Source organism: Lactuca saligna, chromosome 8, assembly GCF_052625555.1.
Source record: "Lactuca saligna cultivar CGN05327 chromosome 8, ASM5262555v1, whole genome shotgun sequence".
Lineage (NCBI taxonomy): Eukaryota > Viridiplantae > Streptophyta > Magnoliopsida > Asterales > Asteraceae > Lactuca > Lactuca saligna.
Window position 1 is genome coordinate 246,267,955 of NC_136424.1, and position 72,089 is coordinate 246,340,043.

The window sequence follows — 72,089 nt, forward strand, 5'->3', positions numbered from 1 at the left end:
CTTGGTGACTAAGCTGTCCATTAGGGTTTAGACTGAAACCCTAGCAACCTATAGTATAAATAGAGAGCCCCACTTGCAATTTTCGGTTACCTGATTCCCAAGAGAAACCCTAGGGCCGAAATTAGCTTCCTTCCCTCTCTCCAATATTGTCTTCTTTCTTGTGGGGTTTGTGAGCCTTTAGAGGAGTTGCACTTGTGACTCTAAGCTCAAGAAGACAAAGATTCAAGAGGTTTTCCAAGAGGTAAACTTTCAGATCTAGTAGTATTCATTATTTGTAAAATATGTATGCTAGATTAGGGTTTGTAAGTCTTGGATTCAATTACATGTACAATAGAGAAACCTAGATCCAAGCATTAGGGTTTGCATGAGCACATAGGAAAAATCTTATGCATGAATCCCATCAGTGGTATCAGAGCCTTGATTGGTTTCTGTTGTATGGATGCTTTGTATGTTTAATATGATAAAAATCATTTTCTGGCCTTCTGTTCGACATGACTCGGCGAGTCACTTCATGAACTCGGCGGGTCAGCCTAACTCGGTGAGTCCATGAGAGACTCGGCGAGTTGGATCGTCAAATAGAGGGTTTCTCGGGATTTCTTGCTGTTTTTGCTGAAGGATAGTTGTCTAATCTGTTTTTAGTGATAAAATTCGAATTTTATTGTTATTGTGATACTATCCTTGCCAAAAACAAAAGATAATTCCCAATTGATTAAATAATAAATTCCTTATATGAATAAATTTGATTATTTGAATTAATTGGGTAACTTGTCTTGCAAGAAAATGGATCAGGTCAAATATAGATAATCACTAAATTAATTGTTTGATTTATATTATTTGTTATTTGATCCTTTTTGTTTTGAAAAGTTCAAAACTTTCCCTCAAGTTTTGAAATTTAATTTTTGATTAAAAGTTTAATTTTGAAAATTTTAAATTTCAACCCTTAGAATTTTACAAGTTTAAAATTCAACCTTATACTTTATTATTACAAGATTAATATATATATATATATATATATATATATATATATATATATATATATATATATATATATATATATATATATATATATAAGAATAAGCTAGTCTTATCAGTAGTAGGCCTCATTCATGAAGTCGGTCTATAAGGGGGGTATAAAGTTGATGCGTATAAAATGGCGCTTAATGGGTGTACACTCACACCCACCGCTTCCTTGATTGGTGGAGGGTCGTTAGCCGAACGGATAAGGTATCGCATTTAATTCCTCATTATAAGTATAATGAGTATTGCAAAGTAACGACAATGTTTTTACAAATTCCCAATCTTAGTTACTTTAGGGTAAAATGTGAAAATGATGTTATTCCATGGAATTACACTTTGCACCTTTGTCAAACGTTAATGGAGCGTGCGTGGCTAACCGGCACACTAATTTGGGATTGACATTGGTGGCGAAGGGTGGCTCGATGTTTATCATAGATCAATTGAGCGCGCGTGGCTAACCGACACATTGATTAGGTGATAGAGACATTGAGTGCACCACATTGATTCGCATGGTTATTCACAACTTGTTTGTGATTCTCGGCATCCCAGTCGCAAACTTGAAGTGCATATCGATAATTAAACATGCCATTGAAAAGTTCAATGAATCTCAAAAGGATCTAGGAGTTTTCAAATACATTTAAAACTTAAACTCTTTTTCATTTTTCATGGTGAAAATTAGTGAATTGTCATTCACTTACCTTCAAATTATTTACTTTTAGATTACGGCATCCCTTTTCTAAGTTGTAAATAATGTTGTTGGATCCTAACCCTAATTTCTCATTTGGGTGTTTAATTGGGGATTCATTTATAATCAAACTTTGTTCCTTTCTTTTTCAGATGTCTAACGCATACGCAAACAACAACGCTTCTAGGTCATTCTCGCTAATGAACCTATGTCAAAAGGTGACATTTGATGGGCCGAATTTCAAAGAGTGGATGAGATACATTTGTATGATCACTCACTACAAGGACAAATAATATGTCCTTGATGAGAAACTTGAAAAGATCAACCCAAATGTTGCTACTCCTGAAGAGTTGGCTGCCTTTGAGGCCCACGAGCGTGATGCTATGAAATTTCATTGCATCATGCTAAGCCGCCATGAACCTCGAACTCCAAAAGTCCTATGAGGACATGTATCCATATGAGATGCATCAAGATTTGTTGGACAGGTACCACCAAAGCGTGAGGCAAGAGCGCTATGAGATCATTACTAACATGATCACCGCTAAGATGGGGAGTGGAAAATCCCTAACCTCTCATTTGCAGAAAATGCAGAGGTATGTTGATCGTCTTCTCAAACTTAATGTTAAGTTTGATGAGGATTTGGCTATCGAAATCATCCTCCACTCATTTCCTTCCTGCTACAACTAGTTCAGAATGACCTACCACATGAATAAGGAAGAGGTCTCCTTGAGTAAACTTCAAGGACTGCTGAGGACTGCTGAGAGAAACCTCAAGGACAAATTTGTTGCATCAGCCCCTACTATGGTTGCTTCTGTGTTGGCAATTGGTCAAGGGAAGGGTAAGAAGAGGAAGGCTCCTTTCAAGAGCCACCAAAAGGGAAAGCCTCTGATGCTTCATCCTCTAGTGGAACCAAAGCAGGTTCTGCAAAACCCTCCTTTGACCCTAAGGAAGCAGAGTGTTTTTATTGTCACGAGAAGGGCCACTAGAAACAAAGTTGTCCTAAATATCTGCAGGATATTAAGGATGGGAAAATAAAGCCCACCTTTGCAGGTATGTATTATATTAAATCTAACAACTCATCACTTGCTACTTCATTGGTTCTTGATATAGGATGTGGTTTCCACATTTGTTTTGATTTCCAGGGCCTAAGAAAAGGTAGGGAGGTGGAGCACGGGAAGATAAACTTGATTATGGGAAACAGAAGATCGTCGCCTGTGACCAAAGTCAGAGTTTATTCTTTAGTGTTGAGTAATGGGTTAGGGTTGGATTTAAATAATTATTGCTACTCGCCAGATATGGAAAAGAACATCATTTCTTTTCATGGATTATATAATCAGGGTTTCAGATATTCATTTGATAATAGTAATGGTTCTATTAATGTTTATTTGAATGGTGTTTTCTATTTCAATGCATTACCTTGTAATGAAATATACGAATCTATGTTGGTTGTAGACAACTTAGGGAATGATGTGTTGAGTATCGATTTGTCTGATAGTTTAGATAAAGCATGCTTGTGGCATTGTCGCCTTGGCCATGTCAACAAGAAACGCATAGCCCAATTCCAAAAGGATGGAGTGTTGGAGTCATTCAACCTTAGGGACAATGACGTGTGTGAGTCTTGTTTGCTTGGGAAGATGACCAAGTCTCCCTTTACTGGCACGTGTGAAAGGGGTGAGGACTTATCGGATCTCATACACACCAATGTGTGTGGGCCCTTTAGATCCACCATAAGGGATGCTTTTCGCTTCTACGTGACTTTTACAGTTGATTATAGCAGATATGGATATATCTACCTGATCAAGCATAAGTCAGAAACCTTTGAAAAATTCAAAGAGTTTAAGAATGAAGTGTAGAATCAGCTGGGTAGGAAAATCAAGATGCTTCGATCTGATCGAGGAGGAGAGTGCCTAAGTCTTGAGTTTCACGAATATCTATAGGAATGCATAATTTTTTCGCTATTGATGCCTCCTATACCACCAAAATTAAATGGTGTGGCAGAGAGACGTAATCAGACCTTGTTGGACATGGTTCGTTCTATGATGAGTCGGGCTTCGTTACCAATAGCCTTCTGGGGGTTTGCCTTAGAGACTGCCACCTATATCCTTAACCTAGTTCCCACCAAGAAGGTTACCAAAACACCTCACAGGATGTGGACAAGGAAAGCTTGCTCGTTGGCACATATTAAGGTTTGGGGTTGCGAGGCTTTCGTAAGACGAGAGACTCACGATAAGCTCAAACCTCATAGTGAGAAGTGTTATTTCTTCGGGTATCCACAAAATTCCTTTGGCTATCTCTTCTATAGACTGAGTGACAATGTTGTCTTCGCTGCAAGGAGAGGGGTTTTCCGAGAGAGAGAACTCATAAGCAAAAGGGACAGTGGGAGGCAAATCGATCTTGAAGATCTTCAAGAGTCGAGCGATGAAGGAACCTCTAACATTGGAAATCAACCTAAGGAGGAAACTCCTGTTGAACCTGTCGACGAGTCCTTACCTCTAAGACGTTCTAGTAAGGTTAGTGTTCCACCCCAGTTGTATGGATTCCATATTATTACTGAAGGAGATACGTTTATTAGTGATAGTACACTAGTAAATCTGGACGAACCTAATAGCTACAAGGAAGCCATGGTAGGCCCAGAGTCTACTAAATGGAAAGAGGCAATGGACAACAAGATTCACTACATGTATGACAACCAAGTTTGGAATTTGGTTGATAATGTATCGGGTCATAAGACAGTCGAGCGCAAGTGGATCTTCAAGAACAATACAGACATGGATGGGAAAGTGCACACTTATAAATCGCGATTGGTCGCGAAGGGCTTTACTCAAACTCCTGGAGTTAACTATGATGAGACCTTCTCGCCAGTTGCCAAGATAAAGTCTATTAGGGTGATGCTCGCAATAGTTGCGTTTCATGACTATGAAATATGACAGATGGACGTCAAAACCGCTTTCCTTAATGGGAAGTTGGCTGAGGATGTTTACGTGAATCGGCCAGAGGGTTTTGTTGATGCGAGGCATCCCAATAGAGTGTGCAAACTTGAGAAATCCATTTATGGATTAAAGGAAGCGTCTCACAGATGGAATCTTTGTTTTGACGAGAAGGTCAAAGTGTTTGGATTCTGCGAAGCGAAGATGAGTCATGTGTGTATGTCAAGGCCAGTGGGAGTATAGTGAGCTTCCTCATATTGTATGTCGATGACATACTACTCATAGGAAATGATGTCCCAACCTTGCAGGAGGTCAAGTCCTGGCTTGGGAAGTGTTTTGCTATAAAGGACCTCAGAGAGGCTGGATATATTCTGGGAATAAGGATAGTGAGAAACAGAAGTAAGAGACTGATAGGACTCAGTCAGAATACATACTTGGAAAAGGTACTAAAGCGTTTTAATATGGAGAATTCCAAGAAAGGGAGTTATCAATTGAATGCAATACCAAAATGAGTAAGACTCAGAGCCCGAGTACAGAGGTAGAGATAGCTGATATGAGTCAAGTACCTTACGCTTCCATAGTTGGCTCGCTTTTGTACGCTATGACCTATACTCGCCCTGATGTATCCTTCACTTTGAGCATGGTCAACAGATATCAAGGGATGGTTTATAGTCCTCGATGGGGGTGATGACTTAAGGGTACGAGGGTACAGTGATGCTAGTTTTTAGATGGATCGGGATAATTACCGATCGCAATCGGGTTGGGTCTTTACCCTGAACAGAGGAGCAGTGACTTGGAAAAGTTCCAAGCTAGAGACCGTTGCTAATTCAACGTGCGAATCAGAGTACATTGCGGCAAGCGAAGCGTCAAAGGAGGCTATGTGGTTGAAGAAATTCATAGGAGAACTTAGAGTTGTGCCAACCATAAAGGATCCCATGGAAATTTTCTGTGATAATGAAGGAGCGATTTCCTTAACCATAGAACCAAGGGATCATGGCAGATCTCAACATATCGACAGAAATATCATTTTATTATGCACCGGGTAGAAGAGGGACTCCTTGTTGTGAAGAGGGTATCGTCAGAAGATAACCCAACAGATCCCTTTACGAAGGGACTGAGTAGGGTCAAGCATTTGCAGCACGCTAGGAGCGTTGGGCTAAAGGACGATATTAGTTTAGATTAGATAGGTAGGAAACTTGTAATAGATAATTTTGTATTCAACATTTAATGATTAAATAAAGGTGTGTTATTTATAAGAAAGGTTACTATCTTGTGTTGATTATTTATCTGTTGTTTCTATTTTGCATATTTTGACTTCCTGAATAATAAGATTATTCGAACGGTCCACAATCGCTCATATGTTGGAAGTAGATATGAAGGAATATTGCCATGAATTTGTTTGTAGATTGTCTAAAAGGTTTTAGACATAACAAAGGTTTGCTGCAAAGTTCATGAGTGCTTATGAAATATGATTTGAGCATTGGAATAAACCCGCGCTTACATGTATCACTTCATGAAAGTTATCACGAGTGATCGAAAGACGATAATATCATATATTCTTTAAACCTAGAGATATGGTTATTGTTTGCTAGTTGATTATGCATTGATAATGTGAAGACGCATCAGTAACTTGATGTTATAAAACGCATTATTGTGTGTGACTTAGCTAGTGGATAATAAAAGCATATAAGTCGAAGTTTATATGCTCCTTTTATTCTAAGAGGATAAAAGCGATATCTTGGCCACTCGATGATTTGGTTTGACTTATGTGTCGGGCCCGGTCAGGATGAAGTTGATGTGTTCAACTAAATTCTATGTCGAACAAATCAGAGATCGAGGAACAAAATGTTGGACAATAAGTATTGTCGGCATGATATCTAGAACATAGGATTATACGATCCTTTATCTGAAGGACATGATTTTGATTAGAGTTGACAGAAGCGTATAAGAGCTACGATTGGTAACCGGATCTTGAAGTTGTATGTGAGATATAGTTACTAGAATTATCCAAGTGGGAGACTGTTGGATTAGTGTCTAAGCGCGTAACTATATTTGGTATGTACTTGACCGGTTGTGCATATTTCTTTTGGGTTGCCTTCACCAAAGCAACTAGACAAGGTAATTTAAGGAGAGAGAGAGAGAGAGAGAGAGGATATTATGGTTTATTAATATATTATAAGAATAATATATTAAAAGAGAAATCATATTTATTTAATTAGTATTAGTCATAAATTAATCAGGAATTAATTTGGTGACTAAAAGAGATTAATTAAATTAAGAGGCTTAAACTGTCAAATGTGTGATAGTTGAGTTTTGGGATGGGAAACCTAATGAACTAAGGGGGAACAAAATTATGATGAAGGATCATCATATTTTCGTCCAAGGCCTTATACCAGAAGGTTCCTTGGGCTGCTTGGTGACTAAGCTGTCCATTAGGGTTTAGATTGAAACCTTAGCAGCCTATAGTATAAATAGAGAGCCCCCACTTGCAATTTTTAGTTACCTGATTCCCAAGAGAAACCCTAGGGCCGAAATTAGCTTCCTTCCTTCTCTCCAATATTGCTTTCTTGTTTATGGTGTTTGTAAGCCATTAGAGGAGTTGCACTTGTGACTCTAAGCTCAAGAAGAAGAAGATTCAAGAGGTTTTCCAAGAGGTAAACTTTCAGATCTAGTAGTATTCATTATTTATAAAATATGTATGCTAGATTAGGGTTTTTAAGTCTTGGATTCAATTTCATGTACAATAGGGAAACCTAGATCCAAGCATTAGGGTTTGCATGAGCACATAGGAAAATTCTTATGCATGAATCCCATCAGGTGACACGATTTGGAGCATGGGGATCGGGATCGGGATCTGGATCTGGGGTAGGATCAGGCGACACTACTGAGAACGAGATTGTCACAATTAGCATTTTTACTATGAAATTCTACTCTCATGTAATCATTCACCTAGTGTAATAACTTGTACTCTAAGCGAATATCATACTTTATGCTCATTCAAATACATCTCATATGTTCAACTAAGGGCTGAAATCCTTAGAAATCCTGGTTTAAGTTCATTATGGACTAGGACTCTCATATCGAACCTAATGGAAAATAAACTTTCAACTTGAGTATTTTGGGCTTAGAAACCCTATTTGGATTGTAAATGGACCCAATTCATAAAATTTAACATTTTAGGCCATATGGGCCTAAAATAGATTAGTTTATCTCTAATGGGCGTTGTTGGGCCATAAATGATTTCAATTTCCCTAATGGGCCTTAAACCACCTAATGGACTTTTATTGGGCCATGAGCCGTCCTAAGGGCTTAATGGACTAAAAATTTATATAGTAGGCCTCATAATATAGCAATCAAGCACTTAAGGCCCAAAACATTCCTCTTTCCTTCTCTTCTTTCTCCCTCTCGGCCCAACAAAAACAAAAAAAAGAGAGAAAAAGCCCACGAATATAACAAGTGACACCTTAATGTTATTTTATGGGTAACCAAGTTAATTACACAACATATATCTAAGCACAAACACCCTTAACCATTATGTATTAACCTTTTATCCTTCCCCATCCATCTTTTTAATTATGGCAGAGAACCACCACTCATCCCACCATCCTCATTTTCTTTCAAACACTCTCAATAACTCACTCATAAACTCTCCATTCCACCCTAAATTTTCGTGAGTTGGAGCAAGATTTCAAGAATCTTCAACAAGTTTTTCAACCTTTGGTAAGTTGTTATCAAACATAAACATCTACTTTCCATCTTAATGATAAGAACTCCTTCTTACATAGCTTTATTTCATGATCTAACTCCCGAGAACGATCTAAGCTCGAAAATCATCTCAAAGAACTTGCTAGGGCCGATATCTCTTCACTTGCTCATCAAAAACCGAATCATCAAAGCAAAGGTGAGTTCATACCCCCTTATTTTCGGTTTTTATATGTTTTTGGGGGAGGATACAAGTATTTATGTGTAGATTTATGTATTATGCATGTTATGTGTGATTTTCTTGGTTTATGTTGTGATCATGTGGTAAAATTTGATAAATCTCGAAAAATTTAACAAAAATGGGTGAGATCCATAAACTAAATACTTTAGTCATCATACTACAAAGGATAAAAGTGATATACATGCTTAAGATATGAAAAACAAAACAAAAATATTGTATAAGGATTATTGTTGTCAAACAAACAAAAGTTTGAGACAATAGTGACACTTTCGGTTGTATAAGGATCAAAAAGGTCACATTTGTATAAAAATGAGTTTTTATAATAATCATACTTTTCAAATGGCCAAAAGTGTAAAATTTAGCATTATGGGCCTTACGGCTTCTGGGCCTAAAGTTTGCAAAAATATCAATTTTTAGGGATTAAAATGTTATTTAATCAAAACTTGAGCCAAAAATGAAAATAAACTAAAATAAGGGCTGAAAATGACTCTTCTTCCAAAATTGGGCCGAAAAATGTTAATTTTATAACAATTGGGCAAAAAATGTCATTTTATTCAACTAAGGGCCGAAAATGTCAATATATGTATTTTTGGGCCAAATCAGTCAACTGCCAAACATTTGGGTTGAATTTATAAATTTTTATAAATTAATGGGATAAATGTTATTTTTAATTAAAATAGACCAAAATGATATTTTATGTAAAAACAAGCCTTTAAATGTTCAAATTTGTTATTAAGGGACCTAAAGTGAAATTTTTATTAAAAATGAGTTCAAATTATAGAAATTTGAAGTAAAAATATCATTATAACAAAACACTAGACTTTTTATAACATTATGGATAAATGATTTCGTCTAAAAGAACTATACTATTAACAAACAAACGAAATACAACAGTACGACTATTGGGCCTAGTACTCACTACACATGCTTATTGGGCCTCTGTGATCCATTTGCATGTTTATTGGGCCCAATTTAATCATTTACATGTTAATTTGGGCCCGAACCATGGATCACATGTTCATTGGGCCTTAGTGGCCCATTTACATGCCTATTGGGCCTAAATTACCCTTTTACATGTCTATTGGACCTTAGTGGCCCATCTACATGCTAATTGGGCTTGGACTATACAACACTTACTCTTGGAATTTGGAAAACTTGAAAACATACACGTAAACATTATACATGGTGAAAGACATAACAATCGTGAAAAGTTGAGGATCTAGTGAGACTTGTCGGTTGGTACATTTGAGTGTACGATCGTAGCCTATAGTTATAACCAGAGTTTCGTGGAGGGATAGTGGGAGTTAGTGTATATATCTATATGGGGTGACCCCCCATGCCTTAGCTGTTCGCTATAGCTAGACTAGGTCAGTCTAGGGCGACAAACCTTACCTAAATAAAAATCGGTGTCTGAAAACGCCAAGACAAGCGAATTAGTCATTATCAAGCATGGTTGTAACGACTCACTTAGAGACTAACTTCAACAAAGATTTTAGTATATTTATATAAATCTAGATGATAGTAAAAACATACATACATCCATACTCGGTCTTGGAAATTTTATGATTACGATACTTTTATAAGCAGAAAATATCGGATTTTCTGGGATAAATACATTTATACATTACCTCCTACTTACAACAGAAAATACATGGTTTTTATCTGGATTACATTTTTGTTTATTTATACATTTCAAAAGCAGCAAACACACGTGCATTAATACTTGATTTTGACAATTGACTTTCAAACTACTTTACAAAAAATATCGGATTTTCTGGTGTTTTACGAACCATACAAAACTTTTCAATCAAACATGCTTATGAACTCACCAACATTATATATGTTGACGTTTTCAAAGTAACTTGTATTCTCAGGAACTCATTAAGCGGAAGAATCAACAAGAATATGGAGTTTTGTTTTGTGTACTACTAAACATCATACATGGAATGTTTTGGTCATGTAATTTAAAAAATTGTACTTGATGTAAACAGTGGCAGTTGTATTATATTATGCATGGTGATGATGATGTTATGTTTCATTTATATTCATTGTGATGATATTTCAATTTATAGTCACACGAGCCTTCGGACATTTCCGCCGTCTGGTTTGGGGGTGTGACAGAGATGGTTGAGAAGGCCCGTGAATGGGAGATGGAGTTAGACTTCCGCACCAAGCGGAAGCTGGAGCAGACAGACGGAAGTGGTTCAGGCTACGAAGTCGAAGACTTTAGACACTTCCTAGCAGGGGCCAGTAGGCCGGGGCCGATGTGCCATGATGTGCACAAAAGTACCCACTAATTTTAATATTTATAACCTAACAAACTTAGACTAACTATGCACTTATAGGCAGTGTACCCAGTCAGATTACAGTATAGCTTAGGTAAGTCGGGTGTTGATCACAGGGAACAGTGTTCTAATTTGATATATTTACTATTAAATTAACCTAATTTATTAATATGTTTAAAAGGGGTTTTGTCTGGTTTTACAAGATCAGATGAACTTAAATCAAATTCAATAAATAAAAACACACTCTTGTTTAGTTTGAATCCACTTCTCCCTTATGGCTAGCTAATGACTATGGATTATTAATAAGTTGGTTTTTAGTTGTATTAGTAATTTAGTTCTAATTTTACCAATAATTAACTAATTCATGTGAAACCATGTATGTTCACACATAATTAAACATAGAACTAATTATGAATGTAAATATGCTATGTAAGATTTGTAATATAAACGCAATTATAGTCACAATACACGCCCTCTAACACAACTAAGCTCTATTTATTCTAATGACTAACTAAGATTGGTTAATCCTAGCTCTAACAATTCAATGTTCACTAAATCATTAGGTAAACAAGTTCATGCATTTTAATGGTCACTAAGCTACACAGAACATGCAATCAAGCAATTAGAGAAACAAGCAATAGCATGCTAGGTTATACAAATCAAACACAAACAATTTTTACCAACTAAAATTAATCCATAAACATTGAATTATTCATAAGTTTAAAGCTTCATCTAGCTAAACAAGAGTAGCTAGATTCAGCTGCTCATCATAGCAACTAAACCAATACAGCTAAAAGTAATGAAAAACATGTTCTTAATTAACTAAAATATTAACCTCTATTCTTTTTGGTGTTGAAAGCCTCTTCCAGAACCTTTCTTTCGCTCTGAATCGTCTCCTAGAACTCCTTTCTTCTTGCCCAAAAAGTTCCCTTTCGTAATAATTAGGAGCATTTAAATAATCTCCAAAAACCTGCGCCACGTCGTGGCCAGCTGTGCCACGTCGTGGGCTTCAAGCTATCCGTATCCTCCAAGAAAATCCTCCGTATCGCGATTTCTATCTTCTGGAATTAAAACCCATGGCACATCGTGGGCTTCATCTCTACGTCTGGAATTCAGTATCTATCGTGATTTTATTATTTTCTTGTCTTTCAAGCCTCCTATGTTACACATATTGTCACCTTTGGTCCCTTTCTTCGAAACTCCTTTATATTGACTAAAAATAACAAGTTAAAGTCATAAGTATCATTATTCTAAACATATTATCAATTTATTAATAAAAATGTACTCAAATATTGCCTAAAAATAGGTATAAATATGGCAATATCATGCCAAGTGCGGGAGATTTCACAGTGGGGCTTGTCGAACAGCCAGGATACCATGATGTTACTCTTGTGGTCAGCATGGCCACTTGAGCAGGGATTGCCCCAAGAAGGGCTTGATATGTTTCCACTGCAACCAAACTGGCCATAAAAAGGCCATATGTCTAAGGTTGCATGGAGGGGAGGAGCAGTGGTTGTGCCTGCATCCGCTACTCTGAGGATCACCGATGGTCGCTCTGCTAAGGTGGATGCCCCGGCTGTGAAGAGTCGTGCATTTCATCTGACTACCGAGGAGGCTCGAGCAGCGCCAGATGTTGTGGCTGGTACGTGTCTATTATTCTATGTTCTTATTAATTTTATGACTTGTGTGTACTATATGCTTGTATAGGGACCTTTTTGGTCAATGGTATGTTTGCTCATGTCTTGTTTGATTCGGATGCTACCCGATCGTTCGTGTCGCTTGCGCTTAGCAAGAAGTTCTGGGACACACCAAGAACTTTGGATTCCCCGATCGAGGTTGAGATTATAGACGATCGCACTGTGAGTACTGCGAGGGTGTATCAGGATTGCGTCCTGAATGTGTTGGGCGAGAGGTTTTGCGTGGATCTGGTTCCGATACCCTTGCGAGGGCTGAAGGTGATTGTGGGGATGGATATGTTGGGGGCCAATGGGGCCATGATTGATTGCAAGCGCCAGTTGATTAGGGTTCGAACCCCAAGTGGGGGAGAACTGGTTATCCATGGTGAGAGGGCCTAGCAGGGGCCAACTCTCTATTCGGCAGCGAGGGCTAGGAGGTTGTATAAGATTTATAGCTTATATCTCGGATACGAGGGTAATGACCACGACAGATGTGGGCAACGTGCTTGTTGTGCGGGACTTTCGGGATGTGTTCCCCAAAGAGTTACCAGGAGTGCCTCCGGAGAGGAAGGTGGAGTTTCGTATCGATTTGGTGTTGGGTGCTGCCCCGATAGCTGTTGGGTTTTGGTATAATACAACATCCTATGGTGCACATACAACCCTAAATACCTTGGATCTATGTTTTCACTAATTATACATGCAAATGGTTACAAGGTATTAATCTTACAATTAGCATGCATTTAACATAAACAATATAAGATACTAGTTAGCATAACATACCTTTTGATGGAGCTTGAAGTATTGGTGTATTTTGCCTTAAAGAGCTTAGCCCCAATAGTGTGGAAGCCTCAAGTGGAATCACAACACATCATGGACGAAGGATGAACTTGAGAGAGAATTCCATGCACACAAAAGACACCATGAACTCCAAGAAGATACAAGTGGAAATTTTGGGCAATGAAGTATCTATTTATATGTAGGATTTCTAGGGTCATGGATATAACCCAAATCCATACCTGTGACATCCCCATTTTCACGGTCAGAAAAGACCGATTTTGTTTATGCTTTATAAAAATCAGAGTTCTTCTTTTAATAAAAATGTTGTGGAATCGTTCCCAGAAAAACATGATAAATACGTTATTAAAACATTTTCGAAGAAACGTATTTTATTCATTTTAAAACGTTTGGGATGTCATCGTCAATACAGGAACATAAGCATAAACAGAACTTACATTTATTTACACTAGTGATCTACATCTCTTTAATCTCTCAGTGTGATGTGACTTCATATCAACACCTGTGATATAAATAAACTGAGTAGGTCAGGTTGGGAAACCTGGTGAGCACATAGGGTTTTCAACCCACAATAATATAATTATTATGTTTAAACAATCAAACAATCATCCCAATTACCCATCCCCATTATCTTCTTTACTCTTAAGGATTTATCCTAAGAGTCATCTATTCTGCATTCGTTTATTCCGAAGTCCCTTACTTCTAGGGTTATAGGACTGGCACTAAATCCATAGTTGCCAATGTTCGTTCATAAAGAACTAATTCCATAGCTGCTATAGTCGATTCATCGGGTACTAAATCCATAGCTACCAGTGTTTATCTAATAGGTACTAAGTCCATAGCTACGAATTCCGTAACAGGTACTAAATCCATAGCTACCGGTGTTTGTCCAATAGGCACTATGTCCATAGTTGCCGATGTTTATTAGTTAGGCACTAAGTCTATAGCTGCCAATGTTTACTCACATCATCTTTTATCTCTCATCATTCATCTACCCGTATCATACCTAACATATTCGTGTATATAAAATACTTATACAGTTTAAATCATCTAAAACATGTATAAAAACGTTCATCCAACATAGACAACAAGTATACAAATAATATGCACACATAGCACGTAGTTTATATAAAATACTTCATATCTATGTGTAAGATGAAAGTAACTATGCACTCACTTGATAAGGTGGTGATTCCGAACTCAGACAGCGCTTCACTTCTTGAAAAAAAAAATCCTTCGACGAAACCTAGTATTATTACCATTAGAGTTTAGTCTATTATTCACCGAGACTAATTAATAGTCTAGCTATTATTACTATTATATAACCGTTAAATAATACTTATATAACCCATAATAATAGCCCAATTACTTATTATATGTTCTTAATAACGTTAATATAATTAAATAAAAACTATATTAAAAATAGCATAGACGTAGCTCACTTACAACGGGTTTATAGAAACCAGGCTTTGCTTGGAGCAGCACTGCCGTGCGGAAAATCCCTTCTTCTCGGAGCCGTCGAGCACTAAGGGGCTTCCGCGTTGTGCTAGGGAGGTTCCTTAGGCTTTTCGGGGCTAGAGAGAGGTTCTAGAGAGAGAGAGTAAAGAGAATAAAGACTGAGAAAGGTGTGAAGAAAATGAGGGTAGGAGAGGTTCTATTTATAGGGTGAAAATGGCTGAACTTGGTGCCACATGTCACCATCTAGTGGCAAGACTTGGGGAGAAAGCAATAACCAAGATTGTGCCACATCACCCATTTTCGCACAACACACTTCCGACTTCTAAAATCTGTAACTTTCACATACGACCTCTGTTTTTGACGTTCTTTATATCCACGCGTAGGTAAAAATAATATCTACAACTTTCATTTTGACTCCGTCGGCTAATTCTCGACCGATCTTAAATTTAACAGTACGAGGCATATAGACTGTTAAATGACCGCGAAGAATTCATAACTCCTTCATACGGACTCTGTTTTCATTTTTCTTTTTACTGTTAAGTTCCTATTAATGAGATCTTCAACTCTCATTTAAGTCACGTAAGCCAAAAACCGCTCGAACTAAAATTCGAGTTTCAGGTCGTGCACTGCTAAGCCGAATCTTAGAAAAATCATAACTTCTTCATACGAAGTCAGATTTGGGCGTTCTTTTTATGGATTTTCTCGGGTTAACATATTATACAACTTTCATTTAGATCACTAAGGCTAAAAAGTCCTCCATCATAAAATTACTATTTACGCTTCCCGGTGTCGTGCCGGTTCCGTCGTGAAACTTCGACGGGTCATAACTTCTTCGTTATAACTCCGATTTCGACGATCTTTATATGTACGGAAACCTTGTGACATATTCTAAAACTTGGTTAAGATTATTTATTCTAAATAATATTTTGTCGAAAAGTCATTTTCGACCCCTATTACGTCTAAATTGACTAGCCCGGATCTACGGGCGTTACAATACCCACGGGTTTTATGATCCATGGTTCATGTGGCCCAACTCTTTATGTATCCATACATAAACTTGGTCCAACATGGATCATAAGCTCAACACATATAAATATAACTAATTATCATAATTACTCCTCATAGATTTAATTAGTCTATTTTGACTACTAAATTAATTCCAAATTAATTCTTGATCAATACTAATTAAAACATATGATTTTATATTAATATATTATAACTCATAATATATTAATAAACCATAAATAGCCTTCTCTCAAAAGTCCATCCTAACAAATTGTCCCGATGATATGCAACCCAAATGGACCATGCTACTCTCGGGTCGAATACATACTAATAATAGTTATGGGCTTAGACACCTAATCCAACAGTCTCCCACTTGGATAATTCGAAAACTATTATTCAAGTATGACTCCAAGATCCCGAATAGCAATTGTAGCTCTTAAAATCCGTTGTCGAACTCTGAACAAATCAATGACATATCCATTAGATAAAGGATCATATATTCCTCCATTCTAGATATCATATTGTCACACCCCAAAACCAAGAACGGCGGAAACGTTCTGGGGCGGAGGACGTCATGTAAAGTATCCCAACACAGTAAATGTAAATAAGTAAACAACATCATCCATTGCATTAAATATATAATTTTAATACAAGCGTGTTCTGTACAGTTTAGACACCAAAAATAATTTATATCAAAATAATAAGATGAGTCTTGAATGCGCTCCATCTTCTCAAAAGCTGGCCTCGGTACCTGTCTACTGATGATCTGAGAATACAAGTTATTTTGAAAGAGTTTATCAGCATTAAGCTGGTGAGTTCATAAGTATTTTAGTGTCGGTATTTGTCATCCAAAAATGTTTGAACATGTATCAAGTATAAGTTTGTAAAATGTATGTAAAGGTTTGCAATTGTTTGTAAAAGTTTGAATCTCTCAGAAAAACCTATATTTTCTATTAAAGTAGCCATCTACCAAGGCTTAACTGTTTTGTATGCTCGTTTGATGTAAAATCGTGTAATTTCCCAAGTGTAACTATCATTTAACAAAATATAGTTTGTACATTAACGTTTAAGTGAGGTTATCACTAAAATATGTAATGGGTAAATCATTGTAGTACTGTAGTCTTGTATTATAAGAACTACTGTTGTACTAACTACCTTAAACCGGATTTATATTAAGGCATTATGTGATAAATTGCACCATACTATCGACTAGTAACAACGACATAATGAATGGTCGTAATAACGGAATGACGTTTGGCACCCGCAGACCTGCAGGTCCGGCTATAGCTAGCAGCAAGGTGTAGGATTGTCAATCCAATATAGATCTATACGCAAACTCACGCTCTCCCTCCAAGAGAATTCTGGCTACAACTCGAGCCATGACATTTAAGTCATGCTCCGATTTAAATCACAATAATTAACGTGTTCATGTATATGTAATGTTTCTCATTCTAGTATAGTTGTATATGTATTGTTTCTAGCATAGTTGTATATGTATTGTTTCTAGTATAGTTGTATATGTATTGTTTCTAGTATAGTTGTATATGTATCGTTTCTAGTATAGTTGTATACGTATTGTTTCTAGTATAGTTGTATATGTATTGTATTACCCCGATGGTAACTAGCTATTGATGTACTGATAAATATGAATATGGAAGTACTTTTATGTCTGTACGTGTATATAAGATATATAACTAATATTGAAACGACCTTCGGATGGTCACCCGAAATCCCACCAGACCACATCTCAGTGCGCGAAAAGGAAATAGGGCGGGTGGCCTTCCTAAGCCCTTTAAACATTTCTTATATATCTATACATATATGGGCATGCAATTTATAAGAAGTAAAACAAAGTTTAATAAAAGCATTTGATAAGTAAAAGAGTATGTAAAACATTTTGAAGTAAAGCAGTTTGATAAACAGTTTGAACAGTGATAAAATCATTGGTTTTCTAGTTATTAATCACATGTGATTAATGCAATCACATGTGATTGATGCAATAACTTATAGTATTTAACTTGTATCCCCCCATAAAGTATTTAAAATATTTAAAAGGTTGATTAAAGGGGTATGAACTCACTTGTGGTGAGTAGATTGGATTGATGTATCGGGTACCATGCTAGGTGGCAAACGGAGACTTGTTCACACGTTCGAGCCTAGTTATCATATAATGAGCATATATATATATATATATATATATATATATATATATATATATATATATATATATATATATATAACTAATTAGCCAAATAATAACTTAACAAAGTAAGTTAAGACACTTAGGAACATGTATACACTTTATATAAGTGTTATAGGTCCTAATGGTTGCATCTAAGTTGATACGGGACAAGGCAAAAAAGGTTTAATGCACCAATGACCTTGTATATGAGTTCACCACCCAACAAACCCCACCTTTGGAGTTTACGGCCGTGAACCCATGATTTTACGGCCGTGAACTCCTCACATGGTGGTTTTGGGTGTTTTGAAGTGTTATCTTGATCCTAGAATAATCCTAGCCTTGTTGGAATAATCCTTGAAGTAGTTTAAGGCCTTGGAATGCTCCTTTGGGGAGTTTACGGCCAAAGGACCATATCCCCTAGAGTTTACGGCCGTAAACTCCTATGGGGTGTTGGTTTTAATTCATTTGAGGCCCTTGCACATGTAGGATAGCTTCTATGTTTTTATCTAAGGCTAAAGGGGACATTAGGCACACTTTTGTGTCATTACTTGGAGTTTACGGCCCAAGATATGTTCCTTGGCCGTAAACTCCCTTTAAGGAGTGAGTTTTATGTCATTTGTTCCCTATTCAGTCCCATGTAGTCAAGGTAAATTGTCTTAAGGTTTTAAGGGTGTTTAGGGCATCTTTAACACTTGAAAAAGGGGTTTACGGCCCAAGATCTTTCCTTGGCCGTAAACTCCTAAAACCCTAGGATTTTTAAGTGTTTTGGTGTCCAAATTAAGCACAAGCATTAGAGGGTAAAGTCCTTAAGCTTTAGGGGGTGATTTAGGGCATTTATAACCCTTAAAAAGGGGTTTACGGCCCAAGAGAGTTCCTTGGCCGTAAACTCCTATAACTAGGGTTTCTTTGTTGATTTCTAGTCTCAAATGTTTATACATTAACCCCTAAACAAGTTGTCTAACAAGGAATCGGGACTAGGAAGCCTTTAGGCTCCGTTTTGGAGTTTACACCCCAAGAACGATCTTGGGCCGTAAGCTCCCGGATCTTGTATTTTGGACATATAAACAATGTTATAAAGCATATAACAAGTATTGAAAGACATTTAGGAAAGTAGACTCACAATCCGGGATGAAAACCCGAAGATCCGTCAGAGAGAAATGGCTTTTCTCTAGTTGGAATTGTGAATAATGAATTAATTAATTCAGAAATCTATTTATAGTCCATAAATATTTTGACAGAAAATATTTTTATTCCGGAAGTCGGACTATAACATTATGAAACTTACAATGTTCAAGTTTCACAAATACAGGAGCATCCACTCTCCTGATATATCCCGAAACGTAAACCCTAATGTACATAAACTTGTTCGGACAAGTCTGAAAATCACTGAAACTGGACTAGCTTCTATTGAATAGATAATGTTCGTACAAATGGAAATTTTGGGTTGTCACATCATTCCCCCGTTAGAAGGAATTTTGTCCCGAAATTAGAATTTAAGCAAATAAGAAGTTAGAAATAACTAAGCGAAAAGATGCGGATATTTCAGTTTCATCTAATCCTCACGTTCCCAAGTGAATTCCGGTCCTCGCTTGGCGTTCCAGCGAACCTTCACGATAGGGATACAGCTTTGTTTCGTCTGCTTGACCTCACGGTCCATGATCTCTACAGGTTCTTCCACAAAGTTGAGGCTCTCGTTGATCTCGATCTCGTCGAGTGGGATTACGAGAGTCTCGTCGGACAGATACTTTTTCAAGTTAGATACGTGGAATGTAGAATGTACGTTACGAAGTGTGTCGGGTAGATCAAGTTTGTAAGCTACGGGGCCGACTCTTGTGAGAATCTCGAAAGGCCCTATGTACCTAGGATTAAGCTTCCCACGCTTATCGAAGCGTATCAAGCCTTTCCAGGGTGAGACTTTGAGAAGGACTCGGTCTCCCACCTGAAATTCCAAAGGTTTTCTGCGTTTGTCAGTGTAGCTCTTTTGTCGGTCTCTAGAGGCCTTCAATCGTTCACGGATTTGAACGATCTTCTCTGTCGTTTCCCGAATGATTTCCGGACCAGTGAGAGTACTGTCGGAAACTTGCCCCCTAGCTAATTGGGTATCACCCACCTCAGCCCAGCACAGAGGGGATCTGCACTTTCGGCCGTAGAGAGCTTCAAATGGTGCTGTCTTTATGCTCGTGTGATAACTGTTGTTGTAGAAAAATTCGACGAGGGGTAAATGAGTATCCCACGCTTTTCCAAAGTCAATTACACAAGCACGCAGCATATCTTCTAAAGTCTGGATTGTCCTCTCACTCTGTCCGTCAGTCTGTGGATGGTAGGATGTGCTCATGTCCAGCCTTGTTCCTAGGGAATGTTGCAGTGATTGCTAGAATCTTGAGGTGAACCTACTATCTCGATCGGAGATAATGGATATAGGCACACCATGTAGTCGTACGATTTCCCTAATGTATGTTCTCGTCAGTTTCTCCATCTTGTCGGTTTCTTTGATAGGCAGGAAGTGTGCAGACTTGGTCAATCTATCAACGATGACCCATATGTTATCAAGTCCACCCATTGTCTTGGGCAACTTGGTTATGAAATCCATAGTGATCCGCTCCCACTTCCATTCTGGAATCTCTGGTTGTTGCAGTAAACCGGAGGGCTTCTGGTACTCGACCTTTACCTTTGCGCAAGTAAGGCATTTACTTACGAAGGTAGCAATCTCTGCTTTCATATTAGGCCACCAATATAGCTTTTTAAGATCCAGATACATCTTATCTGAACCTGGGTGGACGGAATACCGAGTGTTGTGCGCCTCGGTCATGACTAAGTCTCGGAAGCCACCGTGTTTCGGTGTCCAGATCCGGTCCATGAAGTATAAGGCTCTGTCACCCTTGGCTTCTAAATTCTTGTCCATTCCTCTTAGAGATTCACTCGTCACATTTTCAGGTTTCATGGCTTCATGTTGGGCCGCCTGAATTTGATTAGACAAGTGTGACTGGATGGTTATTGACAATGATTTGACTTTGCGACCAGAATATTCTTTCCGACTCAGGGCGTCTGCTACTACGTTGGCTTTACCTGGATGATAACGAATATCGCATTCGTAATCACTGAGTAGCTGGACCCACCGTCGTTGTCTCATGTTGAGCTCCTTCTGATCGAATATGTGTTGTAAACTCTTGTGGTCGGTAAAGATAGTGCTCTTCGTTCCATACAAGTAATGTCTCCAGATCTTCAGAGCAAACACCACTGCTCCCAGTTCAAGATCGTGGGTCGTGTAATTAACTTCGTGTGTCTTCAACTATCTGGAGGCGTAGGCGATGACCTTACCTCGCTGCATCAGAACACACCCGAGCCCTTGGTTCGATGCATCGCAATAGACTACGAAGTATTCTATCCCTTCGGGGAGAGATAGTATTGGCGCGATGCACAAGGCTCGCTTGAGCATTTGGAACGCTCTCTCTTGCTTCTCTTCCCAGTCAAAGGCCACGCCTTTCTGGGTCAGGGTTGTAAGAGGTTTTGCTATTCGGGAGAAGTTCTGAATGAATCTGCGGTAGTAGCCAGCAAGACCTAGAAATTGACGAATTTTAGTCGGCGTCTTAGGTGCTGACCAGTTCTCAATGGCTTTAATTTTCGATGGGTCCACGTGGATTCCCTCTTCGCTTACCACGTGTCCTAAGAATTCGACTCTTCGGATCCAAAATTCACATTTCGAGAACTTCGCATAGAGTTTCTCCATTCGTAAAGTTCCTAAAACTTGTCGCAGGTGATCGCCATGCTCTTCCTTACTTCGGGAGTATATCAGGATGTCGTCAATGAAAACGATGACGAACTGATCCAAGTAAGGTCGGCATACTCTGTTCATCAGGTCCATGAAAACTGCTGGCGCATTGGTCAATCCGAATGGCATGACCACGAACTCGTAATGTCCATAACGAGTTTGGAAGGCTGTCTTCGGCACATCCTCCTCGAGCACTCGTAACTGGTGATATCCGGATCTTAGATCAATTTTGGAAAAATAGTTCGCCCCTTGCAGTTGGTCAAATAGATCGTCTATGCGAGGCAGAGGGTAACGATTTTTGACCGTCAGTTTGTTGAGTTCTCTGTAGTCAATACACATACGGAATGATCCGTCTTTCTTCTTAACGAACAAGATCGGTGCTCCCCAAGGTGAGAAGCTTGGTATTATGAAGCCCTTACTGAGTAGTTCGTTAAGTTGACCAGATAATTCCTGCATCTCTGCTGGTGCTAAGCGGTAGGGCGACTTGGCTACTGGGGTAGCTCCTGGAACTAAGTCGATTCTGAACTCGACCTATCGTTGCGGAGGTAATCCAGGTAGTTCTTCTGGGAAGATGTCGGGAAAGTCGCTCACTACTGGAATGTTCTTTAGTTCTTTCGATTCGAGGTTCGTGTCGACGACGTGAGCAAGGAATGCGTGGTATTCTTTGCGCAGATATTTCTGTGCTTGAATACTTGATATAATGCGAAGACTCGCACCAGGTTTGTCTCCGTAGACTATAAGAGTTTCGTTAGACGAGAGGTTTTGTCGGACTGCTTTCTCGAAGCACATGATGTCGGCGCGATGAAGACTCAACCAATCCATGCCGATGATGACGTCGAAACTTTTTATTGAGACCGGCATGAGGTCGATTGGGAATGAATGGTTATCTAGGGTTAGGATACATCCTAAGTATATGCTACTGGTGTTTTCTGTTTTTCCATTAGCCATTTCTACTATGAATTGTTATTTAAGTGCGTGTGGTTGTTGTTTAAGCATGCGAGCAAATTTGTGGTTCACGAAGCATCGCTCCGCTCCACTATCGAACAGAATGCATGCATATGAGTTATCGAGGAGGAATGTACCAGTCACCACTGTCGGGTCAGCAACTGCTTCCCCGTGGCCTATAGCCAGTACCCTCCCTGCTCCTCCAGCATTTCTCGCTTTGGGGCAGTCCCTCTTATAGTGGCCTGTTTCGCCACATCCATAGCAAGTTGGGCTCGCGCCAGAGCCAGGGACTTGTGTGATCGGTTGTGCTGGGAATTTATAGAAACGGACGGTGTGTCCTTTCCTGTTGCAGTTAGAGCACTACATTTCACGGCAGGGGCTGTTGTGGTGGAAGTTGCATTTGTTGCACTTCAGCAAACTTCCAGCATACTGCTTCATCGGAGCAGTAGCAGCAGCAGGGGTTACTGCGGCATGTACTGCCACAATTTGCTGCTTCTTGGCAGCTCGCTGCCTCTTCTTGTCATCCCAGAACTTCCGCTTTGTGTCAGCGAGTTTGGAGGGTTCTGAGATGGCTAAGGTTGTTGTGGTTGCAGGGGTTTTGACACCATGGTCAATGAGTCGCTGTGCCAGTCGCTTGGCACTGTCGAAGGTAGCGGGGTTTGATGATAGGACATTCCCCTGATACGGAGGCACTAGCCCCCATATGTACCTTTCAATCTTCTTCCCTTCAGTGGGAACCATATTAGGGTAGAGGGCCACCAGTTCGCTAAATCTGGCGGTGTAAGCAACAATGTTGGTGCCCTTCATGGTCAGGCTCGAAAGCTCCTGCTCTAGTTTCTGGATCTCACCCCTCGGGTAATATCCCTCAATCATGAGGTCTTTCATCGTATCCCAACCTATGTCGTTGGCCACGACGAGAGTTAGAGATTTAACGTGGCCCTTCCACCACGTCAGTGCCTTCCCTTCGAAGGTGCATGCGGCATATTTGACTTTGCTCGCAGCAGGGCAAGAACAAATTTCGAAGACTGATTCAGTCTTCTCGAACCATTGCGAGAGGGCAATGACTCCGCTGGTCCCATGACAGGACTTCGGCTTGCAGTTGGTGAAATCCTTGTAAGAGCACTCTCTCGAGCGCACAGGAGTTTCAACCGGAATGGAGTTCACAGGGGTTCCACCTCTGCAGTAGAGTGATACTGTGCCATGGCAGTTGCCACTGCTGCAGCTACAGAAACATTTAGGGCTGCTGTATCGATGACCGGAGGTGGTGGAGGTGGTGTAGGTGTAGGGTTATTCCGGGGAGATTTGTGAGGAGGCATCTTTCAACTATAAGTTTATAAAGGTGAGAAAAGTGGTAAGAATCAATTTGTAAGTAATGTGCGAATGACACATGGACTAACTAACCATAGCCCAACAATTGAATGAGTGTTTGAGATCATAACCAGAAAGATGTGTAGGAAAACCCAAATGTAAAGATTCTTCCCACAGAGTAGGTAGTTGTCAATAATACTGGTATTACTAATGTAATGAGTTCAATGAAAATTGACCTAACAGTAGGTCTTACATAATACCATACGGAAAGTTTGATAGTTCTTAGATTCCTAATTAGAGTACTGAAAGTTAGGAATATTTTATAGATAAGTGCTACTTAGAGCACGGATGTGAAAGGCTAATCCTTAACCCAAAAGATAACGATGTACTATTCATCATCTAACGGCAATGAGTATTCCTCGGGAGAACCCAGAGGTCTCTCATTTGTCGGACCACCTCTTGAAGGTGTCGTTCATGAGCCCTTTGACGAGATCGAAGTTCCATGACTTCTGCTTGAGAGGCAACCAGATGTTGCTGTAGGGTTTCATTGATTCTCCGGGTCCGTTCCATGTCTTCTTCGAGACGGCGAATGCGGACTGTGTTGACACCAGAGTTGGCATCAATCTCCACGACCCGGTCGATGGCTGCTCGACCTTGTTCGACATTACGAGCTATTCTACGGATAATGACAGGTAGAGCTCGGTCAGCAGAGCCACCATTGCTGACGTTGTAAAAGGTTCGGTCCCCAAAGTATGGTAAGGGTTGACCCTGTTCGTCACTCCAGCGATTCAAGTTATCTACCCACAAGGGAGTGGGACCTTGAAAAGTTGGTCGAGGGTTGTTGTTCGGGGCTTGACCTAATGGAGGTAGGTTGTTGACTTCGGGCTCAGAGTCTGATCCATCTCAGAAGCCCTCAGCTTGATGATCATCCAACGGGATTTGGTGTTCATCGTCAGACTCTGCTTCGAGCCATCCTGCATTGCTTTCATTTGGAAAGTACGGGTCGCCGTGATGGAACCAGCCATTTAAATCTATGCAAGAAGAGAGGTATAAAGATATAGTATACATGTAGTTGGTAGTACAAAATACACCTATAGTATTTTAAGTTTAGGTTCTATTGATATTCTTGTGGAATTGTTGGTAAGTTTTTAGACTTGTTAACACATCACAACCATTCTAGGGCAGATGCTAATCACTCCTCAGACCAGCATAGTTGATCAGGCTATGCCATTCCCAGGACTGACCATATATCCCCGAGCTTACCTGTGATATTTAACAATCGTAATACTTTTGTTCTTGTCGTTGTGACACTGGTTTTGGTATGAATGTAGACTAGTATACTTAATTAAATATTTTAGTATTTTAAGTATAGACTCTTGGTCAGAGTGTTTTAATCCCAATTGGGTTTATAGTTTAGTATATCTTTTATGGGTTGATATACTTGATTCACTATAAACAATGCTCTGATACCAATCTGTCACACCCCAAAACCAAGAACGGCAGAAACGTTCTGGGGCGGAGGACGTCATGTAAAGTATCACAACACAGTAAATGTAAATAAGTAAACAAAATCATCCATTGCATTAAATATATAATTTTAATACAAGCGTGTTCTGTACAGTATAGACACCAAAAATAATGTATATCAAAATAATAAGATGAGTCTTGAATGCGCTCCATCTTCTCAAAAGCTGGCCTCGGTACCTATCTACTGATGATCTGAGAATACAAGTTATTTTGAAAGAGTTTATCAGCATTAAGCTGGTGAGTTCATAAGTATTTTAGTTTCGGTATTTGTCATCCAAAAATGTTTGAACATGTATCAAGTATAAGTTTGTAAAATGTATGTAAAGGTTTGCAATTGTTTGTAAAAGTTTGAATCTCTTAGAAAAACCTATATTTTCTATTAAAGTAGCCTTCTACCAAGGCTTAACTGTTTGGTATGCTCGTTTGATGTAAAAGCGTGTAATTTCCCAAGTGTAACTATCATTTAACAAAATATAGTTTGTACATTATCGTTTAAGTGAGGTTATCACTAAAATATGTAATGGGTAAATCATTGTAGTACTGTAGTCTTGTATTATAAGAACTACTGTTGTACTAACTACCTTAAACCGGATTTATATTAAGGCATTATGTGATAAATTGCACCATACTATCGACTAGTAACAACGACATAATGAATGGTCGTAATGACGGAATGACGTTTGGCACCCGCAGACCTGCAGGTCCGGCTGTAGCTAGAAGCAAGGTGTAGGATTGTCAATCTAGTATAGATCTATACACAAACTCACGCTCTCCCTTCAAGAGAATTTTGGCTACAACTCGAGCCGTGACACTTAAGTCATGCTCCGATTTAAATCACAATAATTAACGTGTTCATGTATATGTAATGTTTCTCGTTCTAGTATAGTTGTATATGTATCGTTTCTAGTATAGTTGTATATGTATTGTTTCTAGTATAGTTGTATATGTATCGTTTCTAGTATAGTTGTATATGCATTGTTTATAGTATAGTTGTATATGTATTGTATTACCCCGATGGTAACTAGCTATTGATGTACTGATAAATATGAATATGGAAGTACTTTTATGTCTATACATGTATATAAGATATATAACTAATATTGAAACAACCTTCGGATGGTCACCCGAAATTCCACCAGACCACATCTCAGTGCACGAAAAGGAAATAGGGCGGGTGGCCTTCCTAAGCCCTTTAAACATTTCTTATATATCTATACATATATGGGCATGCAATTTATAAGAAGTAAAACAAAGTTTAATAAAAGCATTTGATAAGTAAAAGAATTTGTAAAACATTTTGAAGTAAAGTAGTTTGATAAACAGTTTGAACAGTGATAAAATCATTGGTTTTCTAGTTATTAATCACATGTGATTAATGCAATCACATGTGATTGATGCAATAACTTATAGTATTTAACTTGTATCCCCCCCATAAAGTATTTAAAATATTTAAAAGGTTGATTAAAGGGGTATGAACGCACTTGTGGTGAGTAGATTGGATTGATGTATCGGGTACCATGCTAGGTGGCAAACGGAGACTTGTTCACACGTTCGAGCCTAGTTATCATATAATGAGCATATATATATATATATATATATATATATATATATATATATATATATATATAACTAATTAGCCAAATAATAACTTAACAAAGTAAGTTAAGACACTTAGGAACATGTATACACTTTATATAAGTGTTATAGGTCCTAATGGTTGCATCTAAGTTGATACGGGACAAGGCAAAAGGGGTTTAATGCACCAATGACCTTGTATATGAGTTCACCACCCAACAAAAACCACCCTTTGGAGTTTACGGCCGTGAACACATGATTTTACGACCGTGAACTCCTCACATGGTGGTTTTGGGTGTTTTGAAGTGTTATCTTGATCCTAGAATAAGCCTAGCCTTGTTGGAATAATCCTTGAAGTAGTTTAAGGCCTTGGAATGCTCCTTTGGGGAGTTTACGGCTAAAGGACTATATCCCCTAGAGTTTACGGCCGTAAACTCCTATGGGGTGTTGGTTTTAATTCATTTGAGGCCCTTGCACATGTAGGATATCTTCTATGTTTTTATCTAAGGCTAAAGGGGACATTAGGCACACTTTTGTGTCATTACTTGGAGTTTACGGCCCAAGATATGTTCCTTGGCCGTAAACTCCCTTTAAGGAGTGAGTTTTATGTCATTTGTTCCCTATTCAGTCCCATGTAGTCAAGGTAAATTGTCTTAAGGTTTTAAGGGTGTTTAGGGCATCTTTAAGACTTGAAAAAGGGGTTTACGACCCAAGATCTTTCCTTGGCCGTAAAATCCTAAAACCCTAAGATTTTTAAGTGTTTTGGTGTCCAAATTAAGCACAAGCATTAGAGGGTAAAGTCCTTAAGCTTTAGGGGGTGATTTAGGGCATTTATAACCCTTAAAAAGGGGTTTACGGCCCAAGAGAGTTCCTTGGCCGTAAACTCCTATAACTAGGGTTTCTTTGTTGATTTCTAGTCTCAAATGTTTATACATTAACCCCTAAACAAGTTGTCTAACAAGGAATCGGGACTAGGAAGCCTTTAGGCTCCGTTTTGGAGTTTACACCCCAAGAACGTTCTTGGGCCGTAAGCTCCCGGATCTTGTATTTTGGACATATAAACAATGTTATAAAGCATATAACAAGTATTGAAAGACATTTAGGATAGTAGACTCACAATCCGGGATGAAAACCCGAAGATCCGTCAGAGAGAAATGGCTTTTCTCTAGTTGGAATTGTGAATAATGAATTAATTAAATTCAGAAATCTATTTATAGTCCAGAAATATTTTGACAAAAAATATTTTTATTCCGGAAGTCGGAATATAACATTATGAAACTTACAGTGTTCAAGTTTCACAAATACAGGAGCATCCACTCTCCTGATATATCTCGAAACGTAAACCCTAATGTACATAAACTTGTTCGGACAAGTTTGAAAATCACTGAAACTGGACTAGCTTCTATTGAATAGATAATGTTCGTACAAATGGAAATTTCGGGTAGTCACACATATGGACTAAGAAATGGATTATAATCATTCTCTCTGTCCATTTGTTGTTTCCCGATTTCCGATTTATGACGACTGACTAATTGAACAAATCAAATCAGTCCAGGTCCGGCCGAGCACTTATGTTTGTCATCACCAAATCATCGAGGGGCCCACAGATATCACTTTTATCCCTCCAAGGGTAAAAGGAATGGATAAACTTCAACTCATATGCTTGTTCTACTACTTGTTGAATCATACACAAAGGCACGTTTTATAACATCGAGTTACCAAATGCGTTTACATGCAATCAATGTATAATCAACTCATAAGCAATAAGTCATATCTCTAGGTTTGAATAATATAAGATATTATCGTCTCATGATCACTCATGATAAAATCCATGAAGTGATTCAAATGAGCGTGGGTTGAATCCAATACTCGAATCCCTATTTCAGGAGTACTCATGAATGTTGTAGTAACTCTTACTATGTCCACTACCTTAGACATCTACAAACCCGATTCATGACAATCTTGCCTTAATACCTACTTCCAATGTATTATCGACTGTGGATGGTTTGAATAACTTAGTCATTCGGAAAGAATAACCCAGTTATTCTGGAAGTCAAAACATGTAAAGTGAAACACAAGAATAATACTAATCCTCTATGGTCCCAAGCACCTTTGAGAGTAAATAGAACACCTTTTATTTAAACACGATATTGGTAACTCATTATTCATTGTATAATGTTTCAAATAATCAACTTTATACTTGAATTAAAATAATAGTCGTCCCATGCTCCAAGCATGTAAACTATGTTTTCTAAACACTAGTCATGCCATACACCAAGTATGAACACTATGTTTATCTATGATCTTTACTTTGTGAAATAGATCAATTGAACATGATTCCAATGATGCTCATTTCACAATCCCAAATTTTTATCATAAATGTAAGAATTCCAAATTCCTACCATTTAATGAAATCTGTTAGATTCTAAACTTATATGCATTGATCCTCTCATGATGACTATGCACAAAGTCACAAAGACTTGTCAACAGACATTACAGAGTATTCCAGTGGAGATCAATTCCATGGAAACGAAGTCTCAAATTCAAAGTACATCACTTTGAACATCCTTCTTGCATTAAGCTTTCTAATTTTACACAGATTTGAAAGAACAACTTCCACCTATGGAAATCTTCCCAGATTCCCATTTTGACTATCACTTCTAAACAAGAGTTACCTTTTTTCAGAATATGTCAATATGGTCCTTCCAAAATTAACACTTATACTTCTAATTGTCTATGAGCAACCAATCTTTAGTAAATCTTAGATTGTCCTCGACAATTGATTAATCATTTTGGTCATATCCAATTCTAGACTTTTCCCCTCTTAATGCACTGAGCATTTGGAAAATTTAGAAAAGATGAATATTACAGCACATGCAATCGATCCTATATTTGAAGAATATGGGACACGATTCATGATGTCTCACATAAAGACATGATACTAGACCAATCTTTTGCTACAATATTTTTTATTTGCCATGTTTTCAAAATTTAACTATGAAGAGGGATGCTGTAATCGAATTTTGAAAACACAATATATATAGAATTTCTTTAAGTCGAACCATTCCAACATAAAATTCATATATATACTTGACTATACATGATTAAAATCTCACTATCTATGATGATTTGAAATGGAGTATAATTTCCTCTCCCTTAATTATAGCAAAACAACTTTTCCCAATTGAGACCCTGTTGTTTTCTATAATTAACATAATAACTTGCAATCCTAAACATAATAATCATGCTCCCACTAACATTATAATTATCAACATAACACTTATGCTCCAACTAGCTTTGACATATATCCATAAATTAGCTGGACTACTAGAAATCAATACTTTATTGACTCTCTTACCAAAGTTCAGATTTCTGATACAAGACGCTTTGATAAGACTTTATCAAAATCATACACGTTTCTTTTGATAGCTCACATGTGAGTCTAAGCAATTTTAGAACTATGAAAATGGATTTCATAATCATAGTCTCAATTGTTTAGACCTTTTCCATTTCTCACAAGTCTATGTTAGTGTGCCGGTTACCCACACACGCTCCACTAACGACTTTGAAAATGCAAATGTCACAATTGCTATCTACTAAAAAACTACTTAGTGAAAGTGTTTCCTCACCATCATTTTCATGAATCGGAGAGAAACCTTATGACACTTAGATTTTATGGTGTATGAGTTCCTATCCATATGAATTTTGTCAAAACCATAATCACAAGACAAGGTTAGTGACAAATCCAAACTCATATGGACTAAACTTGTGCAACCTTAATTTCTTGCCACTTGGAAGCACAAAGCCCTACCACTGCTTCCAGGTTGTTATCCAATTAATTGAGAACTCTCAGAACTCATATGAAAAGCCAACTTTAACTGGATCGAGCACAAAAATGTCAACGCGATAGATTATAAACCTCAAGTCGTGTGCTAGTGAAGAACTATAGGTTTTATCCTTGATTAATTCTTGAAACTTTCAAGACCTTTAAGACTCCCACTGTCCTCTTGACATATAAGACTCTATTGTCAAGAACCATTGCTTGAAAAAACAAATATTGAAGGGATAGTGTGGATTCTTATCAAGACTAACACTTCACGCAATTGGCCTAAGTTGATCTCTGTTTTATCCGAAACATCACAACTTACCAATTTCAAATGTACAAGAGTAGAAAACATTTTACTCTTACATTTGACTAGTGTTAATAAACCTTCTTTAGGATGTGTCACTCAAGTTACAATCTTGGAGTATGACTCTAAGACTTTTTTTTGGAACGAAGTATGACTCATCTTCTTGATTTAACCATTCCAACAATTCATGACTCGTCTTCTTAGCCGTAAGAATGCACTAAGATGTCCTTAGAGGATCAATTATGATATGGTATCTTAATCATTAAGATGGTCATAAAACATGATACTAAAGTACTCTCTCATCCTTTCAGATTTGAGAAACTTTTATCTTTCTGCCTAATTTGATTCTTCTCATTCATTCTGCCATACATCGAATATTTTTCCAATGTTTCAAAATTATACTTAAAGTTGTAAGTATAACCATATTTACAAAACTTTAGTAAATCATGACAAATAGTCTTATCGATCTTTGTGGTGGACTTAACTAGTGCACACGAATGTGTACTCGGTCCCTTAGTCCTTTCACTTGACTTAATTTTCTAAAGATGAAAATTCTCATTCATCATACAACTTGTATGATTCCAAGTTTCGGTCCAATTGAAACTTGGGTGATGAGAATATTTCCTTATTTGGTAAATTATGACACTACCACAACCGAAAGAATCAAATCCATTTTCCAATATTGCTATCAATGGAATCATATAAACAACCACTTTTCACAAATGCCACTGTAAGGATATTTAAAATAAATATAATAAAACCTTATCTTTTATTTAAAACATGCGGAAAAACTTATCCTTACAATGCAAAAGCATATGAAAAAATTGTTGTTATCTATGCCTAAGAAATATATCATAACTCTTATGCAACAACTCACAATTCTAATCACCGAACCATGCGATCGAAATCCATCTTCGTGATCAGAATCAACATTTACTTCCTTTAAGCTTCCTCTCTTCGATTCTACAAAACATCAAAATATGATCTGGTCACATCATGTATAAGAATATCAAATAGGAACTTAATAGAGTTAGATAGTGCACTTTACCCAAAGTAGAGTCAAACTCTTTGACTTTACTAACCTTATGATTGTTCAGGTAAATCAGGCAGCTTCGTAACCAATGCCCCTTCCTTTGGCAATAAAAGGTTTGGGAAGTTGATATTCTAATCAAATTTTCTTTACTAGTCCTCAAATCATTTCTGATTTAGCAGCACAAAGCAAATAGATAAAATCATAAAGGGTCATGTCATAGTCTGTTTCATAGTAGTCTCAAAAGAACTCACTATGTGACTTAGAAAGTGATTAAACATCCAACTTTCTCAAGACATTGACACCCAACTCTCACGGCTTGTCAATATGTGACTTTATCTCCAAGATGTGATCACACATAGATCTTGCTTGCCAATAGGGCTTGAGTGACCTTTAAACTTGTGGGTTAGGGAGAATAATTGGAGGGGGGTGGAGGAAGTGAAATTTCAAGAGATTTGGGAAGATCATAGATGTCTAAACTAGACATATACAATGGGAGATATTCAAGTTAGTTGATTTTTAAGTCCTTAATATAACACCCAATATGAAATATTAAGGCTAGGACCCAACACAATATTTTATAACTTGGAAGAGGGATGCCGTAATCTAAGCTGTAAGATATTTAAAGGTAGGCGAATGACGATTCACCAATTTCCACCATGAAAAACAAAATAATTTATTAGGTTTTAATTGGATTTGAAACTCCTAGATCTTTTGAGATTTATTGAACTTTTCAATGGCATGTTTCAATCTCGATTGTGCCCTCTCAAATTTTGTGACTGGGATGCCGAGGATCACAAAACAAGGTGTGAATAACCATGCAAATTGACTTGGTAGCCTTAATATTTATCACCTAATCGATGTGTCGGTTACCCACACGCGCTCCACCGATCTATGATAAACATTAAGTCACCCTTTGCTACTCTTACTAGTCCATGTTAGTGTGCCGGTTACCCACACACGCTCCACCAACTACTTGGTAAGGTACAAAGTGTAATTTCATGGGTTAGCACCAAATTCACATTTTCCTAAGTAAATAAGATTGGGAATTTAATAAGTGTATAGTTACTTAGTATTTATCATTATACTTTTAATGAAGGGAGAATTATAGTCCTTTCCTACCCGTTCGGCTAACAACCCTCCACCAGTCAAGGAAGCGGTGAGTGAGAGTGGACACCCATTAAACTGCCATTCTATAGGCAGTAACCTTATACCCCCTTATAGATCGGCTTTGTGAATGAAGCCTACTAGAGATAAGACTGACTTTTAATCTTATACACACACACACACACACATATATATATATATATATATATATATATATATTAACTTTTAATATTATAATAATATAAGGGTGTATTTTACACATTTAAAATACTTGGTGGTTTAATCTAATAATTAAACTATACTCTTAATTTAATTAAACTTAAACCATGCCAGTATGGAACTATTAACTCTTTTAATTAAACACTTTAATTAATTTAATGAAGTCCATAAAGTTTGAATTTTAACTTTTAAAATTCTAGAGTTTGGAATTAAAGTGTACATGGGGTGACTTTACAAATTCCAAAACTTGAGGGCAAGTTTTGAAACTTTTCTAAACCCTTGGATTTTCATAACTTATGAGTTTAATTAAGATCTTAAAAAAACTTTAATGAGGAGACTCTTGAATATCCATAACTTGAGGACAAGTTATGGAGTTCATAAAACTATTTATGACAAAAAGACTTCATTTTGTAACCTATGACAATTTTATGAGTTTTTAAAATTCATAAATGTGACTTTTCAAGTAACTTGAGGACAAGTTACAAAAAACACATATTATTACCAACTTCTAGATAAATTTGGATTGAAAACAACTATCACATATTTTTTTTCTATTAATCTAAACAAACTCATAAACATGAACATTCATAATCAACAATTTTTCAAGCATCATATAAACATGTATAAAACTTGAAACTTTGATTATAACTTTACTTGTATGAGAATAAACATTGCCATAGTACTAAAAACAAATTTTATGAACAAAAACACTTTGTGGTAATGATTTTAATCCAAAACAGGCCAAAAAAACACGAATATATGCTGTCAGGGGGCCCAACTTGTCAAGTGCATGAACAAACTTGACGAGTTGGATGCATTTGTTCATGGACTCGTCGACTCCATCACTGGACTCGTCGAGTCTGCTGTCCAGACAACAAAAAAAATTCGATTTTTTTTTAGGTTTTTCCAGCAACTTGCATCAAGTATAATTGAAAACAACCCATGGCTTTGATACCACTATTGGATTTTGGTGTAATACAACATCCTATGGTGCACTTACAACCCTAAATACCTTGGATCTATGTTTTCACTAATTATACATGCAAATGGTTACCAAGGTATTAATCTTACAACTAGCATGCATTTAACATAAACAATATAAGATACTAGTTAGCATAACATACCTTTTGATGGAGCTTGAAGTCTTGGTGTATTTGGCTTTAAAGAGCTTAGCCCCAATAGTGTGGAAGACTCAAGTGGAATCACAACACATCATGGATAAAGGATGAACTTGAGAGAGAATTCCATGCACACAAAAGACACCATGAACTCCAAGAAGATACAAGTGGCGATTTTGGGCAATAAAGTATCTATTTATATGTGGGATTTCTAGGATCATGGATATAACCCAAATCCATACCCATGGGTTTTATGATCCATGGTTCATGTGGCCCAACTCTTTATGTATCCATACATAAACTTGGTCCAACATGGATCATAAGCCCAACACATATAAATATAACTAATTATCATAATTAGTCCCTATAGATTTAATTAGTCACTTTTGACTACTAAATTAATTTCAAATTAATTCTTGATCAATACTAATTGAAACATATGATTTCATATTAATATATTATAACTTATATTAAATTAATAAACCATAAATAGCCTTCTCTCAAAAGTCCATCCTAACAAATTGTCCTGATGATATGCAACCCAAATGGACCATGCTACTCTCGGTTCGAATACATACCAATAATAGTTATGGGCTTAGACACCTAATCCAACAATAGCAAAGACCCCATATCGGTTGGCACTGCCTCAGATGCAGGAGTTATTTGCGCAACATCTGGAGCTGCTAAACTGAGGTTTCATACGTCCGAGTAGTTCCCCGTGGGGAGCACCGATCCTTTTCCTGAAAAAGAAGGATGGATCACACCGAATGTGCATCGATTATAGGGAGATGAACAAACTAATGGTGAAGAACTGTTATCCATTGCCAAGGATCGATGATTTGTTTGATCAACTGTAGGGTGCGTCTTGGTTTTCTAAGATTGATCTTCGATCAGGATACCATCAGATGAGGATTTGGGATGAGTATATACCGAGGATGACTTTGAAGACTCGGTATGGGCATTATGAGTTTGTGGTGATGCCGTTTGGGCTCACCAATGCCCCAACAATGTTCATGGATCTCATGAACAGGGTGTGTAGATCGATGCTGTATCGGTCGGTGATCGTTTTTATTGATGATATCATGGTATATTCTAAGACCAGGGAGCAACATGAGCAGTATTTGGGGTAGGTACTGGAGACCCTGGGGGCGGAGAAGCTTTATGCAAAGTTCTCCATGTGCGATTTATGGATGCGGGAGGTACAATTTTTGGGGCATATCATCAATCAGGAGGGTATTTCGATTGATCCAACCAAGGTTGAGGTTGTGATGCGATGGGAAGTACCGAAGAATGCATGGGAGATTCGTAGCTTCTTGGGTTTAGCGGGCTATTATCGGAGGTTTATCCAGGATTTCTTCAAGATTGTTGTGCCATTGACCCATTTGACCAAGAAGAATGTGACCTTTCAGTGGGGCACAGATCAATAAACAACTTTTGAGACCCTGAGATGGAGTTTATGCGAGGATCCAATCCTAGTACTACCCGAGGGTTGGAAGATTTGGTGGTGTACTGTGATGCATCGATTTTAGTGTTGGGTGCGGTTTTATGCAGAGGGGGAACGTGATAGCTTACTCCTCGAGATAGTTGAAGCCTCATGAGGCGAATTACCCCACTCACGACCTGGAGTCAGGGGTAGCGGTGTTCGCCCTCAAGATTTGGAGGCATTACTTGTATGGAGTGAGGTGCACCATCTATACTGATCACAAGAGTTTAAAGTATTTGATGGATCAGTAGAACCTCAACATGCGGCAGAGGAGGTGGTTACATGTACTGAAGGACTATGATTGTGAGATTATATACCATCCCGGGAAGGCCAACATGGTGGCCGATGCCTTGAGCCGCAAGGCGGCAGGTTCCCCGATTGTGAATGTTTGTTTGAGGATGACATTGATCTCTCCATTGTTGGATATGATCAAGGAGGCCCAGATCGAGGGGGTGAAGAAGGAGAACTGGAAGATAGAGCGGATTCGGGGACATTATCCTTTGTTCGTTAAGCATAGTCGTGGCCTTTTGACGCAATGTGTCCTAGTGTGGGTACCGATGATTGGAGGAGTGAGACAGAGGATATTAGAGTAGGCACACAAGTCCAAGTTCTCTATTCATCCAGGGCTACAAAAATGTATAGAAACTTGAGACTGAGTTATTGGTGGCCTTGTATGAAGCGGGAGATCGCCTGGTTTTGGAGCGATTCTTGACCTAAAGGAAAGTCAAGGTCGAGCATCAGCGACCTCATGGAAAGGTTAGCCGCTACCCATTCCCATATGGAAATGGGAAGAGATCACTATAGATTTCATCACGAAGTTTCCGAGGACGACGAGGGCTGTGGATGCCATATAGGTAATTATGGACAGACTGCAGAAGAGTGCCCACTTCATTCTGATTTCCGAAAGTATATCCACAAAGAAGTTTGTGAATATTTATGTACGAGAGGTGGTGGCCGGGCACGGGGTGCCAGTCTCGGTAGTCTCCGATAGGGATGTCCGGTTTACATCCAAGTTCTGGAAGAAGTTCCATGAGGAACTGGGTACTCAACTACATTTTAGTACGACATATCACCCCCAGCCTGATGGTCAGAGCAATAGGACGATCCAGACACCAGAGGACATGCTTCGAGCATGCGTGTTGGATTTTGGAGGTAGTTGGGACACGTATCTCCCACTGGCAAAGTTTTCATACAATAACAGTTATCATGCCAGTATCGACCGAGCTCTATTCAAGATGTTGTATGGTCGGAGGTGTAGAACACCGGTTTGTTGGGACGAGGTTGGATACAGGGTCATGGGGAGCACTGAAGTGGTGCTCAAGACTACCGGGATGATTCAGCAGGTGTGTGACCGGTTGCGGGTCGCGCAGAGTCGTTAGAAAAGTTATGCTAACCAACGACATTCAGATCTCGAGTTTCAGGTGGGGGATTTTGTGTTGCTGTGTCTCCCTGGAAGGGGATTATCAGGTTTCGGAAGAGGGGCAAGATGGGGCCTCGGTTCATAGGCCCGTTCAAGATCACGACCCGGGTGGGCAAGGTGGCATATCGCTTGGATCCTACAGAGGAGCTTAGCTAGATTCACAACACCTTCCATGTGTCTCAGCTTCGGAAGTGTATAACTGACGAGTCCGCAGCCGTCTCGTTGGACGATATTTAGGTGGATGGGAGCCTGAATTACATCGAGAGGCCGATTGTCATCTTAGATAGGAAGACGAAGGGTATTCGAAATAAGGAGGTGAAGCTGCTGAAGGTGCAATGGCAACACCGGAGAGGCTCCGAACACGACAAATAAAATTACATTTAGTGATACATTTTTTGGCATATATTCAATGTGCCACTATATTATAGTTTTTAGTGGCACAAATGTTTTTGTGCCATTGTATCTCATGTTTTCGTGATACCGCGTTTGATTCCTAAAAGTTCAAAAACTTTCCGCCTCATTTAATTTTCAACTTTCATTTTCCCTCTAAATTTAGATCTAATTTCCCCCCATGCTGACATTGTCACAATCGTTTCCCCCGAATCTGAAATAAACCAAATTTGGAGCTCCCTTTTTTTTTTCTGGTGCTCCTTTAATGTGCATACACCCTTTGTATACTCATCTCGTATAAACGATCATAGAAATTCACGCACAGAATGTAAAGAGTTTTCTCTAAATTCCATCATATGGTTTTGGGGGGATTCTCTTGCCAAGTTTTGTTATCAAAACTTCACCATCGTATTCTTATAAATGTGACAATGGCGACACTCGCAAGTGAAGCTCAAAAAGTTTTTTCTTTCTTTTAGTTGGAGGTGCCGACAATGTCTTTGTGAATCAATGTTGAAATTTCTTTCAAGAAACCCAAATACACACACTTTGACTTTGGGCTCTAACCCTAGGACTTAATATCGCTTACATTCTCAACTTCTCAATTTAAAGTCTAATTCCAAGTTACAATTGCAATTCTTATAACAAAGGCAGCAACCTAAGTTTAAAGGCGGCAAACAAGGAAGTCAAATGGCGAAAAAGGGATGCATCGTACAATCCTTCGTCCCCGACAATTTCCCCATGAGTCACCAACAGTTAATCAAAATCGCCCTCTATATCTCTTAGATTCTCACACACGAATTTGTAGGTTCTCGTTAAAAGGCCTTTGAGTTTTTGCACCCATCAAAATCTTTCTTTTGCATTGTTTATTAGATGATATGTGAAGTAAAGCCATTGATAATTGATGAAGGAGACTGTTTTTTCTATTATTTTGAAATTGGTATTATGATTAACCAAGGATATAATTAACAAATACCGAATATGCAACCCACTATTAAATTATTCAGAAAAATTAAACCCAAAATGGTTTATGACAAGCCCATCTACTGGAGTACTCAACTATGGCTTTGATAATGCAAATTTGGACCTTATTCTTATTGTGAACTTTTGCTTGGTTAATATAGACACCAACAAAAGGTTAATACTTCTACCTGTTTATTAATTGTATGGAAAAAAGGGTCATCTTGTATTTCGAGTCATTTTTTTCTTACGCAAAGGCTTACTTTCCAATTGAAATGTTGGTTTCATTTAGTTATGAATTTTTGTAGAGCACTACAAAGTGTTGTTTCTTGGATGAGTGACCGTGAGCTTCCAATGCGTATTGAGTATGTTGTTTCATTGTGTTCATTTGTTAAAGAATGTGGAGGACTAAAGGTAAACCACCCATTAAATATATCCACTTCTTTTTGCAGTTTCTCCCCTTTGAACCATATGTACTCATATTTTGCATATCTTAGTGAAATGAAGCCAATACTTCCATAGATACTTGTTGGTATTATGTCAACTCAAACTCCAAATACCATTTGTATTCTCTTAGACATGCATGGTTTATTTTTAGAGCTTTCGTAGGTTATCGTGATATGATCGGCAATTGTTCGTAAGTTGGATATACAAGAGGAGGAATTATAGAAAGTTCAAGATCAATCAAGTTTCAGGTTTCTTCCCCAACAAGTATTTAGGTTGATAGCATTATGTTTTGAATACTTACACAACATTTAGATTTATTAAACTTGTTTAAAGATGTTTGAGTTGTAAATATATTGAGAATATTGTTTCTAGACAAGCTTGAATTATGTAATGATGTTGTGATTCCATTTATAATCATAATTGTCTTATTATTATTTTATATCAGGGATGTTTGTGTGTTTGTTAATACGATCAACAACCTTGATTTTTTTTTCTTATTTTCACTAATATTTCGTAGGTGAAACCACTAATTGATGGGTTTTGGTCATAAGACATCATATGTGCTCATACAAACCCTAATGCTTGGATCTAGGTTTCTCTATTGTACATGCTTTGAATCCAAGACTATAAACCCTAATTCTAGCATATGGAAATCGATATTAACATATAATTAGGTTTAAGATATTACCTTGATTGTTATGTAGCAATAACAATCCTAATTCCTCCTTGAATTGACTTTGGAAGACTTAGAGTCACAAGTGTCACTCCTCTAATGGCTTACAAACACCAAGAGCAAATGGAGAAGGTATAAAGAGAGAGGAGAGAGGTAGGAATTCGTCCTTAGGACTTCTTGGGAAGGCTTAGGCGAATTCATGATCCTTAGGGGGTTTATATAGGTGTAAAGATTAGGGTTTTAGTCCTTATCCTTATCTAGTTGCTTATCCACCAAGTAACCATAAGATAAGTCTTAGAAACCCTTATGCTAGTCGAATTCTAAGGAATTATCTCCTTAAATTCATTCACTCTATATTTAAGATAATCCTTACCTTATTTTGTAACTATCACATAGTTACAATTCAACCCCTCTAGTTTAATTAATTACACTTGATCACAAAATTAATTCCTAATTAATTATTGACCAATATTAATTAAACAAATATGATTTCTCCTTTAATATATTATTCTTATAACATATTAATAAATCATAATAACCTCTCTCTCTATTTATTTCTCCAATCAAGTTGCTTTGGTGAAGGCAACCCAAAAGGACCATGCACCATCGGGTCAAGTACATACCAAAATAGTTATGGACTTAGACACTAATCCAATAGTCTCCCACTTGGATAAGTCTAATAACTATTATGTGTATGACTTCAGATCCTGATCTGCAATCGTAGCTTTCCAAAGCCGCTGTCAACTCTGATCCTATCAGATACACGTGTCCTTAGATAAGGGATCATATATTCCTCCATTCTAGATATCGTATGAGACATGATTTCAAATCATTCTCTTTGTACTATATCTCGATTCCCGATTTATGACGACTGACTAATTGAACAAATCAAATTAGCCCTAGCCCGGCCGAGCATTTACGTTTGTCATCACTAAATCATCGAGGGGCCCAAAGATATCGCTTTTATCCTTCTTTGGATAAAAGGAACGGATAAACTTTGATACAATGTTCGCTTGCACTTACTCACCGAATCACACACAATAATATGTTTTATAACACCAAGTTACTAGTGCATTTTCATATTATCAATATGCAACCGATTAGCAAGATACAACTCACACATCTCGGTTTCAAGAATATAAGATGTTATCGTCTCACCAATCACTCGTGATACAATTCATGGAGTGATCCAAGTGAGCGTGGGTTTAATCCAATGCTCAAATTCATATTCATAAGCATTCATGAACGTTGCAGCAAACATTTTCTTATATCTAATACTCTTTTAGACAATCCACACACCAATTCACGACAGTCTTCATTCATATCTACTTCCAACATATGAACGACTGTGACCCGTTTGAATAATTCGATTATTCTTAATAAACTCAATTATTCTGGAAGTCAAAACATGCAAAGTGAAACACAAGAATAATACTAATCCCATATGGCCTCAAACCTTTGAGTATAAATAAAACTCCTTTTATTTACCACCATATTGATTACTTATTATTTGTCCTTTCGGATAATCAACTTCTTACTTGAATTTCTACACTTATCCCATGCTCATAGCATGCACACAATGTTTACCTATGGTTCTTACTTTGTGAAATAGATCAAATTGAACACATTTCCAATCATTCTCATTTCACAACTCCAAATCCTTTTTCATAAGTGAAAGAATATCAAATTCTTGCTACTTATAGAATATGCTAGATTCTAACATTCTATGCAATGATTCTTTCGTAATGTCACTACACCAAAGTCGCAGAGACTATTGCCAATGATATTACAAAATCTTCTATCAGATATTGTTACAAGACAATTCCTTAGATATGATGTCTCTCACTCAAAGTACATTCTTTGAACATCCTTTTGCATAAAAGTTTCTAATCTAGACATAGATTTTCAATATTCAATTCCTAATATGGATACGCTTCCATATTTTCCATATGACAACTCATTCTTAATAGAATCTTATCTATTTATAATAATGTCAATATGGTCCATCCAATACCATGCTTCCAACTACTCACAAGCAACCAATCCTCGTTGAACTTTGGATTTTCCTTTGATGGTTGTTTAATTATTTTAGTCAAAACCGATCATAGTCCCTTTTCCCTCTAAATGCGCTAGACATTTGGAAAATTTTAGAATGGTCAAATATTAAAGCATTTGCAATCGATCCCATACCCGAAGCGTATGGGACACGATGCATAATGTTTTATTTGCTATGTTCTCAAAATTCGAATTGTGAAGAGGAATGTCGTAATCATAATCAAAATTTTAAGAACACACTATGTACCTTTGACTAAATTTATTAACATTTCTCAACCTAAGCCTTTAGATTTGAAATGAAGCATAATATTCTCTCCCTTAATTATAGCAAAACAACTATACAACCCTTACGACTTTGCAAGGTATAACTCTTGTTTTCTATAATTAATATTGCCAACTTGCAAAACTTTCCATAATAATCATACAATCATAACATTTATGCTCCCACTATCATGATGATTATTATAAAACATACCACTTATGCTCCCACTAGCTTCGACATGTATTCATAAACATCTTATCTTTCAGAAAAACAATACCTATTGAATTTCTTAAGTCCATGTTTCTAATACTTAATGCTTTGATAATCTTTTATCAAGGCTTCTTGAACTTATACACCTTTGCCTTAGATAGTTCATATGTGTGTCTAAACAATTAAGACTAATTGCCAAACCTCACAATTCAAATTATGGAAAGGGATACCGTAACCATAATCAAATTCGAGAATGCAATTTTACAATCACTATCTTCTTAAAATCTTTCTTAGTGAAAGCATTTCCTCACAATCATTTTCATGAAGAAGGAAATCTTATGACACTTAGATTTAAACGGTGCATGTGTTTCTATCCATGTGAATTTGTTAAAACCAAAGTTTACGACAAATTCAAACTCATATGGACTGAGCTTTCTTAATCTTGATTTCTTGCCTTATGGTAGCACAGCTGCCCACCATGTCTTCCAAGTAGTTAAGCCTCTCACCTTTTTCTTATCAATGTACCTTTCATTGATCAAGGTGCCTTGCCTTTTATGTGTTCAAAATGAGAACTCATAGAACTCACATGCATAATTAACTCAATTGGAAACAGCACAGAAACAAAATAATGTCAACACGATAGGTTGTAAACCTCAACTTGTGTGCTAATGATGATCAATAAGGTTTATTTGACTTGTTCTTGAAACCTTTCAAGACCATTAACGCTCCCACTGACTCCTTGACATATAAGATTCTTTTGTCAATAACCATTTCTTGACAAACAAATATTCAAGAGTTAGTGTAGTTTTTATCAAAACACTTCATAAATTGGTCCTAGTCGGTCTTTGTCTTATTCAAGACATCACAACTTTCCACATTTGATGAATGTTATAAACCTTTAATACTTTTCACTCATTGTCACAATCTTAACTTTAAGACTTGTTATTGGAACGAAGTATGATAGACTTCTTGATTTAACCATTTCTTCAATCCTTGATTCCTCTTCTTAAACACACAATTATACTAAGACTCACTTAGAGGATCAATTGAGATATGGTTCTTAATCATTAAGATCTATCATAAAGCATAAAAGCTACTCTCCCTTCTTCTTAGAATGGAGAAACTTTTATTTTTCTGCCTACTTGATTCTTCTTATTCGTTCTACTATTGATCTAAACCCTTTAATCAATTCAGAATTACACTTAATCGAATATCTTTGTTACTCTTATGGTGAACTTGATCAACACACACCTTTGTGTACTCGATCTCCTTGTCCTTCACTTGACACTTTTTCAACGAATTTGTCTAATTTCCAAATATGAAATTTCTCATTCATCATGCAACCAAGTTGCGTGATTCCAAATTTTAGTCCAATTGAAATTTGGGAGATGAGAAACTCTCCCTATTTGGTAAATTCTCGACATTTCCATAAATAACATAACTAAGAATCATATCCATTCGTTGTAGAAATATGCAAACATCAATTTTCATAACGATTTCATTGCAAGGAAGTAAACAAATAAATAAATAAGTCAAACAAAATTTATTTTATTTATAAAAGCAGCGGAAAAACATTTGTCCTTACAATGCAAAATCTATTGAAAACTATGTAAAAGGAAAATTTCTAACAACTCTATCATAACTATCTAAGCTCAAAATCCAATCTTCAAGTCCATGCGATCGAGATCCATATCTTGTGATTAGATTCATCTTGCTCTCTTATCAAGCTTCCTTTCTTTTCACTAATCCTGCAAAACATTCAAATGCAATCTTATCACATCATGTATTAAGAATCAATGAATAGGAACTTAGCGGAGTTAGATAGTGGATTTTACCTGAAGCGTAGTCATACTTTCGACTCTCCCATATCTTAGATCTCTTAGGTAAATAGGGCAACTTCGTCTCCAATGCCCCTTCTCTTGGCAACAAAAGCAAATTGAATCTTTTGGAACAACACATGGAACTACTTCAGACATCGCCTTTCTCTTATGATCAAACTTTTCGATCATTGCATGTCTTTTATTGCCATTGTCTATATCCATAGAGGTCTTGAAGGCAGATTCTCCAATCAACTTTGCTTTTCTATTGCGTCAAACCATTGCTGATTCAACAACAATAAGCATATAGGTGAGATCAATAAGGGTCACGTCGTGGTTCATCATATAGTACTCTCTTACGAACTCACTATACGAGTTAGGAAGTGACTGAAGAACCCAATCAACAACCATCTCTTCACCAACAATGGATCCCATCATTCTTAACCTATCAATGTGTGACTTCATCCCTAAGACGTGTGCACACACCGACTTTCCTTCTTTATGTTTACTTGCCAAAAGGGCTTGAGTGATATTGAACCTTTCAATCTTACAATCTTGTGGGTTAGGGAGAATAATTGGAGGAGGAGGAGGAAGTGAAGCATGATTTCTTGTTCCTCGATCGAATCATGGAATATCATCTTCATGTGGAATGCTTGTTCCACGGGATTTGGGAAGACCATAGTTGTCAAACTTTGACATCTACAAAACGGGAGAAAACAAATTCAAGTTAGTTGATCGATTGAGTCCTTAGTAAATCACCCAAATGAGATACCAAGGCTAGGACCCAACACAATACGCTACAACCTAGAAAAGGGATGTCGTAATCTAGTTGCAGAATATTTGAAGGTAAGTGAATAACGATTCACTAATTTCCACCATTAAAAACGAAAAAGAAATTTAAGTTTTAAATCTATGAAAACTCCTAGATCCTTTGAGATTCATTGAACATTTCAATGGCATGTTTAAATCTCGATATGCCCCTCTTGTTTGTGACTGGGATGCCGAGGATCACAAAGCGGGTGTGAATAACCATGCAAAGTTACATGGTGCCCTCACATGTTACAGTCACCTATTCGATGTGCCGGTAAACCACACACGCTCCACCGAACTATGACAAACATTGAGTCACCCTTTGGTACCTTTGCTTAGAACCATTTAGTGTGCCGGTAAACCACACACGCTCCACTAACGTCTTCGCAAGGGCACAAAGTGTAATTTCATGGAATTGCATCAATTCACTTTTGCCTAAGTAACTAAGATTGGGAATTTGAAAAACATTTAGTTACTTTGTATTTCATTATACTTATAATGGAAGGTTTCGTCCTATCCTACCCGTTCGGCTAACGACCCTCCACTAGTCAAGAGTGTGGTGGGTAAGAGTGGATACCCATTCAATTGCCATATTATAGGCAATTTCCTTAAACACCCCTTATAGACCAGCTACGTGAATGAGGCCTACTAACGGTAAGACAGACTTTTACTCATACATATATATAATGTTAGATTTTTAATGTTATATATATATATATATATATATATATATATATATATATATATATATATATATATATATATATATATATATATATATATATATATAGTGTAGGGTGTATTTTACACTTTTAAAATACTAGGTGGTCTAATTTAACAGTTATATTTTTAATTCAATTAAATTGTAAACTTAAACTTTTATGGATTCATTAAACCTCTTTTAATTATACACCTTAATTAATTAATAAAACCATAAGGGTGTGAATTGAACTTTTCAAAACATTACTAGAGTTTTAGAATTTAACATTCTTAATTAAACTTTTAATCAAATTTTAAATTCCAAAACTTGAGGGCAAGTTTTGAAACATTTCAAAACATTAGGGTTTAGAATTTAAATATACATCACAATTATACTATTTGATTAAAATCTAAATTCCAAAACTTGAGGGCAAGTTTTGAAACCTTTTTCAAAACATTAGGGTTTTAACTATTTAAATTTCAAAACAGCAAAACTTTTGGGTTCAAATTCAAACTATAAAACCTAAAGGGGAAAATATGAAACTTTTCATTACAACAAGGATCAAATAACAAATAATTTTAAATTAACATTTAACCACATAATTATCCATATTTGATTTATTTAATGATTTCTTGCAAAACAATTTATCAATTTACTCAAAATAATTAATCAATTATCTTATAAGGAAACAATTATCTTATTAATTGATAAATATCTTCATTTAGATCAAAAATATAGTCAAATATATCATATAATCAGATGAATATTGATCTAACATGATAAGGTAACTATCCTAATGCAAAAACATCAAGAAATCCCGAGATAAGCTCTATCTGACGAGTTGACTCGTCGAGTCAAGCCTGGACTCGTCGAGTCACCTTGGACTCGGCGAGTTCAGCTATGGACTCGACGAGTCCAGCCTCCAGAACACCGAAAATCGAATTTTTCAGATATACAATGCATCAATACAATTGAAACCAAGCTAGGCTCTGATACCACTGATGGGTTTTGGTCATAAGACATCCTATGTGCTCATACAAACCCTAATGCTTGGATCTACGTTTCTCTATTGTACATGCTTTGAATCCAAGACTATAAACACTAATTCTAGCATATAGAAATCGATATTAACATATAATTAGGTTTAATATATTACCTTGATTGTTATGTAGCAATAACAATCCTAATTCCTCATTGAATTGACTTTGGAAGACTTAGAGTCACAAGTGTCACTCCTCTAATGGCTTACAAACACCAAGAGCAAATGGAGAAGGTATAAAGAGAGAGGAGAGAGGTAGGAATTCTTCCTTAGGACTTCTTGGGAAGGCTTAGACGAATTCATGATCCTTAGGGGATTTATATAGGTGTAAAGATTAGGGTTTTAGTCCTTATCCTTATCTAGTTGCTTGTCCACCAAGTAACCATAAGATAAGTCTTAGAAACCCTTATGCTAGTCGAATTCTAAGGCATTATCTCCTTAAATTCGTTCACCCTATATTTAAGATAATCCTTACCTTATTTTCTAACTATCACATAATTACAAATCAGCCCCTCTAGTTTAATTAATTACACTTGATCACAAAATTAATTATTGACCAATATTAATTAAACAAATATGATTTCTCCTTTAATATATTATTCTTATAACATATTAATAAATCATAATAACCTCTCTCTATTTATTTCTCCAATCAAGTTGCTTTGGTGAAGGCAACCCAAAAGGACCATGCACCATCGGGTCAAGTACATACCAAAATAGTTATGGACTTAGACACTAATCCAACACTAATTTGACATGAGGATCAAGTTGAAAGACTTCCGAGAAGTATCATTTGGGATGCTTGTAAAATCTAAAAGCCAATTTAGGGATCGAATGTATATGTTATACCTTGGCCTTTATCTATTTTCAGAATTTGTAATATTTTAGTTGTATGACTGCAAATGAGAAGGTTTCATTCACTGATTTCTGCAATGCACTCCTTTGACCAGGTGTTTCAGGGCTTTTAAGCTTTACAACTATAACATCTGTTGACAAGGCTGAACGTGGCCTAGAATGTCCAATCTACCTCTGCCCTCGCCAAGGAATTCTCAGTTCAAATGACCATGATTCGTAAGTTCCCTTTGATACAATACATGTTTTTTATAATTAATGTGTTAACCTTTTTCCTTTGTTCTTTTGACTTTTGACTTGATGCACAGGATTCGACATGGTCACCACTCACCAAGTATAGACACAAGTTGTTGTCATTTTGCTCTTCACATAGTTGTTGCCAATGGCCCGATCGTGGTGGGAAATTCTAGAATGACTTCATGTTCTTACTTTATTTTTTGTTTCCTCTTAATGGATATGTTCAAGGTTTCATACAATGTGTGGAATTTTGGTCAGATTGTTTCTATGCCGAGGGATGCATGGTAAAAAGTGAAGGTGCCCAAAAGAAGTCTTTCACAAATCAAAGCAAGTGCAAAATCGTTGTATCGCATGGCCATCATTACTAATTTAGGGACATGGAGTTATAATTTTGAAAAAAAATGGATCAAAGGTGCAGCTGGATACTTTTTAGTATGGGATCAATAGCAAAGATCTTAGGTACTTCATTTTTTTTTTTTTTTGGTACCATTTTTTGTTAGGGCATTTACCATTGACAAAATGTTCTTTATATAGGTCAACCATGTTGGTTTGCCATAAATATAATTACCTGTTGACATGTGTACTACCCATGACTCGGTTCAAAAAAACTGATATCACTGAGGTTCATTTTGTAACAGCCCAGTTGAATACATTGACATTGCAGCAATGGAGTCAATCGAGAGGAAAACATGCAGTAACCTAAACATCTCTGATCATGTTGAAACAACAGGTGCTGATTTCAAGTAAGGCATATGGAGAATTTATATAAAACTGTTATTAAGGCATATTCAAGTCTTAATATATCCCTTATCAATATTAAAACCTTGAGATTTTAAAATCTGATACGAAGGCACCTTACTTTTGTTTCTTTTTGTTTTAGGGGGATGTCAAACAGTTACTCGGACTTGACTAAGAAGTTTCAGGCATTGAGCTAAACCTTAATATAAATTTGAATCACTAGGCCTTATCTTCATTTAAACTACCTTATTTTCACTATAAATGGCTTCTGCAACACTAGATTCTCAAAGTTTAAGCAAGCGAAGTTGAAGTAAGGTAAGACATGTCACTTATTTTACGATTTATTTTATTATTATTTTTAGTTTTTTTTTAATAAATGAGACTTATTTTATGATTTATCCAGAACACTAAACACTGACACCCAGAAGAATTATTGTGTACTATTATTGTATAGGTTGATTTTAAGCTTGGCATTTGCTCGGTAAAGTAAAAAAAAAAAAAAAAAAAAAAAAAAAAAAAAAATCTAACAATATTATATTTTCTAAGTCGAATTTTTTGGTTGGTGTTTAAGCTACTGCCCATGATATTCATTTTCATTGAGATCATCCTGATATGCATTGGGGTCATGTGATAAACTTATGAATGGGGATTTTGAGAGCATGAACCCACGATAGTTCTTGTATGTCGTACACCAAAGACAAAGAAATGTCAAGGCAGAAGCGTGAAGATGAACAAAGAGTTTATTGCCCATATATTAAAAAAAGATCTAAGTATGTTGTTATAAACATAAGTTTTTACTTTCATTACCTAATAGTTTTGTTGGATTTATCCTTATATTAAAAACAAGTTTATGAGGTAGCCGTTTTAGGTACGTTTTCCGAATTTATGTTGGTTGATAAATAATAGTTGACATTAATTATGTTGGTTGCTGATAAGCAGCCATGGTCAAGCTGATTAAAGGTTTATGTAAATCAAAGTTGAGGAACTTCACTTATGAGCTTTTGGTTAATGATAATTGGATTTTATCAATTAATTTTGTAGCTTTGCTCCTCTAAAATAGTGAATTTGGTGGATCTTAATTTTTTTGGGAAGGTATCCACACACTAAAACATGTACATTGATGTAGTATTAGAAAATAAAGCAATATATGTGCTATAGACTTTGTGTGTGACATGTGGCAGGGGTGTAACATAAAGAAATGAAAGTAAATTACCATTTCTTGCTTATAAATGAAAGTAAGCTGCTATTTTGCACTTAAGTTTAGAAAATGCAAGAAATATCAAACTACTTTCAAAGTAAAGTGGACTAAAGATGGAAAAAATGTTAGTTTAATCATTGTTTTGGGTTAACCACAATAGGAAGGATGGGAAAATAGATAGATTGTATGCAAATAATATAAAATAAATGGGTTAAATGCAAGAAATAAATTGGTGAAATGTTGTTTTGACTAAATGCAATAAAAAAGATGTTTTTTTTTTTAATTTTTTTAATTTTTAATTTTTTATTTTGAGTTAAATTCGAAGTATATTGCTATAATCAGAAAAAGATTGAAGGTAACTTTCTATTATTAGTATCTACAGTGATATATGATGTACTAGATTATTAGAAATTTAGTTAAGTTGAAAAAGATTAAAGGTATGTTGCTATTAGTTATAAAAAATAAAAATACCTAATTTAATTTTATAGCATCATATTATTGTTCGTTTTGTTTTTGTGAAATGAAACTAAAAAAAAAATCCAAAAATACTCTAGCATATTAATCCGCATTTCAGAAATTAATATACTTTTGTTATAATTCAGTTAATTGTTTCAGTTAATTATTTTTTTGTAATTTTTTTTTGTTTTGTTAAAATGAAAGTTTTTGTGTGGAATTTTAAAATATGTACCGTACATCTTTTAGATGTAGATTTAATCTGCACTTGCATATATTATCATGACAATAAATATTTTTTTAAAAATTATATGACCAAAAGATACATGCAAGATTTCCATGTTAATATTTATTCTTCTATTAGGCTAGGGGTTGCCAATCTTGCCACGATCTACGTAAGCGCTACCTAGGATTTGTCATACTATTTCAAAATTTTGTCATTTACGGGATGTACATTTCCATTTTTGCATGTTAAAAAAATTGAAAAAAAAAAAATAAGTCATCGTGATTGGTTGGTCAAAAAGTCAAATGGGAGTAATGGGGAAGAATGCTCAGCAACTTATTGCTGAATAAAGTTGTCATTTTTGCCGTGTTGCACTCATGGTGTGGTGTGCCAAACGTCCAGTGGTTGGTGAGACCACTCCGCATAGCCTTAGTTCTCTTTCAATTTGTTGTTTTTCTTGAATACCTACCACGTTAAGTGATCATAAAGATATTTTTTAGATATTAATCTAATGATATTGGTTAAATATCTAAAACACACAGAAAGTGGAAAACCCACATTATTTTAGGAGAACTCTCAACAAATGTTTTTTTTCTTGAATACCTACCACGTTTTAGTTATCTTTCAATTTGTTGTTTTTCTTGAATACCTACCACGTTAAGTGATCATAAAGACATTTTTTAGATATTAATCTAATGATATTGGTTAAATATCTAAAACACACAGAAAGTGGAAAACCCACATTATTTTAGAACTATCAACAAATGTTTATTTTTCTTGAATACCTACCACGTTTTAGTTCTCTTTCAATTTGTTGTTTTTCATGAATACCTACCACGTTAAGTGATCATAAAGACATTTTTTAGATATTAATCTAATGATATTGGTTAAATATCTAAAACACACAGAAAGTGGAAACCCACATTATTTTAGGAGAACTATCAACAAATGTTTTTTTTCTTGAATACCTACCACGTTTTAGTTCTCTTTCAATTTGTTGTTTTTCTTGAATACCTACCACGTTAAGTGATCATAAAGACATTTTTTAGATATTAATCTAATGATATTGGTTAAATATCTAAAACACACCAAAAGTGGAAAACCCACATTATTTTAGGAGAACTATCAACAAATGTTTTTTTTCTTAAATACCTACCACGTTTTAGTTCTCTTTCAATTTGTTGTTTTTCATGAATACCTACCATGTTAAGTGATCATAAAGACATTATTTAGATATTAATCTAATGATATTGGTTAAATATCTAAAACACACAGAAAGTGGAAAACCCACATTATTTTAGAACTATCAACAAATGTTTTTTTTCTTGAATACCTACCACGTTTTAGTTCTCTTTCAATTTGTTGTTTTTTATGAATACCTACCACGTTAAGTGATCATAAAGACATTTTTTAGATATTAATCTAATGATATTGGTTAAATATCTAAAACACACAGAAAGTGGAAAACCCACATTATTTTAGGAGAACTATCAACAAATGTTTTTTTTTTCTTGAACACCTACCACGTTTTAGTTCTCTTTCAATTTGTTGTATTTCTTGAATACCTACCACGTTAAGTGATCATAAAGACATTTTTTAGATATTAATCTAATGATATTGGTTAAATATCTAAAACACACCAAAAGTGGAAAACCCACATTATTTTAGGAGAACTATCAACAAATGTTTTTTTTCTTGAATACCTACCACGTTTTAGTTCTCTTTCAATTTGTTGTTTTTCATGAATACCTACCATGTTAAGTGATCATAAAGACATTTTTTAGATATTAATCTAATGATATTGGTTAAATATCTAAAACTCACAGAAAGTGGAAAACCCACATTATTTTAGGAGAACTATCAACAAATGTTTTTTTTTTAAATAATTAATTTAAATTAACAATTATATACTTATAGTCGAAACATCTAAGTTTCTACAAATCATAATTATACTGAAAAATAAAGATTTAATCGGGTTTCTAATTAACAATGTGCATTTAAACAAAAAAACATCAACATACTTATATTTTTAATCCAAATTAACAAATAAAAATGGAGATTTCGGAGAGACAAATAAACACCGAAAGGAAACGATTCATTGAAAAATAATTTGTGTTACTTGAATTGTATCATGTTTTCGAATGGAAATAATTTCGAAACTAACTATTCGCCTTGGCAAACTTTATGTGTCATATACAAAAATATTAGTGAAACCTAACGAACAATTCAACGACATGAAGTTTGTACATCAAATATGATGTATAAAGAAGTGTTATACCATTAATAATGTACAATCAATCATTTGTTAGTATATTTGTGAGGAATCCCATCTTTTCGTTTTTAAATTATCATTGATTTCATTTCTACTAATGTGACTCTTATTTATATTTGTTTAGATGTACTAAACTACTTGCATAAAAGAATTAATCGTCTATAAAAATGAATTTATGAAAAAGTTGTTCACACCCGTCGTTTGGCGCGGGTAAATGGCTAGTATATATATATATATATATATATATATATATATATATATATATATATATATATATATATATATATATATATATATATATATATATATATATATGTTCAGGTTCATTTGAAACCATTCTAATTTTGTGAGACTGTGAGACCAAATCTAAATATAATTTTCAAATGCAAAATAAATGGAAAAATCCAAAAAATCTTTTTTAAAATATTATTTTCGGAACTTGAATTAACTAAAAAAAATATAAAAAAATAAAAAATAATAAAAAAAATCCCCTTTTTTTTTTTTTGAAAAATACGTGAAATATTCTAACAGAATATTACACTGACATATTCTAAAAAATAAAATCAAAATGGAAAATAAATGGAAAAATCTAATTTTTTTTTTAAATATTATTTTCGGAACTTGATTTAATTAAAAAAAATAAAAAAAAAATCCCATTTTTTTTGAAAAATACGTGAAATATTCTGATAGAATATTACACTGTAGATATTGTAAAAAATAATTTTAAAATGCAAAATAAATGGAAAAATCTAAAAGTTCTTTTTTTTAAATCTTATTTTCGGAACTTAAATTAACTAAAAAAAATAAAAAATAAAAAAAATCCCGTTTTTTTTTTGAAAAATACGTGAAATATTCTAATAGAATATTACACTGTCCATATTCTAAAAAATAATTTTCAAATGCAAAATAAATGGAAAAATCCAAAAATTCTTTTTTTAAATATTATTTTCGGAACTTGAATTAACTAAAAAAAATTTTAAAAAATAAAATAAAATAAAAAAATAAAAAAATGCGTCTCACGGTCTCACAAAATATAGGTGGTCTCAAATGAACCTAACCCTATATATATATATATATATATATATATATATATATATATATATATATATATATATATATATATATATATATATATATATATATATATATATATGGGAAAAGGGAATATACATTACAACCCCACCTAAGCTTAGATACTAAACCTCTTGAAAATTCATTGTTTTACGATATATAGATTACGGTTAATGGATTCACGATTAATACTTCAAGATGTAAATTCAAGATCGACACAATAGGGTTTAGGGTTTAGAGTTTATGGTTTAGGGTTTAGGTTTATGTTTAGGGTTTAGGGTTTAGGGTTTAGGGTTTAGGGTTAACGTTTAGGGTTTAGGGTTTAGGGTTAGGGCTTAGGGTTAGGGTTTAGTGTTTAGATTTAGGGTTTAGGGTTTAGCTTTAGTGTTTAGGGTTTAAATTTAGTGTTTAGGTTTAGGTTTAAGTCTTAGTAACGTTCACTTAAATGAAGTAATAAACGATAATTGAGGAAAGAAAATGGAGATGATAAAACGATAATGAAAGAAAGAAATGTTATGGAGAATAATATATTTACCAAGTGAAACCAAACCGGGTCTATTTAGCATGTTAAAACGACATATTTTAGAGGTTTAGTACCTAAGCTTAGGTGGGGCTGTAATGTATATTCCCTATCCCCTATATATATATATATATATATATATATATATATATATATATATATATATATATATATATATATATATATATATATATAGATATAGATATATATCGTGTCAAAAAATATCAATAAAACATGAAAATAATATTTATTTTATTAGTTAAATAGTGCCATTAAACCTACAAGTGCATTAGTGGCATAATCAGAAAGTGTCACTAAAATCTAATAAGACTGCAACGACACAACCAGAAAGTGCCACTAAAGGCATTTAGTGGCAGCTCTTTTAGTGACATTTTTTTTGTGCCGCTGATTGCCCAGAGGGCTTTTAGTGGCACTTTTTGTTTTTTGGTGACACTTTTTTTTGTGCCACTAAATGTCGTTTTATTTGTAGTGGAATGGACTTGGGAGCCAGAGGAGGAGATGCGGGAGCATTATCCCGACCTATTCGCAGCTAAGGAATTCGAGGACGAAGTCTAGTTCAAGTAGGGGAGAGTTGTAACACTCTAAATCAGGTATGACCTTATAGCCCTTGAAGTGTTTCTAATATATCATAAGGGGCCCTTAAGTAAGCTGGGCGTACTTACGAGTATGTTGGGTGTACTTGGCAAGGAGGACCGCGGAGGGGCAGCACGTACACTGGGCGTATGTGCAAGGATGTTCAAACCCTAAAATCCGGACTTGAGCCATATATAAACACCCTTAACTCTTTTGAGCCTCACCCTTAACAGACTCTTTCACCTTCAAACGCCTCTGAAAACCCTAATATCATTTGTGAGTGCATTTTGGGCTTTAAGAGTGCATTTGTGGTCCTTTTAGTGTTCATCCAAGAAGCATAAGTTGTCAAGGAAGATTGGAGTGTCTTTTGGCTTCAAGAATCTGCATATTATCGACCTTGAGGAGCTTTTGGAGGTATAAAGCTTGCACCTTTCCACTTAAATCACTAGATCTAGCTAGGGTTTTCCAGTTTTGTTCCTTTGGTTGATTTTGGACCTCTTCTTGTGAGATAAGCAACCCCAAAGGATGGAAATGATAGATCTGAGGTCTCTTGGTCCTTTTGCATCATAAAAACGGAGTCTTGGTGGGTGTTTTGACCCCATGCATATGTTAAGAACCTTAGAAAGGTCTTAATGGAGGTGTTGGGAGCACATGAGGCATGTAAAGGCATAAAGTTGACAACTTTATGCCCTAGGACGTCTTAATAAGCTTAGATATGACTTTTAGATGTAAGAGAATCGGGTATTAAGCACTTAATGGAGCAAGTGCTTAACTGTTAAGTACGTTGGGCGTAACCTAGCGTACGTCGCGCGTAAGCCCCTGAGATGCAGTACGGTGCGCGTACCAAGGCGGTACACTAAGCGTATGCACCACAGATGGACTTGGATCTGTTTTGGGCCTATGACCTATTGGGTGTCATTTGATTATTGGACTTGGTTACATTATGTGAAAAGTTGGCAAGTTTATCTGTGTTGGGCCATTGGTGTTATGGTAGGGTCTTATTAGGCTAAGAGGTCCATTAATGATTTTGGACATGGACTTTGGGCCCATTAGCAAAGGAAGGACATGTTGGGACTTCATGGAAGGACTTGGGGTTTGGGTTTCCCTTTGATTATGTGATGGCCTAACTGTTGGATTAGTGTCTAAGTCCATAACTATTTTGGTATGTACTTGACCCGATGGTGCATGGTCCTTTTGGGTTGCCTTCACCAAACCAACTTGATTGGAGAAATAAATAGAGAGAGAGGTTATTATGATTTACTAATATGTTATAAGAATAATATATTAAAGGAGAAATCATATTTGTTTAATTAATATTGGTCAATAATTAATTAGGAATTAATTTTGTGATCAAGTGTAATTAATTAAACTAGAGGGGCTGATTTGTAATTATGTGATAGTTACAAAAAAAGGTAAGGATTATCTTAAATATAGGGTGAACGAATTTAAGGAGATAATGCCTTAGAATTCGACTAGGATAAGGGTTTCGAAGACTTATCTTATGGTTACTTGGTGGGCAAGCAACTAGATAAGGATAAGGACTAAAACCCTAATCTCAACACCTATATAAACCCCCTAAGGCTCATGAATTCATCTAAGCCTTCCCAAGAAGTCCTAAGGACAAATTCCTACCTCTCTCCTATCTCTTTATACCTTCTCCATTTGCTCTTGGTGTTTGTAAGCCATTAGAGGAGTGACACTTGTGACTCTATGCATTCCAAAGTCAATTCAAGGAGGTATTGGGATTGTTATTGCTACATAACAATCATGGTAACATCTTAAACTTAATTATATATTAATATCGATTTCCATATGCTAGAATTAGTGTTTATATTCTTGGATTCAAAGCATGTACAATAGAGAAACCTAGATCCAAGCATTAGGGTTTGTATGAGCACATAGGATGTCTTATGACCAAAACCTATCAGTGGTATTAGAGCCTAGCTTGATTTCAATTGTATTGATGCATTGTATATCTAAAAAATTCGATTTTTTGGTGTTCTAGAGGCTGGACTCGCCGAGTCCATAGCTGAACTCGCCGAGTCCAGGCTTGACTCGACGAGTCAACTCGTCAGATAGTGCTTATCTCGGGATTTCTTGCTGTTTTTGCATTAGGATAGTTACCTTATCATGTTAGATCTATATTAATCCGATTATATGATATATTTGACTATATTTTTGATCTAATTGAAGATATTTATCAATTAATAAGATAATTGTTTCCTTATAAGATAATTGATTAATTATTTTGAGTAAATTGATAAATTGTTTTGCAAGAAATCATTAAACAAATCAAATATGGATAATTATGTAATTAAATGTTAGTTTAGATTATTTGTTATTTGATCCTTGTTGTTATGAAAAGTTTCATATTTTACCCTTTAGGTTTTATAGTTTAAATTTGAACTCAAAGGTTTTGTTGTTTTGAAATTTAAATAATTGAAACCATAATGTTTTTGAAATGTTTCAAAACTTGCCCTCAAGTTTTGGAATTTAAAAGTTGATTAAAAGTTAATTAGGAATGTTAAATTCTAAAACCCTAGTAATGTTTTGAAAAGTTCAAATACACCCTTATGGTTTTATTAATTAATTAAGGAGTATAATTAAAAGAGACTTAATAAATCCATAAAAGTCAAGGTTAACCATTTAATTGAATTAAAAGTGTAATTGTTAAAGTTAACCACCTAACATTTTAAAAGTGTAAAAATGCACCCTATACTATATATAACATTAAAAGTCTAACATTATATATATGTATGAGTAAAAGTCAGTCTTACTATTAGTAGGCCTCATTCACGAAGTTGGTCTATAAGGGGTGTTTAAGGAAATTGCCTATAAAATGGCGATTGAATGGGTATCCACTCTTACCCACCGCACTTTTGACTAGTGGAGGGTCGTTAGCCGAACGGGTAGGATAGGACAAAACCTTCCATTATAAGTATAATGAAATACAAAAGTAACTAAATGTTTTTACAAATTCCCAATCTTAGTTACTTAGGCAAAGTGAATTGATGCAATTCCATGAAATTACACTTTGTGCCCTTGCGAAGACGTTAGTGGAGCGTGCGTGGTTTACCGGCACACAATATGATTCTAGGCAAAGGTAGCAAAGGGTGACTCAATGTTTTTCATAGTTCGGTGGAGCGTGTGTGGTTTACCGGCACATCGAATAGGTGACTGCAACATGTGAGGGCACCATGTAACTTTGCATGGTTATTCACACCCGCTTTGTGATCCTCGGCATCCCAGTCACAAACGAGAGGGGCATATCGAGATTTAAACATGCCATTGAAATGTTCAATGAATCTCAAAGGATCTAGGACTTTTCATAGATTTAAAACTTAAATTTATTTTTCCGTTTTTCATGGTGGAAATTAGTGAATCGTCATTCACTTACCTTCAATATTCTGCAACTAGATTACGGCATCCCTTTTCTAGGATGTAGCGTATTGTGTTGGGTCCTAGCCTTAGTATCTCATTTGGGTGATTTACTAAGGAATCAATCAATCAATCAACTAAGTTGAATTTGTTTCTCCCGTTTTGTAGATGTCAAAGTTCAACAACTATGGTCTTCCCAAATCCCGTGGAACAAGCATTCCACATGAAGATGATATTTCACGATTCGATCGAGGAACAAGAAATCATGCTTCACTTCTTCCTCCTCCTCCTCCAATTATTCTGCCTAACCCACAAGATTATAAAATTGAAAGGTTCAATATCACTCAAGCCCTTTTGGCAAGTAAACATAAAGAAGGAAAGTCGGTGTGTGCACACGTCTTAGGGATGAAGTCACACATTGATAAGTTAAGAATGATGGGATCCGTTGTCGGTGAAGAGATGGATGTTGATTGGGTTCTTCAGTCACTTCCTAACTCGTATAGCGAGTTCGTAAGAGAGTACTATATGATGAACCACGACGTGACCCTTATTGATCTCACCTATATGCTTATTGCTGTTGAATCAGCAATGGTTTGACGCAATAGAAAAGCAAAGTTGATTGGAGAATCTGCCTTCAAGACCTCTATGGATATAGACAATGGCAATAAAAGACATGCAATGATCGAAAAGTTTGATCATAAGAGAAAGGCGATGTCTGAAGTAGTTCCATGTGTTGTTCCAAAAGATTCAATTTGCTTTTGTTGCCAAGAGAAGGGGCATTGGAGACGAAGTTGCCCTATTTACCTAAGAGATCTAAGATATGGGAGAGTCGAAAGTATGACTACGCTTCAGGTAAAATCCACTATCTAACTCCGCTAAGTTCCTATTCATTGATTCTTAATACATGATGTGATAAGATTGCATTTGAATGTTTTGCAGGATCAGTGAAAAGAAAGGAAGCTTGATAAGAGAGCAAGATGAATCTAATCACAAGAGATGGATCTCGATCGCATGGACTTGAAGATTGGATTTTGAGCTTAGATAGTTATGATAGAGTTGTTAGAAATTTTCCTTTTACATAGTTTTCAATAGATTTTGCATTTTAAGGACAAATGTTTTTCCGCTGCTTTTATAAATAAAATAAATTTTGTTTGACTTATTTATTTATTTGTTTACTTCCTTGCAATGAAATCGTTATGAAAATTGATGTTTGCATATTTCTACAACGAATGGATATGATTCTTAGTTATGTTATTTATGGAAATGTCGAGAATTTACCAAATAGGGAGAGTTTCTCATCTCCCAAATTTCAATTGGACTAAAATTTGGAATCACGCAACTTGGTTGCATGATGAATGAGAAATTTCATATTTGGAAATTAGACAAATTCGTTGAAAAAGTGTCAAGTGAAGGACAAGGAGATCGAGTACACAAAGGTGTGTGTTGATCAAGTTCACCATAAGAGTAACAAAGATATTCGATTAAGTGTAATTCTGAATTGATTAAAGGGTTTAGATCAATAGGAGAACGAATAAGAAGAATCAAGTAGGCAGAAAAATAAAAGTTTCTCCATTCTAAGAAGAAGGGAGAGTAGCTTTTATGCTTTATGATAGATCTTAATGATTAAGAACCATATCTCAATTGATCCTCTAAGTGAGTCTTAGTATAATTGTGTGTTTAAGAAGAGGAATCAAGGATTGAAGAAATGGTTAAATCAAGAAGTCTATCATACTTCGTTCGAATAACAAGTCTTAAAGTTAAGATTGTGACAATGAGTGAAAAGTATTAAAGGTTTATAACATTCATCAAATGTGGAAAGTTGTGATGTCTTGAATAAGACAAAGACCGACTAGGACCAATTTATGAAGTGTTTTGATAAAACTACACTAACTCTTGAATATTTGTTTGTCAAGAAATGGTTATTGACAAAAGAATCTTATATGTCAAGGAGTCAGTGGGAGCGTTAATGGTCTTGAAAGGTTTCAAGAACAAGTCAAATAAACCTTATTGATCATCATTAGCACACGAGTTGAGGTTTACAACCTATCGTGTTGACATTATTTTGTTTCTGTGCTGTTTCCAATTGAGTTAATTATGCATGTGAGTTCTATGAGTTCTCATTTTGAACACATAAAAGGCAAGGCACCTTGATCAATGAAAGGTACATTGATAAGAAAAAGGTGAGATGCTTAACTACTTGGAAGACATGGTGGGCAGCTGTGCTACCATAAGGCAAGAAATCAAGATTAAGAAAGCTCAGTCCATATGAGTTTGAATTTGTCGTAAACTTTGGTTTTAACAAATTCACATGGATAGAAACACATGCACCGTTTAAATTTAAGTGTCATAAGATTTCCTTCGTCATGAAAATGATTGTGAGGAAATGCTTTCACTAAGAAAGATTTTAAGAAGATAGTGATTGTAAAATTGCATTCTCGAATTTGATTATGGTTACGGTATCCCTTTCCATAATTTGAATTGTGAGGTTTGGCAATTAGTCTTAATTGTTTAGACACACATATGAACTATCTAAGGCAAAGGTGTATAAGTTCAAGAAGCCTTGATAAAAGATTATCAAAGCATTAAGTATTAGAAACATGGACTTAAGAAATTCAATAGGTATTGTTTTTCTGAAAGATAAGATGTTTATGAATACATGTCGAAGCTAGTGGGAGCATAAGTGGTATGTTTTATAATAATCATCATGATAGTGGGAGCATAAATGTTATGATTGTATGATTATTATGGAAAGTTTTGCAAGTTGGCAATATTAATTATAGAAAACAAGAGTTATACCTTGCAAAGTCGTAAGGGTTGTATAGTTGTTTTGCTATAATTAAGGGAGAGAATATTATGCTTCATTTCACATCTAAAGGCTTAGGTTGAGAAATGTTAATAAATTTAGTCAAAGGTACATAGTGTGTTCTTAAAATTTTGATTATGATTACGACATTCCTCTTCACAATTCGAATTTTGAGAACATAGCAAATAAAACATTATGCATCGTGTCCCATACGCTTCAGGTATGGGATCGATTGCAAATGCTTTAATATTTGACCATTCTAAAATTTTCCAAATGTCTAGCGCATTTAGAGGGAAAAGGGACTATGATCGGTTTTGACTAAAATAATTAAACAACCATCAAAGGACAATCCAAAGTTCGACGAGGATTGGTTGCTTGTGAGTAGTTGGAAGCATGGTATTGGATGGACCATATTGACATTATTATGAATAGATAAGATTCTATTAAGAATGAGTTGTCATATGGAAAATATGGAAGCGTATCCATATTAGGAATTGAATATTGAAAATCTATGTCTAGATTAGAAACTTTTATGCAAAAGGATGTTCAAAGAATGTACTTTGAGTGAGAGACATCATATCTAAGAAATTGTCTTGTAACAATATCCGATAGAAGATTTTGTAATATCATTGGCAATAGTCTCTGCGACTTTGGTGTAGTGACATTACGAAAGAATCATTGCATAGAATGTTAGAATCTAGCATATTCTATAAGTAGCAAGAATTTGATATTCTTTCACTTATGAAAAAGGATTTGGAGTTGTGAAATGAGAATGATTGGAAATGTGTTCAATTTGATCTATTTCACAAAGTAAGAACCATAGGTAAACATTGTGTGCATGCTATGAGCATGGGATAAGTGTTGTAATTCAAGTAAGAAGTTGATTACCCGAAACGACAAATAATGAGTAATCGATATGGTGATAAATAAAAGAAGTTTATTTATACTCAAAGGGTTGAGGTCATATGGGATTAGTATTATTCTTGTGTTTCACTTTGCATGTTTTGACTTCCAGAATAATTGAGGTTATTAAGAATCGGGCCACAGTCGTTCATATGTTGGAAGTAGATATGAATGAAGACTGTCGTGAATTGGTGTGTGGATTGTCTAAAAGAGTATTAGATATAAGAAAATGTTTGCTGCAACGTTCATGAATGCTTATGAATATGAATTTGAGCATTGGATTAAACCCACGCTCACTTGGATCACTCCATGAATTGTATCACGAGTGATTGGTGAGACGATAACATCTTATATTCTTGAAACCGAGATGTGTGAGTTGTATCTTGCTAATCGGTTGCATATTGATAATATGAAAATGCACTAGTAACTTGGTGTTATAAAACATATTATTGTGTGTGATTCGGTGAGTAAGTGCAAGCGAACATTGTATCAAAGTTTATCCGTTCCTTTTATCCAAAGAAGGATAAAAGCGATATCTTTGGGCCCCTCGATGATTTAGTGATGACAAACGTAAATGCTTGGCCGGGCTAGGGCTAATTTGATTTGTTCAATTAGTCAGTCATCATAAATCGGGAATTGAGAAATAGTACAAAGAGAATGATTAGAAATCATATCTCATACGATATCTAGAATGGAGGAATATATGATCCCTTATCTAAGGACACGCGTATCTGATAGGATCAGAGTTGACAACGGCTTTGGAAAGCTACGATTGCAGATTAGGATCTGAAGTCATACGCAGAATAGTTATTAGACTTATCCAAGTGGGAGACTGTTGGATTAGTGTCTAAGTCCAGAACTATTTTGGTATGTACTTGACCCGATGATGCATGGTCCTTTTGGGTTGCCTTCACCAAACCAACTTGATTGGAGAAATAAATAGAGAGAGAGGTTATTATGATTTATCAATATGTTATAAGAATAATATATTAAGGGAGAAATCATATTTGTTTAATTAATATTGGTCAATAATTAATTAGGAATTAATTTTGTGATCAAGTGTAATTAATTAAACTAGAGGGGCTGATTTGTAATTATGTGATAGTTACAAAATAAGGTAAGGATTATCTTAAATATAGGGTGAACGAATTTAAGGAGATAATGCCTTAGAATTCGACTAGGATAAGGGTTTCTAAGACTTATCTTATGGTTACTTGGTGGGCAAGCAACTAGATAAGGATAAGGACTAAAACCCTAATCTTTACACCTATATAAACCCCTAAGGCTCATGAATTCATCTAAGCCTTCCCAAGAAGTCCTAAGGATGAATTCCTACCTCTCTCCTATCTCTTTATACCTTCTCCATTTGCTCTTGGTGTTTGTAAGCCATTAGAGGAGTGACACATGTGACTTTAAGCATTCCAAAGTCAATTCAAGGAGGTATTGGGATTGTTATTGCTACATAACAATCAAGGTAACATCTTAAACTTAATTATATGTTAATATCGATTTCCATATGCTAGAATTAGGGTTTATAGTCTTGGATTCAAAGCATGTACAATAGAGAAACCTAGATCCAAGCATTAGGGTTTGTATGAGCACATAGGATGTCTTATGACCAAAACATATCACTAACATGTGTTAATATTATTATTCAGCACAGGAGGTTTCAGACTGTTAGGAGAGCAACTTTCGCATTCAGCAAAAAGAGATGAGTCTTCTCACCATACCCATGGGTCTAAGGCACCAATGCCTGCCCATTATGTGATTATGGTTTATGTGTTAGTCATTTCTGTGATTTGATATGCTATGTGATTGTGTGTTATTGCATGGAAGACCTTGGGGGAGCCTGTGGCATTGGATGTAAGACCATGTGGGGTAGCCTATGGCATTCCTAGGTAAAGACCATGTGTGTTAGCCCATGACATTGGATATAAGACCATGTGGGGTAGCCCATGGCATTCTTAGGTAAAGACCATGTGGGGTAAACCATGACACGATGGTGTGAGACCCTAGGGGAGCCCATGACATGTTTACAGGTTTATGTATGCATGGCTTATGTGTTATATGTAGCTTTTATAGCTAACAGGATATGTGATATGTGTATTGTGTGTGGTATGCTCTGGGAAACTCACTAAGCATTTAGCTTACAGGTTGTGGATTTGTTTCAGGTACTTCAGATCCCAAGGGCAAATGCAAGGCGTGATGGCGCGACGTACACTCTCTCCCAGGCGTTTTTTATGGACACTCTGATATTTGGAATAAAATTTGTATTTGACATATGTTTTGAAAACAATTATGATTGGATTTCTTAAATCATGGAAATGTATTTGACTATTCACAAATGAAAATTTTCTTTGAAAAATTGGGTCATTACAATGGGCCTCACCCCTACTATGCTAATATTGAGATATGGAACCCCATTCATACTTAGCTAGTGATGAGATACAGGACCTCGACCACACTCACCTCCCTACCAGGCACATACATGTATCATAAAGACAACAAGTATAATCTAACACGCACATTTAAATCTTCCTCGGGATTGCCCCGAAATCGGACCCCCGTCCAGAACATACTACCATATAAACATACTTTGGACTTTCCCCGACATCAGACCTTGGTCCGGATGCTATCGTACTGACACATGCAAGAATCACAAAGACCTCTAACATACTAATATTCCTTGGTTTCGCTCGACATCGAATCGTGATCCAGAAGATATAACATACAATGCCTAGGGCTAACCCCCGGGTATTCCTACTACACACTAACATAATGGGCCGGCATTGTGGCCTTAGACCCATGCACACAGCGAGGAGACTCAACTTGCACTGCTGAAGTCCTGCTGATATTTCTCTGGCTGCTAACTGGCAATTCCTCGAACTGCTGCTCCTTCAGCTCCTCGAGCTATCAGTAACAACATGACACTTAGTACCAAATGTCCTTAGAATCAAAGTAGGTCAACCATGGTCAAAGTCAAAGTTAACGGTCAATGTTAACGATCCGAGTTGACTCAACTCGCCGAGTTCCAGTAATCAGAACCCTGAAATTGTGATCCAACTCGTCGAGTCATCCCACCTACTCATTGAGTTCCCTGGCTACTTATGGTCGCGATTTATTGAATCAACTCGTCGAGTCATTCCTTAGACTCGCCGAGTTATGACATAAACAGAAACGGGACAAATCTCTTCGACTCGTCGAGTCCTTACCTAGACTCATTGAGTCCCTTAGTCTAATTGGGCCATCTTAACAGATTAAGCCCCTACACTTCAGATCTAAACCCCAAACTTCGTCTACATGCTAGAAATGGCTTCATAAGGGTAAAGTTTCCAACTTTACCCACTCGTAATCCTTCTTAATGGGTTTAACTCAAACCCTAGCTCCTTAAGACACAAATCCTTATCCAAAATCCTTATTACTCCAAACCAAGGCAGTAGGACCATGATCTAGGGCTTAGATATCAGTTAACCACGTAAAGTCTTTGCCTTTTCATCCATGCATGGCCTTCTAGGCTCAAAAGACCCTAACAACCTATTAAAGCTTGCGTGGGGGTTTCCAATTGGATAAAGTTTGCACTTTTATGCCTTATCCACCTTTAGGGACTCCAGATTTAAAAGGATCTTTACTTGAGACGTCTAAATCCCATAGATCAAACTTCATGGACCAAAATTCTCATAAAATGGACATAAATAGATCTAGGAAACCATAAGCCAAGTTGAAGACTTGATTACTAGAAAATGGTGGAAATAAGATGGTGTTGTTGGATCTACAATATTCTCCCCGAACCTTCTAGGTCCTTCTTCTTCTTCTAATCTTCAAGAACACACAAAACCCTCAAAAACAAGCTCACAAGCTCAAGGATGCACTAGGGTTTTGGATATGGGGGCTGAGAATGAGGCTGATGGGAAGAGAATAAGTTGCTTAAATAGGGCACCAAGACCCGAATTTAGGGTTTCCCAAACCCAGACCAACTCGCCGAGTTGGTCCTCCAACTCGTCGAGTAGGTCACTTAACCCACGACCCATAATCCGCTCCTACTCGTCGAGTCATCTCTCATACTCGATGACTTGACTTTCTTTCCTTGGGATTTTCCTTTCCTTTCTTGGCCTTCTAGATTCTGGGTGTTACACTAGGTTGTTTTTCTATTGAATAAATACAAAAGTGAACTACCAAAAGTTCAGAAAATCAAAATTTTTGCTACTGACTGATGAACTTGGTGAGTTCATGTATGGACTCGACGAGTTCCTTGAACTTGACGAGTTCCATAGTGAACTCGACGAGTTGAGTGATCTGTTGCTGAAATTTTCAATTTTTTGGCCAGTTTTTGATTTGGATAACTACCATAACTCGTTTTTCTTGCCTAAAATCGATTTTTATGATTGGTATGAGATATCCATATCAAAATTGGTAGATTTGGTTAAATATGGATAATATAAGATTATTTTAATTCAAATATTTAACCAAGTAATTTTTAAAAAATAAATAAATTACACCCTTTAGGTTTGGAATTTAAATTGCTAAACCCACTGTTGTAAAAATCCCGACTAAGCCTCGATTAATCTTCAATTAATCCCTAGGCTCTACTCCACCGCTTAGAGGGCGCCTAGCGAGTAATCCCTGCATACATAATGAGTGAAACATCACAAAACGATGAAATTTTAACATTTTGAAGAATTTTTATCTCAATGGTACCTGATTAATCCCCCAATTAATCTCCGCCTAGCCGATTAATCCCTTGATCCCAGTCTACCGACTAGCTAACGTCGAGCGTTTTTTGCAACATTGGTTAAAGCCTAATATTTTGAAAGGTTTCAAAAATTTGTCCTTAAGTTTTGGAATTTAAAATTTAATTAAAAAGTATTAATTTTGAAATATTAAATTCTAAAACCCTAGTATTTTGAATAGTTCAAATTACCTCCTTGTGATTTTATTAAATTAATTAAATGTTAATTAAAATAGAAAATTGATAAATCCATAATGACACGGTTTAAAATTTTAATTGAATTAAAAGTCTAATTTATTTAAAAGATTAAACCACCTAGTATTTTAAAAGTATAAAATGCACCCTTATACTATTATAAGATTAAATGTTTAATTTATTATATATGTATAAGTAAAATGTCAGTCTTATCGTTAGTAGGCCTCATTCACGAAGCTGGTCTATAAGGGGTGTTTAAGAAAGCGGCCTATAAAACGACCGTCATTAGGTATCCATTATTACCCACCGCACCCTTAACTATTGGAGGGTCGTTAGCCGAACGGGTAGGATAGAACACAAACTCTCATTAATAAGTATAATGAAATACGAAGTAACTACATGCTTTTAGAAATTCCCAAATCTTAGTTACTTTAGGAAAAATGTGAATTTTGTCCTAATCCATGAAATTGCACATTGCACCTTATTGGTCGTTAGTGGAGTGTGTGTGGTTAACCGGCACACTAATATGGGACTAATGAAGAATGGCAATGGGTAGCTCGTAGATTATCATAGACCAATGGAGCGTGTGTGGTTAACCGACACGTTGATTAGGTGATAAACGTCTTTGAGAGTACCAAGATAATTTGCATGGTTATTCACACCATGTTTGTGATCCTCGGCATGCCAATCAAAAACTTGAAGGGCATAATCGAGAGTAAACATGCCATTGAAAAGTTCAATGACGCTAATTTGCATGGTTATTCACACCTTGTTTGTGATCCTCGGCATGCCAGTCATAAACTTGAAGGGCATAATCGAGATTAAACATGTCATTGAAAAGTTCAATGAATCTTAAAAGATGTAGGAGTTTCAATTTATTTAAAACCTAATGTTCTTTTTTTTTTTTTTTTCGTTTTTCATGGTGGAAATTGGTAAATCGTCATTTACCTGCCTTCAAATATTTTACAATTGGATTACCACATCCCTCTTCCAAATTGTAAAATATTGTGCTGGGTCTTAGCCTTAATATTTCATTTGGGTGTTATATTAAGGAATTAAATCAACTAACTTGAATTTCTCCCTTTTATAGATGTCAAATTCTAACAACTACGGTCTTCCCGAATCCTTTGGAAAAAACTTTCCACATGAAGACAATTTTCCACAATTGTATCGTGGAAATGGAAATCATGCTTCACTTCCTCCACACCCTCCAATTATTCTCCTTGACCCATGTGTTTGAAGACTTGAAAAGTTCAAGGTCACTTAAGCTCTATTGGCAAGAAAACATGAAGATGGAAAGTATGTATGTGCTCACGTCTTGGACATGAAGTTGCATATTGACAATTTGAGAATGTTGGGTGTCAAAGTCTCGAGGAAGTTGGTTGTTGACTTGGTTTTTCAATCACTTCCTGAGTCGTATAGTGAGCTCATAAAAGATTACTATAAGATAGACCTTGACATGAACCTCATTGATCTCACCTACTTGCTTATTGTTGCTGAATCAACAATGATTTGGCACACTGGTAAAGAAACTTTGACTGGTAGGTCAACCTCAACATTGGAAGTCCAGAAAAGTCTTTTCTTCCCAATGGAAAGGATTGGTCATGGTCAAACCATTTGACCGGATGGTAAAGAGAAAGGCTGAATCTGAGATTATCCCATGTGCTATTCCAAAATAGTCTACTTGTTTCTACTGCCAAGAGAAGGGCATTGGTTGCGAAGATGCCGTATCTACTTGAGGGATCGCAAGTATGGGAGAGTCAAGATGTATGACTCTGCTTCAGGTAAAATCCACTATCTAACTCTAGTAAGTTCCTATTTATAGATGCTTAATGCATGATGTGATAAAATTTCATTTTGATGTTTTGTAGGATCGATGAAAAGAAAGGAAGCTTAAAGGAAACGTATGATTAATCTGATCGCGAAGAGATGGATTTCAATCGCATGGTTCGATGATCGGATTTTTTAGCTGCTGCATAGGAATTATGATAGATTGCTTAGGAATATTTAGTAACATAGTTTTCATTTGTAATTGCATTGTATGGACAAGTTTTTCTACGTTTTTTATAAATAAAATAAATTTTGTTTTTTGTCTTTTATATATATATATATATATATATATATATATATATATATATATATATATATATATCCTTGCAATGACTTTTTTGAAAATTGAAGTTTGTATGTTTCTATTGTTAGTAATATGGAAAATGGATGTGATTCTTAGTTATGTTGTTTGTGGTAGTGTTGAAAGTTTACCGAATAAGGAATGACTCTCATCACCCAAGCTTCAATTGAACATAAACTTGGAATCATGCAATATTGTATGATAAGTGAGAACCTTCGTATTTGGGAAATTAAGACTAATTCCTTGTTCACATAAGTATGTGAGTCAAGTGAAGGACTAAAGGATCTAGTATGCATTGTTGTGCATTGGTTAAGTCCACTACAAAGAACGATAAGAATATTCGTCATGATTTGCTAAAATTTTAGTAAATATGGTTATGCTTACAAGATTAAGTGTAATTCTAGATCGTTGAAAAAGGTTTTAATGTAAAGCAGAACGAACAAGAAGAATCAATTAGGCAGAAAGATAAAATTTTCTCCAATCTGAAAAGAAGGGAGAGTACTTAAGTATCGTGTTTTATGATTAACTTAGTGATTATGAAACCCTATCACAATTGATCCTCTAAGGACACCTTAGTGCATTGTATATGGCTAAGAAGAGGAATCGACAATTTTTGAAGTGGTTAAATCAAAAGGTGAATCATACTTCGTTCCAAAATCAAATCTTAGAGTCGTACTACAAGATTGTGCATTGAGTGACACATCTTTAGTATGTTTATCACTCATCAAATGTGGAGAAGAAATCTTTCTTGCTCTTGCACATTTGAAATTGGTAAGTTGTGATGTCTTAGATAAGACAAAGATCAACTAAGACCAATTGTGTGAAGTGTTTATCTTGAGAAACCCGCACTAACTCTTGAATATTTGTTTGTCAAGAAATGTTTCTTTACAAGAGAATCTTATATGTCAAGAGGTTAGTGGGAGTCTTAATGGTCTTGAATAGAGTCATGAAATAATCAAGAATAAACCTATTGTTTATTACTAGTACACGAGTTGAGGTTTATAACCTATCGTGTTAACATATTCTTGTTTTCTGTGTCATTCCAGTTAAGTTAACTATGCATGTGAGTCCTAAGAGTTCTCAATTGATTGCATAAGGCAAAGCACCTTGATTGGTGAAAGTTCATTGATCTGTATGGGTGAGCTGCTTGACTACTTGGAAGATATGGTAGGCCCTTGTGCTGCAAGATGACAAGAAATAAAGATTGAACAAGTTCAGTCCATATGAGTTTGGATTTGTCACAACCATTGTCTTGTGATAATGGTTATGAAAAATTCACATGGATAGGAACGCATACACCATAAAATCTAAGTGGTAAGGTTTCTCTCCGCTTCATGAAAATGATTGTGAGGAAACACTTTCACTAAGATTATTTTAAGGAGATAGAAACTGTAAATTGCATTCTCAAATTCGATTATGATTACGGCATCCCTCATCATATTTCGAATTGTGAGAAATGGAAAAAGGTTTAAACATTTGGGACTTATGAATATAAGTTATGAAATAGTTTAGACACACATATGAGCTTTCTAATAAAAGGTGTATAAACTTAGATAAAGTCTTATCGAAGCATTACGTGTCAGACATATGAACCTTAGTAATGAAAGTCAATAAGTATTGATTTCTAGAAGTATAGTTGATTTCTAAGTACATGTCAAAGCTAGTGGGAGCATAAGTGCTATGCTGGTAAGGATATAATTATCATGTTAGTGGGAGCATGATTATTATGTTAAGTGTTGCGAGTCAGCTATATTAATATTAGAAAAAGTTTCAATTTGCAAAGTTGCAGAGGTTGAAAAGTTGTTTTGCTATAATTAAGGGAGATAAATTTACACTTCCTTTCAAATCTAAAAGCTTAGATCGAGAAATTTTAATCAAATTTAGTCAAATGACATATATGAATGTTATGTTGAAAAGATTCAACATAAGGGAAATATATATATAGCAATATTATAGTAGGAGACTAGTAAAGTATCATGTATTTATGTATCGTATCCCATATGCTTCGAGTATAGGATCGATTACATATGTTGTAATATTTAACCGTTCTGTCTATTCTAAATGCCTAGGGCGTTAAGAGGGAAAAGGAAAAGAATCGGATATGACTAAAGTAAATTAAACAACTGTCAAGTACGATCTAAGGTTCTCCAAAGATTGGACACTTGTGGGCAGTTGGAAGTATAATATTAGATGGACCATATTGACTTCATTATTAATAGATATTATTCTATAAAGAATGAGTTGTCATATGGAAAATAAGGAAATGTTTCCATGATGAGAGTTGGATATTAAAAATCTATGTAGATTACAAACTTTTATGCAAGAAGGATGTTCAAAGAAATATACTTTGAATGTGAGACTTCATATATATGTGGAGTTGTCTTGTAACAATCTTCAATAGAGCGCTTTGTAATATAATTGGCAAAGTCTTTGTAAAAGGATCATTGCGGTAAAATGTTAGAATCTAACATATTGTAATTGTGGCAAGAATTTGGTATTCTTACACTTGTGGTAAGGATTGGGAATTGTGAAATGAGAATCATTGGAAATGTGTTCAATTGATCTATTTCACAAAGTAATGACCATAGGTAAACATAGTGTGCATGCTTGGAGCATGGGATACTTATTGTTTCAATTCGAGTATTAAGTTGATTATCTGAAACATTATACAATGAATAATGTGTCATCAATATGGTGATAAAATAATAAGTGTTTTATTTATACATAAAAAGTGTTGAGATCATATTAGATTCGATTATTCTTGTGTTTCACTTTGCATGTTTTGACTATTGGATTAGGTGTCTAAGTTCATAACTATTTCTGGAATGTAC